General features: G+C 41.8%; 1 protein-coding gene across 3 annotated transcripts; it reads right to left on the minus strand.

Annotated features, from left to right (window-relative positions):
- Nucleotides 1-32896: 32896 nt before the first annotated feature.
- Nucleotides 32897-50762, minus strand: LOC125396958 (CD209 antigen-like protein E). Of its 3 annotated transcripts, XM_085685262.2 has the most exons (8): nucleotides 50658-50762; nucleotides 49333-49407; nucleotides 39644-39901; nucleotides 38912-39001; nucleotides 38508-38600; nucleotides 37962-38113; nucleotides 36432-36541; nucleotides 32897-34334 (listed from the first exon to the last, which is right to left on the minus strand). In XM_085685262.2, the coding sequence occupies exons 3-8, from the start codon at nucleotides 39693-39695 to the stop codon at nucleotides 34184-34186; spliced, it is 648 nt and encodes a 215-aa protein (XP_085541388.1). In that variant the 5' UTR covers nucleotides 39696-39901; nucleotides 49333-49407; nucleotides 50658-50762; the 3' UTR covers nucleotides 32897-34183. The 3 variants fall into 3 exon arrangements, with proteins under 3 accessions (XP_085541388.1, XP_048285025.1, XP_085541390.1); XM_048429068.3 differs by lacking the exons at nucleotides 49333-49407; nucleotides 50658-50762 and adding an exon at nucleotides 46484-46691; XM_085685264.2 differs by lacking the exons at nucleotides 39644-39901; nucleotides 49333-49407; nucleotides 50658-50762 and adding an exon at nucleotides 39462-39555.
- Between the last annotated feature and the right edge of the window lie 8228 nt (nucleotides 50763-58990).

Genomic DNA, 58990 nt, shown 5'->3' on the forward strand with positions numbered 1-58990 from the left:
CTCCTGCCTGAAAGAGCCAGAGTCTGCACTGGCAGGATGGCCCAGAAAGCTGGCATTTAAAAATGGCACAGTATTTTTTCTGCTATGGCTGAAAACCGAAAAGCATGTGGTCAGCTTTTCATCAATACTATTTAAGTGTTTTATGGCAGAACTTCTTAAAAGAACTGCAAGGTTTTGAGGCTAAAGCTGAGTTAGGTAGCCTATCTTAAATGAGAACGCTTGTCTCTAGCAAACAGAGCCCACCTGAGAAAATGCTGCTATCAATAAGCTGTGCTTAACTCTATTCTTTTTGTTGAGAATCACTTCCCAAGCTCTGTCAGGCTTTAATTGGATGCAGTTGTCTACATGTTGGGCACCGTTTGTTGACTGAGGTTTTCTGTCCTGCCTAGTTCCCACAGTTGTTAAGTCCCAAAGAAATCACACAGAGGTCTACATTAGTTATAAACTGATTGGCCCATTAGCTCAGGATTCTTATTAACTCTTATAACTTATATTAGCCCATTATTCTTGTCTATGCTAGCCACATAGCTCAGTACCTTTTTCAGCGGGGCAATCACATCTTGCTTCTTCTATGGCTGGACAGAACTGCTTCTGACAACACCAATCTATTCCCCAGAGATTGTTGAGCATCAAAGACACTCCACTTGGATCTTGTTTTCTTCTTGGCAAAACTGGCCTTTGGGTAAGAAATTGACAATGCCTCAAACCACTGACAAGTTACATTATATCTGGAAATGGATAAGTAGGACTGTCAAATCTTGCCAAGACAGGATAAGACAGTTTGAAAAATTTCCTGCCTGTGAAATGACAGACAGAAATGGTCTGTCAAGCTAGGCCATAGTCAAAGTTGGCTGCTTCAATGTTGAAAAATGAGACTTTGGGTGATTGATCAGATAGCTAATTGCCTCTGCCTCCTTCAGCAAAACTACATGCATGGGCCACCACAACTGGATGTTATCTCTCTGCCTTTTGGTTAGTTTTGATAAAGTTTTGTCTATTTTGTTGATTTTCTCGAGAACCCCCCTTTGTCTCATTGATTCTTTGTATTGTTTTCTTTGTTTCTATTTTGTTGATTTCAGCTCTCAATTTGGTTATTTCCTGCCATCTAATTCTCTTAGGTGAGTTTACTTCTTTTTGTTCTAAAGTTTTCAAATGTTCTGTTAACTCACTAGTGTGGGATTTTCCTAGCTTCTTTATTAGGCGTTTAGTGCTATGAACTTTCCTCTTACCACTGCTTTTATTGTGTCCCATAAATTTGGGTATGTTGTGTGGTCATTTTCATTGAATTTTAGGAAGTTTTTAATTTCTTCCTTTATTTCTTCATTGACCCATTGATGATTCAGGTGAGCACTGTTTAATTTCCATGTGTTTGTGGGCTTTCTAAAATTAGAGTTGCTGTTTAATTCTAATTTTAAGCCATGGTGATCTGATAAGATACATAGAATTATTTCAATTTTTTTGTATCTGTTGAGATTTTCTTAGTTACTGAGTTTGTAGTCAGTTTTTGAGAAGGTTTCATGAGGTGCTGAGAAGAAGGTCTATTCTTTTATATTTGGATAAAATGTTCTATGGATGTCTGTTAAGTCCATTTGAATTTTTATTTCCAATTCTAACAAGTATTAATTAATTAATTTACTTTAAAATTTTTATTATTACTTTATAAATAATGCCAATCAAAATTTCCACTTTCTCCTCTCCTCCCACTTTCCTCCAGCTTCCCCCACACCCCTCCCTTCCCCCTTCAGACCTGAGAGAGGGCAAGGTACCCTTCCCTGTGGGAAGTCCAAGGCCCTCCCCCCTCCATCCAGGCTTAGGAAAGTATGCATCCAAATAGAATAAGATCCCCAAAAACCAGTATATGAAGTAGAAACAAATCCCAGTGCCATTATCATTGACTTCTCAGTCTGCTCCAATTGTCATCTACATTAAGAGAGTTAAGTTTGATCTCATGCTCATTCAGTCCCAGTCCAGCTGTATTTCGTGAGCTCCCATTAGCTCAGGCACACTATCTCAGTAGGTGGACTAACCCGTCGCAGTCCTGATTTCCTTGCTCATATTCTACCTCCTTTTGCTCTTTAATTGGACCTTGGGAGTTTATCCAGTGCTCCTATGTGGGTCTCTGTCTCTATCTCTATCCAAAGGTTCTATGGTGATATTCAAGATAGTCATTAGTCTGACTATAAGACAAGGCCAGTTTAGGCACTCTCTCCTCCACAGCCCAGGGTCCTAGCTGGGGTCATCCCCATGGACATCTGGGAACCCCTCTAGAGCCAAGCCTCTTGACAATCCAAAAATGGCTCCCTCAGCTAAGATATCTTCTTTCCTACTCACATATTCGTCCTTCCTCCATCTCAACCATCCCACTCCCCCAAGATCCTCCCAACCCACCTTTCCCCTCTCTTCCCTCCTCTCCCCTTCCCCCTACCACACCCCAACCCCCATTTTCCCAACTTTTGCCTGGTGATCTTGTCTGCTTCCAATTTCCAGGAGAATCTATATATGTTTTTCTTTGGGTTCACCTTATTACTTAGCTTTTCTAGGATTACGAACTATAAGCTCAATGTCCTTTGTTTAATAGAATCCACTAATGAGTGAGTACATACCATATTCATATTTTAGGGTCTGGGTTATCTCACTCAGGATAGTGTTTTCTGTTTCTATCCATTTGCATGCAAAATTCAGGATGTCATTTTTTTTTTACCACTAATGTGTAGATGTGCCATACTTTCTTTATCCATTCTTCCATTGAGGGGCATCTAGGTTGTTTCCAGGTTCTGGCTATTACAAGTAATGCTGCTATGAACATAGTTGAACAAATGCTTTTGTAGTATGATTGGGCATCTCTTGGGTATATTCCCAAGAGTGGTATTGCTGGATCCTAAGGTAGATTGAGTCCCAATTTACTGAGAAACAGGCACACTGATTTCCAATGTGGTTGCACAGGTTTGCATTCCCACAAGCAATGGATGAGTATTCCTTTTACTCCACATCCTCTCCAACATAAACTATCATTGATGTTTTTGATTTTAGCCACTCTGAATGGTGTAAGATGGTATCTCAAAGTTGTTTCATTTTGCATTTCCCTGATATCTAAGGAAGTTAGCTATCTTTTGACCATTTGAAATTCTGTTGAGAATTCTCTGTTCAGTTTAGTACTCCATTTTTAAATTGGGTTATTTAGAATTTTGATGTCTAGTTTCATGAGTTCTTTATATATTTTGGAGATCAGACCTTTGTTTGATGTGGGGTTGGTGAAGATCTTCTCCCATTCAGTAGGTTGTCTTTTTGTCTTGTTGACTGTGTCCTTTGCTTTACAGAAGCTTCTCAGTTTCAGGAGGTCGCATTTATTCATTGTTTCTCTTATTGTCTGTGCTACTGAGGTTATACGTAGGAAGTGTTCTCCTGTGCCTATGCATTGAAGACTAGTTCTCACTTTCTCTTCTATCAGGTTCAGTGTGGTCAGATTTATATTGAGGTCTTTAATACATTTGGACTTGAGTTTTATGCATAGTGAAAGATATGGATCTACTTTCATTTTTCTACAGGTTGACATCCAGCTATGCCAGCACCATTTGTTCAAGATGCTTTCTTTCTTCCATTGTATTTTAGCTCCTTTGTCGAAAATCAGGTGATCATAGGTGTGTGGATTAATACCCGGGTCTTCGATTCGATTCCATTGGTCAGCATCTCTGTTTTTATGCAAATATCAAGCTATTTTCATTACTGTAGCTCTGTAATAGAGTTTGAAGTCAGGGATGGTAAAGCCTTCGGAAATACTTCGGAAATAGGATTGTTTTGGCTATCCTGGATTTTTTCTTTTTCCATATAAAGTTGATTCTTATTCTCTCAAGGTTTGTGAAGAATTTTGTTGGGCTTTTTATGGAAATTGCATTGAATCTATAGATTGATTTTGGTAGAATTGCCATTTTTACTATGTTGATCCTACCCATCCAAGAGCATGGGAGATCCTTCCATTTTCTGGTATTCTCTTCAATTTCTTTCTTCAAAGACATAGAGTTCTTGTCAAATAGATCTTTCACTTCCTTGGTTAGAGTTACCCCAATATACTTTATGCTATTTGTGGCTATCATGAAAGGTGATGTTTCTCTGATTTCCCTCTCAGCTTCTTTATCCTTTGTATATAGAAGGGCTACTGATATTTTTTTAGTTGATCTTGCATTCTGCCACATCACTGAAGGTACTTATTAGTTGTAGGAGTTTTCTGATAGAGTTTTTTGGGTTACTCATGTACACTATTATATCATTTGCAAATAACAAAAGTTTGACTCTTTTTTTTCAATTTGAATTCCCTTGATTTCTTTGTGTTGTCTTATTGCTATTGCTAGAACTTCAAGCACTATGTTGAAGAGATACAGAAAGAGTGGACAGCCTTTCTGGCTGGAGTGGACAGGAAAGAGTGGACAGGAAAAAGGTGTGTTTCCTGAATGCAGGAATGAAGGATGTATTCTCTTTTTGTATCCAATCTGTTTAGCTTGTGGCTTTTTATAGGTAAGTTGATTATATGAAGGTATATTAAAGTCCAGTGTTTGCTAGTTCCTGTTAATTTAATTTTCATTGTTGGTGATGTTGTTGTGTGTGTTTCCCCTTCTTTGGGATTTGCTGTTGTGAGATCATCTATAGTCTGTATTTTTTGTGGATATAGCTAACTTTCTTGGGTTGGAGTTTTGTACTTTGTATAGGGCTGGGTTTGTGTCTGGGTATTGGCTAAATCTGGTTTTGTCTTGGAATATTTTGTTTTGTCTGTCTATGGCGATTTAAAGTGTTCCTGGGTATAGTAGTCTGTGCTGTTATCTGAGGTCTCTTAATGTCTCCATAATCCTTGACCAGGATTTTCTGGCTTTCATTGCTCTCATTGAGATGTTAGTATAATTCTCATAGGTCTGCCTTTATACGTTACTTGGTACTTTTTTATTTTTTAACAGCTCTTAGTATTCTTTCTTTATTCTGTATGTTTAGTGTTTTGATTATCATTTGATTAATATGAGCGAAATTGTTTTTTGATTCAGCCTATATGGTGTCTTATAAGCTTTTTGTATCTTCATATGCATATCTTTCTTTAGGTTGGGAAAGTTTTCTTCTGATTTTTTGCATATATGTTTTGTGCTTTTGAATTGGACTTTTCTTTCTTCTATCCCTATTATTTTTAGGTTCGGCCTTTTCATGGTGTCCATATATCCTGGATATTTTGCATTAAGCTTTTATTAGATTTAATGTTTTCTTTGACCAATGAGTCTATTTCTTCTGTTGTATGTTCAGCACTTGAGATTGTCTCTTCCATCTCTTGTATTCTCCTGTTTATGTTTGCATTTGTGATTCCTGATTGTTTTCTTGTATTTTCCATTTCTATAACTTCCTTGGTTTTGTGTTTTCTTATCTAGGTTAGATTAATTGATATGTGAAGACCCCCTCCCCAACTGTGATTGACATCAATCATTACATGGGCTGGAGTCCTGAATTAAAAAAAGAAAGGTGGATGAACACAGTATCCATTGCTCTCTGCTCCTAACTGTAAATGCAATGTGACCAGCTGCTTGATGCTCCTACCACTGTGTTGGAGACCATGAGAGTTGCAGCAAATGAAAACCAGTGTTCAACAGGCCAACGTGTCAGATGAAAGATTCTCTGTTGGGGAGCCCCACTTGGCACAGCCATGGGGTCACTGGCTATGGATAACTGTTTGTCTCTGCCTGTAATTTCTCTCATGACTCACTTCATTTCTTCCCTAAGAATAGTTTCAGGTGTTTCCCATTGCTTGTGTGTTTATCGCATGAAAATATTCCATCTACTGGGCACATATATTTGTGAATGATCAGGAAGATGGTTTCTCTGTACACATGTTCTCCACATTATGGTGAAAAACTGTATATTAACTCTACAATTAACTCCCTGACAGTATGATTTGGCAAGAGAGAAGTCCTTGTGGGGTGGTCACAGGAGGAACTTTCACAGAGGGAAATTGCATATGTCTGGCCTTGTTATATTATAGTCCTTCAAGAGATCAATATCACCTAACTGACCAACCATCTCCAGATATTATTAATTGCACTCAAGAATTGCAAAATAATGCACATATTCTTTGCTTTTTCCTTGGATCTCTCAATGGTATAGTTTTCTCATTCTTTAACCTGTAGCAGCCCTGTTAAGAGATGGCTGGAGCTTCCCCACAGATGCAGCTGTGGTTAGGTATAAACTAGCTGATAAGTTTTGATATGTATTTTCAAAGAATGTCTGTGTCCCTGAGAATTTTCGTTGTAGTATTTTTTTTATTACCAACAAGTTGCTAATAAATGGAGGGATTTTGTATGCTCAGGATTTTGTAACAGTGAGAAAATAAGAATATAAAGAGAAGAAATAAGATTGGAAGAATGTAAAATATAGAGAAATAAGAATGTAGAATTTTGAAGAAATAAGAATGATAGAATTGGAATAGAAAATTGAAGCTAAGAAATTATAGACAATTAGGACAAGAGAATAAGAAAACAACCCCACAAACTGTGTGAAGTTATTATAGAAATCTTACTCCTCCCACTCCTGGGAAGCATGTCTCTTTTGGAGTTCTGTCTCGGGGCTGGGAGCTAGTCTCTTGGCCCTTACACCACCATATCTTCCCTCCACAATGGACTTTATTCTCAAACTGTGGCACAAAATAAGTCCTTGCTTAGGTAGCTTTTGTCAGGTATTTTTATCACAGCAGTGAGATAACTAATTAATACCAACACATACCCTGAGTCACTTCATTACCCCAAGTTTAAGTATGAGAAAAGCGGCTCATCACCCACTGTTACATGAACTTTTCCTGCGAAGACACGAGCACACCTCTGCTCACCCCAGATACGGTAACAACGACAGACCACAGAAATGATTCCACATGAGTCTGGCTTAGTGAGCCAAGGAGTTTACTGGGATACCTCCAAAACCATGAGTGAAGCATTACAAGAACATGGGTGACCCCCTGGTCATCACATCACTGAAAAATCTCACCTACTATGGATAATGGCTTTCCCACAGTTATATACGTAGAATTCCCTTCTATTTGGCCTTCAACACTACACAAACTCTAGCCCCTCCAAGACCATGTGCAGCTTGGGGCAGAATTACAAACAGCTGGAAAGAACACACATGGGAATGACTGTGATTGCCGGTGAAGGACTAATGGTTCTGCTCTCCCCGTTCTCTCTTGTTGACTTCTAGAACCATAGCCTGGGTCTCAACAAGCCAGACTCAGCTGCTTATCCTTAATAAACACAAACGTACCAGGAATACTATGTTTCTGTACATGGTCTGTATATGTGTGTGCATATACACACACCTTAGTTACTTTCTGTCACTGTGAAAACACCATGACAAAGGCAACTTATAGAAAAAAGCATTGAATTTGGCCCATGGTTCCAGAGGGTTAGAGGTCATGATGGCAAGGTAGATGAAAAGGAAGCATGGTGGCTGGAGCACAATGCAGATAATTCATACCTTGAACAGCAAGCATGAAGCAGAGGAAACAAATTGCAAGGAGAGTAAGCCTAGAGTGCTCAAAGCTCATACCCAGTGACATACTTTCTCTAGCAAGGCCTCGCAAACCTTCCAAACCTCTCCAAACAGTGCTACCAACTAGGGACCAAGTATTTAAAAATATAGGCCTACATGAGATAATCTCATTCAAACCTCCACAGCATGTATATGTGCATGTTGTGTATACAGTGTGTATAGTGCACCTTGAGACCAAGATGTTGACCCTGGATGTTCTCAACTGCTGTACCTTATTGGTTTTCAAACAGCTGGCTAGTTTTATTTAGTTGTTTTAATCTTGGTCTTAACAATTTCATACAAGTATTCTAAGAGAGTCTAATCTAAGAAGCCCTAAACAAAGACCATCCTCTCTTTGTATTGGACAGCACAGCAAATTTCATGAGCCTTGCTGACTCAGAGCTGTAGTGCAATACCTGCTCTACACGCTACAGTATGGTTTGCTGGTTTGCGAGTTGGGCAAGGGGCTGGAGATTGACACACACACACACACACACACACACACACACACACGTAATGTCAAAAATGCCCACTTTATTGTGTTCCAGGGCAGCTTATATAGGGTCTCCTTGACTAATGACCACACCCTAACTCTCAGCTGCAAGCCCACCAGAAATCTCTCCCCAGACATCAGGAACTCCTGAGGTTCTCCTGCAAACCAGTTGTTTGCTCAGAGCAGCTGCAAGCACAGGAAAACAAGTTGTTTACTCCGGGAGTCAGGGGGTCACAGGAAATTCATGGTCTGGGGGTTCACAGTCCCCAACAAGAACAGCTCACAGTCACCTCCGTGTTGCTTCCAATATCTTTGGTGAATGGTGGGGGCATTGCTTTCATTGCCCCACTGTTTCCAGTGAGTGATGTTAGACCTGATAACAATATTTCACATATACAGCCAGGGATAGAAACAAGTCACAGAGGAAAAATAGGGACAAGGTGCAATCAAAGCTATGAATGCAGCCGGGTGGTGGTGGTGCACGCCTTTAATCCCAGTACTCAGGAGGCAGAGTGGCGGGTGTGTGTGTGTGTGTGTGTGTGTGTGTGTGTGTGTGTGTGTCTGTGAGTTCAAGGTCAGCTTGGTCTACAAGAGCTAGTTCCAGGATGGGCTCCAAAGCTATAGTGAAACCCTGTCTTGAAAACAAAAACAAACAATAAAAGCTACGCACACTGTTGAGGTAATTACACTAGTAATTATAAAACATGGAGTATTTACTTAATTAATATCAATAAAAACCAGGAGTCAGATATCAGGGTAAAAACCTAGAAGATCAGAGAATCAGGAGCAGCCAGCAGTTGCTTTCTTCCTCTTTCGCTCCTCAGTCTGAGAGTGGACTGAGATCTTGTCTCCACCTCCTGAGTGCTGGGATTAAATGTGTGAACCGCTACCACCCAGCTTCTATGGTTAACTAGTGGGTAGTTCTGCCCTCTGATCACCAGACAAGCTTTATTTGTTAGAACACAAACAAAATATCACACAACAAGAGCACAGTAAGATTGTTTTTCCTTTTCCTTCATTTTTCTTTTCTTATTGAAATTATAACTACATCATTTCTGCCTTCCTTTTCTTCCTTCCAAACCCTCCCATATATCCCTACTTGCACCTTTTTTATTAACTTCTGTTACGTGCATATATATTGCAGATGCACATGGATTCCTAAATATTACCTGCTCAGTCTGGATCATGGGGCTCACATGTGTGTTGTCAGGGCTGACCACTTGGCTATTGGAGAGCTAACTGCTGTGCTCTTCCCTGGACAAGTCTATTTCTCCCTCTCTCAGCATTACTTAGTTGAAAGCATTTAGTTATTTTCTTTCTTTCTTTCTTGCTTTCTTGCTTTCTTGCTTTCTTGCTTTCTTGCTTTCTTGCTTTCTTGCTTTCTTGCTTTCTTTTTTTCTTCCTTCCTTCCTTCCTTCCTTCCTTCCTTTCTTCTTTCTTTCTTTCTCTTTTTTTTGAGACAGGGATTCTCTTTGTAACCCTTATTGTCTTGGAACTCACTCTGTAGATCTGGCTGCTTTCAGACTCACAGAGATTCTCCTGTCTCTGCCTCTCAAATGCTAAGCTTAACAGCCTGTATCATGATCCTGACTGCTTTGGGCTTTTTGCCTAGAGTTGAGGCCTTGACGTCTTACCCCAGTCCACTCCGGCTGTTTTCCTTGTTCAATTCTTGGTATCTTCCATGCTCATCACCCCAGAAAAATCTGGTGTCATCTTTGTGTCTCTCAAGTTTAGGCGGTCATGTTGGTGAGACTTTATGGGTGTAGTTTCTGGCATTCCTAGGAGACACAATTTTACCTTAAATTACCTGATCCTCTGGCTCTTAAAATCTTTCTGCCTCATCTTCTACAGTGTTCCCTGAGCATTAGGTGCAGGAGTCATATAGATGTATCTGTTGAGACTTGGCTCCACAACTCTGCATTTGGATTGATTGTGGCTTTCTGTAATGGTCTCCACCTGTTGCAAAGAGAAGTTTCCTTCACGGAGGGTGAGAACTACACTTCTCTGTGGGCATAAGGACAAATGTTTAGGATGTAGTTAGGGATCATGCTGATTTAGTGACGCAGTGGTTGTATGTTCTCCAAGATTCATGACTTCATTAGCCCTAAGTAACTGACTAGGTTTCCAGTACCAGGCATGGTTTCCTTCATGGTGAAGTGGCCTTAAATCTAATTAGCAAGCTGTAGTTTTTCTGGTAAAGTGTATATGTTGCTACTGCACCCCTAGGACTATTGTGACATCCTGGTTGTTGTTGTGGTTCACAGGCATCATAGCTGGGTAGGGCTGTTGGTTTCTTCTGTGCTTTGGAAGCTTATGTGGTTCTTTGTGGTACCATGAAAGTTAGTCCTCAGAGGCATTCAGACCAGTGCCAGCTCAGGAGCCTCTGGACCTTATTTTCTGAAGTGCATTGTGTCTTTAGAAATAGGGACTTCCATTTTACCTCTGGAGAGCAACCAAGGGCAACAGCAACAGGCTGTATGTTTGGAGAATCTTTCGGACAACCCTGACCAACAGCTTAAAATAGGACTTCTCCTTCATGTCTGGCATTGGGGTTTTTCTTAGATGGTCTTTGGTTCTTGGAGGTAGCATTGCCATTCAGATGAGAAAAGTTGATTTAAACTATATATGTATATTTATATACAAAATTAGGTGTATTGTAGATTTTTATATTTAAGTGTATGATTCCTTATGACTTTTCAGACATCCTTATTGTTATTTCACCCTCCTCCCTCCTCCTTTTATCTCCCTTCTCCCTCCCCTTCTCCATTTCTCGGATCAGATCACTTGCACCCTGCTATTCACCTCTTTATTGCTCCCTACCCCCTATCCTGGCAATGATCCCTTTCTACTTTGATGATTTTTGCAGATACACAAGGATATGTACTCACATCTGAAGATTTATAGCTGCAAGTCTCAGATGAGTGAGTACATGTGATGTTTGCCTTTCTGGGTCTAGGTTATTTTACTTACTGTGATCTTCTTTAGTTCCATCCATTTACCTGCAAAGTTAATAAGGTTTTCATTTTTCTTTAGAGCTGAAAACTATTCCATAATATATATGCACTACATTTTCAATATTAATTTGCTGGTGAAGGACACTTTTTTGTTTTCATTTCCTAGATCTTGTGAATAGAGCAGCGATGAAAATGGCTGAGCAAGTATCTCTGGAGTGGAATACTGAGTTCTTTGGGCATATGCCAACGGGTGGTACAACTGGGTCATATGGTAGATTTATTTTTAACTTTTTGAGAATTCTCTGCACTGATTTCCGGAGTTGCTACACCAGTATGCAATTCCATCAACAGTGAATGGGCCTTCCTTTTTCTACACATCCCTCCAGCATTTGTTGTCCATTGTTCTGTTGATCTTTGCTATTTTGACTGGGGTAGGATGAAATCTTAAAATTGTTTTGATATGTAATTTCCTAATGTTAGGTATAATGAACAGTTTTTTTTAGATCATTCTTAGCCATCTTTTCCTTATTTTGAGGACTCTCTGTTCTCAAAAACAGTAAATGGGTTCCAAGGCTAATTTTTTTGAACAAGTCATATTGTGTGTGTGTGTTTCACTTTGTTTTTTGAGTTGTTTATATATTCACATTATATATAGTTATATTATATTACTATATTATATAAATGTATTTTATTTATTTCACTTTGTTTCTTGAGTTGTTTATATATTCATGTTATATATAGTTGTATTACTATATTATATAAATGTTATATATACATTTCAGTTGTATAGCTGGTGAAGATTTTCTCCCTTTCTCTCCACTCAGTTGGTTACTCCTTTAGCTGTGCAGAAGTTTTTTAATTTTATGAACCCCACTTGGGTAACAGGACTCCTATCCAGAAGTCCTTTCCTACAACTGTATCTTGAACGGTATTGCCTATGTTTTCTTCTAGAAGTTTCAGGTTTCATTCATTTCACTGAATCTTTAAATAGCTTTTGAAAAAGGTCATTTCCATAACACTAGTTCTATCAATCCACGAGCAGGGGATGCTTTTCCATTGTTACTTTCTTCTCTCTCCTTCTTCAGAAGTGTAACATTTCCACTGTAGAGGTCCTTCACTTCCTTGTCTAGGTTTATTCCTGGATAGTTTAATTTTTCTGAGCCTTGTGTGATCAGGAGTGTGCCCATGACTTTCGCCGTATGTTGTTGATGCATAAAAAGCTATTGACTTGTCCAAACTATCTGTATCTTGCCATTGCTGAACTTGTTTATCATTTCTACAAGTTTCTGATAGAATTTTGGTAGAATTCTCTAATGTTTAGTACCATCTGAAAATAGGGATAGTTTAATTTCTTCTTTCCTTATTCATTTCTCTTTAATTCTCTTGCCTTATTGTTTCAATTAGTGCTTTGAGCACAGTATTGAAGAGGATTGGGGGAGAGTGGACAGCCTTGTCTTATTCTTGACTTCAGTAGAATTCATTCAAGCTTTTATCCATTTAGGGTGATGTTGGCTGTGGTTGGCTCATAAATAGCTTTTACTGTGTTTAAATATGTTCCTTCTAGCCCTTCCTTCCCTGGGACTCTTATCATCAAAGTATGTTGGGATTTGTCAAAGGATTTTTCTTCATCTATTGAGATGATTATATGATTTTTTTTGTTTTTAAGTTCACTTATGTGGTTTATTACATTTATTGACTTATGGATGTTGAATATCCATGTAGCTCAGGGATAAAGCCAATTTGGTCATAGTGGATAATACTTTTGTTATATGTCTTTGCTCTGTTTGCAAGTATTTCGTTGAGATTTTTGACTCTATATTCAACAGATACATTAGCTGGTAGTTTTCTTTTTAGTGTGTGTCTTTACCTGGTTTTTGTATTAGGGTGATACTGATTTTATAGATGGAGTTTGGGAGAGCTTCTTCTGTTTATATTTTTAAAAATAGCTTAAGAAAGACAGGCTGTAGATGGTGTTTGAAATTCTGGTAGAATTCTGCTGTGACTCCATCTGGGTCGAACTGTTTTTAGTTGGAGGCTTTTTATCACTACTCCATTTCCTCATTTGTTGGAGATCTGTTTGGGTTGTTGACTTTTTCTTGGTTTAATTTTGATGATTTGCCTGAACCTAAAAATTCATACATTTCTTTAAAGTTTTCTAGCTTAATGTAGTATATAAAAATAATATTTACTTATTATAATTCTAAATTGCTTTGGTATTTGTTATAAAGTTTCCTGTTCATTTCTGATTCTGTTAATTTGTGTCTTCTCTTTTGGCTAGTTGGGCCAAGGGTCTTTCTACCTTTTAATCAGACAATTGACAGCATAGATATTTAAAGTTCTTATCAAAATGCTTGTGTTAATTGTGGCCATAGTATTGTTTATCTTTTTTTTTTGCTTGTGTTGTCTGTGGCATTTTGTGTTTTAATAGTCATGGCTTCATGGTTCCTTCCCGTCTCTGTACTATGCACATGACTCTTTCTGCCTGAAGTAATGCTTCCTGTCTTTTCTTTTTTGTTTTTCTTTTTTCCCTTTTATTGAAAATAGATTATTTTCTCATATAATATATCCTGATTATAATTTACCCTCCCTCTCATCTTCCTGGTTCCTCCCACTTCCCTTCCCCACCCCTCCTGATCTTCCTTTCTGTCTCTCATTAGAAAAGAACAAGCTTCTAAAAGATAACAACCAATCTTGAAAAAGCAAAATATAATAAGATGAAGCAAAACCATCATATCAAAGTTGGAAATGACAACCCAACAGGAGGAAAGGGTCCTAAGAACAGGCACAAGTCAGGGACCCACTAGTTCTCACTGTCAGGAGTCCCATAAAAACACTAATAGCTATATTATATACATAGAGGGTCTGGTTCAGACCCATGTAGGTCCTGCTGCTCCAGTATCTGCAAGTTCATATGCACATTGCTTAGTTGGTTCAGAAATTCTTGTTTTTCTGGTGTCCTTCATCCCCTCTGGCTCTTACAATCTTTTCACCTCCTCTTCTGCAGGATTTCTTAAACCCTGTGAGAGAGGGATTTGATGGAGGCCTTCAATTTAGATTTCCTCTCTGCATTATGTCTGGTATCTGCATCTGTTCCTATTTGCTACAGGAAGAAGCCTTTCTGAAGATGACCGGGTAAGGCACTGACCTATGAGTATAGCAGAATATCATTAGGAGTCATTTTGTTGTTGTTTTTATTTATTTTATTTTATTTTACTTTATTTTATTTTATTTTATTTTATTTTTTAGATCAGTAGTGTTTGATTTTACTATACACCTCTGGGCTATCTAGTCTCTGGTTCATGGTTAACCAAGCAGTGTCAAATGTGGATTTCTTCTCATGGAGTGGGCCTCAGATCAAATCAGACTTCAGTTGGCTCCCCTCGTGTTCTGTGCCACCATTGTCATAGCATATTTTTCAGGCATAAGAGATTGTAGGTCAAAGGTTTTGTGGCTGAGTTGGTGTTCACATTTCTCTTTTGCTAGCCTGCAGGGTACTTTCCTGCACTGAGGAGACTAGAATGTAGGGGTGAAGGCTCCTTGTAGGCACCAGCTTGACTTCTACATGTTCATGAGTTGTGTGAGTGTTGTCTGTGGCAATAGGCCCCTCTGTCAGATTTCAGAGAGCAAGCTTCTGTCTTAGAATAATCTTCAGTAGTATGGGGATTTCCATGGAACTTTTTTGGCTACAAGAGATGGCCAGTTGAGTCTCTGTATCCCCCATTAGTAGGTGTTATCATTAGGACTACCTTCATAGAGTCCAGGAAGTTTCCACTGTACTAGAATTCTACACTACCCCCTTCAATTCCAGCAGTCTCTCCCCATACTCTCTTACTCCCCCATGTTCCTCCTACCTGGACCCTTTCCATCCCCACCTTCCCCAAGTCTGTACATAAAATTAATTCTATTTCCCTTTAACAAGGAGATCCCTGTGTCCCTCCTAAATCCCTCCTCTTTGCTTAACTTCTCTCAGTTTACAGATTGTAGCTTGGTTATCATTTACTTAATGGCTAATGTCCCCTTTTAGGTAAATACATACCCTATTTATCTTTCTGAATCTGGGCTACCTCAGTCAGGAAAAATTCTTTTAGTTCCATTCATTTACCTGCAAATTTCATGATGTAATTTTTTAAACAGCTGAGTAACACTCCATTACATTGTATAATGTATCACATTTTCTTTATTCATTCTTCAGTTGAGGGATTGCTAAGTTGTTTCTAGTTTCTGACTATTATGAATAAATCTTCAATGAGCACGATTGAGCAAGTATCTTTGTGGTATGGTGGAATATCCTTTGGGTATATACCCAAGAGTGGTATAGCTGTTTGTTGAGGGAGATTGGTTCTCAACTTTCTGAGAAACCAATTTCCATAGTGACTATATGATTTTGCACTGTATGATTTGCACTGTATGATTTTGCAATTTTGATTGCAGCAATGGAGGAGTGGTCCCCTTGCTCCACATCTTCACCAGCATGAGCTGTTTATTGATCTTAGCCATTCTGACAGGTGTAAGATAGAATCTCAAAGTTGTTGTAATTTGTGTTTCCCTGGTGGCTAAGGATGTTGATTATTTCTTTAAGAGTTTCTCAGTCATTTGAGATTCCCCTGTTGAGAATTCTGTTTAGATCTGTTCCCTGTTTCTAAATGAATTATTTGTTTTTTAAATATCTACCTTTTGAGTTCTTTATATATTTTGGGTATCAGTCCTCCATCAGAAGTGGTGTTGGTGAAAATATTTTCACATTCTGAAGGTTGCTGTTTAGTCAGATTGGTGGTGTCATTTGTCTAATAGAAGATTTTCAGTTTCATGAGATACCCTGCTTCTCTCTCCCTTTCTTCCACCTCTTCAGGTTTTTGAGACAGGGTTTCTCTTTGTAGTCCTAAGTCTCCTGGAATTCACTCTGTAGATCAAGCTGGTCTGGAACTTCGAGATCTGCCTGCTTCTGCCTCCTGAAGCTGGGATTAAAGGCATGCAGCACCATAACCAACTGAGGTCCCATTTATTAGCTGTTGATTGTAGTGCTTAAGCTATAGGTGTTCTGTTAAGAAAGTTGTCTTCTGTACCAGTGCATTCAAGGCTATTTCCACACTTTCTATTTTATCAGGTTCAGGGTATCTGCTTTTATGTTGAGGTTTTCGGTCCACTTGGACTTGAGTTTTGTGCAGGGTAATAAATCTGAATCTATTTGCATTCTTCTACAAGTAGAGACCCAATTTGATCAGTACCATTTGTTGAAGATATCTTTTTTTTCCAGTGAATATTTCTGGCTTCTTTATAAAAAATTAGTTGTCCACAGACATGTAGATTTATGTCTAAGTCTTCAATTCAATTTCATCGATTCACCTATCTGTTTTTCTGTCAATATTATGTAGTTTTTACTACTATAGCTCTGTAGTACAACTTGAAATTGTGAGTGGTGGGACCATTTCAGCAGTTCTTTTATTGTTAGAATTGTTTTAGCTATCCTGGATTTTTTTTTCCTGTATGAAGTTGAGATTAACCTTTCAAGGTCTGCAAAGAATTGTGTTGGAATTTTGATGGAGATTGCATTGAATCTGTAGATTTTTTTTTGATAGGATGGTCATTTTTACCGTGTTACTTCTACTAATACATGAAAAGGGGGGGATCTTTATATCTTCTTCAATTTCTTTCTTCAAAGATTTGAAGTTTATTGTGGCATTTCAAATGTATTTTAATAAATAAAATTGAATATCTGAAAGTAAAACAGTCCCACTGGTCAGCCTTACAGGCCAGATTATGGTAACATGCAACTCTAATTCCAGTAGCCACCCAAGTTGACATTGAAATTGGGTAGTGCTTGCCTTTAATCTCAGTGGTGCATGCCTTTGATCCCAGACCTAAAGAGGAGTATAAGATGGAGTGAGATAACTTTCAGATATTGTCTCCTTCTGAGATTCCAAAAGGCAGGATCACCATTTCGGACTGAGGTTGAAGTAAGAGCCAGTTGTTGGCTGTTTTGCTTTTAGGATCTTCAGCTCGAACCCCAATTTCTGACCCCGAGATTTTATTATTCATTCTTTATTTGTTTCCCAACATTTTGGGGTACAAATTCATGTGGATCCACACTCCATGCCTACTGGAACTGACTCAAAAAGTTTGTGGCCAAAGGTCTTCCACCCCTGCCCACCTAGCTTGATTTCACCTACTAAGTATTTGGTTTTTTTTCCAAAACCCCACCACAGTGAAGACAGTGAAACTACACCTTTGGTGAGCCCACCACATGGCAACTTGGCAATTTCTCCAGCTCATGATCACATTTTCTCTGCTGCAGGGAAACTTGCTCAGCTTCTGGTTTGTGTTCTCAGATAACAATTTACTGAAATCTCCTAACAGAGGTATTTTAATTAATAAATAAATCAATAAATCTGAAAGTTATATAATGGCAGACCACATCACCATTCAGGAATTTAATAACTTTTGCTTATATTGTGGATGATATTCTGCAAGGCTTATATGGTTTTTCCTGATGCATCCATTTATTTGATATTGGGACTTAGCTTTGTTTTTCACATTATATCTTTTAAAAAATGGTTTGATAACAGAGCTAAGAATGAGGCACTTTTAGAAATAATACAGTCTTTACAGACTAATAATGAAAGCTAGCAGACAGGATTTATAGCATCAAAAATCAAAAGTTAGCTGAAAAAATTAATATCATTGAGAAGGATAACATTAATATGACAGAAAAAAATCAATCCATGTCAAAGGATGCTGAAAAATTATCTGAAAAGATCTGTTAAAAAGCTATGATAAATTAGCAGATAGAATATCTCTCCAGGAAGGTACTTTGCATGTCATTCAAATAATATCCAAGGATGAGAAGTTATCATTAATGAAAAATTTTATACCTTGGAATCATATATGCAGAATGAGGAACAGAGATTATGTGATTCAATGAAATTATTAGAAATATTCACAAGTCAAGAGATTCAGGCTTTACAAAAGACAGTGGTAAAAATACTGAAATGATTGAGGAAACTATCAGAACTGATGAGCAGGGGGATGGAGGTAAAAAGACAGGATTTAGCCTTGCAAGTACATGTCAGAGTCAGAGATGATTTACCAAAGGTTCTAGCTACCTACCCTGTAATCTCCTGACAAAGCATCCAGAACTAAATACCCCAAATGATTCAAAGAATATAAATGGCAACCAATAGGTATGAACAATCTAAAGAAAATTAAGCGAGCAGTGGTATTTTATGGCTTGTCTTTCCCATTTGTTAGAGGGATGGTGGAAATGTGGACTTCAAGTAATAAGGCTACCCCACCCCACTGGCTTCAGTTGGTTTTAGCGGTCCTGGAATATGGGCTACAGCTTCTGTGGAAATGCCACTAGCAAGAAGAGGCAAAAATTTTAGAACAACACGGAAGAGTAAAAGGATTTGATGAAGCTTCCCAAGATTAAGTTCTTGGTGAGGGCTGTTATGCTGACCCACAGGATCAAGCTCTTTATGATGAACACATCCTGTCCCTATGCCACACAGCAACCTTAAATGCTTGGGACAGGATTCAAGAACTAGGAAAAATAATTGAATCATATACTACAGTTAAACAAGGCCAAAGAGAACGTTTTAGTGACTTTTTACAAAGATTAACTAAGGCTGTATAAATGGAGCAATAGACTCAGAAGGCAGACAAATACTTATTGAATTGTTGACTTTTGAAAATGTGACACCTGTTGGCCAATACAGATTATTACATCTACAATGATTTACTGAAATCTGCTAACAAAGGTAAGAAAATTTGAAAGGTATACGATTTGGGACATTATTACAGTTTATGAGTTTAATAACCTTTTTTGCTTATACTATGGATGGTATTCTGCAAGGCTTATGTGATTTTCCTTATGTATCAATTTATTTTCATTTTGGGAATTAGTTTTGTTTTTCATATTATATCATTAAGAAAATAGTTTGATTACAGAGCCAAGAATGAGGCACTTTTAGAAATGATATAGTCTTTAGAGACTAATAATGAATAGCTATTTGAAAAAATTAATATCATTGAAAGGGATAGCATAAATTTGACAAACAAAAGTCAGCGTTAAAGGGTGCTGAGACAGTATCTGAAAGAATTTGTGCTGTTGAATTAAGCAATCAGAATCTATTGAAAGTTGTGATAGGTTAACGGATAAGGTATCTCTCTAGGAAGGCAATATGCACACCATCAAAATTATGTTCAAGGATGAGACATTATCTTTACTGAACAAATTTCATACCTTGGAATCATCAATGAGGTCATTAGAAACAAAACACTGGACAGGAGTTTCAGACTTTACAAAAGGCAGTGGTAAAAGGATTTGAAAAGATTGAGGAAATTATTGAAACTGATGAGCAGGGAGAAGAGGTACAAGGACAGGATTTAGCCTCGTCAGTACATGCCAGAGTCTGGGATGACTTACCCAGAGTTTTATCTGCCTATCCAGTAATATTCTCTTAGAAGCCATCTGGCACAAAATAACCTAAGGTAGTCAAAGAATATACATGGTAACCTATAGGCATTCTAGCCATATTGCCTTCCAGAATTTCCCCTACAGTAATTTTAATGCAGAGGGAAGATATTATCTTAGAATGGATTTTTTACCATATAAACCAAGTAAAAAATTAAAAAATATGTGGAAAAGGTTTCTGAATTAATTATTAAAGGAAAATTGAGACTATGTCAACTAGCAGGTATAGAGCCAGCATGGATTATAGTGCTTTTTATTACTGATAAAATTGAAAAATAATGGGAAGGCAACAAACTATGGTAAAGAGCTTGTACTAATTTTTAGGAGAGATTAATAGCAATTATCCCAAAATTGATAGGATTAATCTTATAAAGAGAGCTACTTGGATTCTTCCCCATATTTTACACGATGCACCAATAACTGGAGCCTGTATATTTTATACTGATGCAAATAAATCAGAAAAGTTAGGTTACAAATCAGAAGATTTAAGTAAGGTGGAACAAAGCCCTTATAATTCTGTTCAAAAGGCAGAGTTATATGCTATTTTCATGGTACTAAGAATTTTAAAGAACCTCTCAATAGAGTTACTGTTTCACAATATGCAAAAAGAGTTGTCTTACATATTGAAACCACTGAATTTATACCAGATGATACAGAATTGACTTCATTATTCATTAAGGTTCAAGATATAATTAGGAATAGGCTTTGTTCCATATACAGAACACACATCTGATCCTATTCACATTTGCCAGGTCCTCTAGCACAAGGTAATGAAGAAATTGACCAATTATTGATTGGAAGTGTGCTGAAGTGGTGTGGGAGAATTGTCTATATTCTGTCAATTATGTTTTAAATAAATGATGATTGGCCAGGCAGGAGGTATAGGTGGGTCAACCAGACAGGAAGTAGAGGCAGAGCAATGAGAACAGGAGAATTCTGGGAAGGAGGAAGCCCATTCCTCGCATTCCTGCCCAGACCACGGAAGAAGCAAGGTGTAACTTGCTCAGCTGAGAAAGATACTGAGCCATGTGGCTAACATAGTTAAGGATAATGGGTAATATACATTAAAGGAGCTAATATGAAGCCTGAGCCAATGGGCCAATCAGTTTATAATCTTATGGAGACCTCTGTGTGATTTTCTCTGGGACTAAATGGCTGGGGAACCAGGTGGGACAGAAACCCCAACGAGCCTGGCTCCTCATGTTACACTGAAGGCCTCAGAATTTTATAAAAAGTATCATGTCAATAGCAAAGGTTTAAAGAGTTTTCTACTACATGGCAACAGGCTAAGAAGATTATAAAGAGATGTCCTACTTGGTCTTTCTCTAACCAAATACTGTTACCTGCAGGGAGTAACCCAAAGGGTACGCAAAGGAATAAAATCCGTCAGATGGATGTGTTCCACTTTACAGAATTTGGAAATTAAAAATATGTACACCACACCATTGACACTTGTTCAGGTTTTTCAATGGGCAACTGCTTGGAGCTCAGAAAAGGCTGATTCAGTAATCACACATTTATTAGATGTTATGACCATCATGGGTATACATGTACAAATAAAGACAGACAATAGTCCAGAATATATGTATAAGAAAATGAAACAGTTTTTTGCTTTTTATAATATAAAACATATTACAGGTATAGCAAACAATTATACAGGCAGTTATAGAAAGATCAAATCAAGCAATAAAGAATATGTTAAACAAAAAGAAAGGGATAGAAAATACCCCCAGAAATAGATTTCATAATGCTTTATTAATCTTGAATTTTCTTAACACTAATGACAAAGAAATAATGGCAGCAGAGAGACATTGGATAATAGAAAAGACTTCTGAATTAAATATGCTGTTGTATTTCAAGGATGTGTTGACCTCAGAATGGAAACCAGGAGATGTGTTATGTTGGGGCAGTGCTTTCATTCTATAGGAGAAGAAAAGCTATGGATATCATAAAAATTAATAAACATTCAGTTGGAAAAAGCGAAACCTTTTGAGACAGAGAAATGTCAGCTCATCCACAGAGGTGGCAATTATACAGGTGGTAAGGAAACCTTATAAGGGTTGGAGCAGGGTTCTGTTCTTGTCTTTGCAGGAAAATACTCATCTTCAAAAACTCAAGAGACCTTGCACATTTAGATGCCTAAAGGAGGAAAGATAGCTATTCAGAAAGAATCACCAAGCAAAGAGAAATCTGATTTATGTTACCATATCCTCTGTAGGATAAAGTTTCATTACACACACACACACACACACACACACACACACACACACAATATCCTGCTTCACAGAAAAGTCTATCGAATATGCTAGGTCTGTAGGCTGAAGATGAATGCCCCAACATTGCAAAGGATCATTGGGTGACTGTCCAGGCAGTCAGCTGTTTCTTTCATTACTCACATTTTTTTTGGAAGTTGCTTGCTTGCACTTCCTGTTTATTCAGTTGATATTATTTTCTTCTTGGGTCTCTGAGGGAGTTGAAGAATGGATAGCTATAGTTAAAGTTTACCAGATACAGAAAACAAGTTATGATAGAAAGTAAATTAGATATAAGACTTTGGACTCACCAAGAAAGGATAGATATGAACTATTTTCTCTAAATTTGTCAAATGCAAATGACTAGACATTGCTGATGTATTTATTGCCTATATATTGTTATATATATTGTTATAGTCATTATACTTATTGTATATTATATTATTTATAGCCTTCTTTTTAATTTTCTTTTTAGACAAAAAGGGGAAATGTAGTGACATTTCAAATGTATTTTAATAAACAAAGACTGCCTGAAGATCAGAGAGTAAAACAGTCCGACTGGTCAGCCTTACAGACCAGATTATGGTAACACACCCCTCTAATCCCAGTAGCCACAATGGCACACACCTTTAATCCCAGTTACTACAACGGCATACACTTTTAATTCCAGTAACCACCCTAGTTGCCACAGAAATTGGGTGGTGGATGCCTTTAATCGCAGTGGTGCACACCTTTGATCCCAGCCCCAGAGAGGAATATAAGATGGGGTGAGACAACTCTCAGATACAGTCTCCTTCTGAGATTCCAGGAGGCAGGATCGCTCTTTCAGACTGAGGTCAAGGTAAGATCCTTTGGTTGGCAGTTTTACTTTTTGGATCTTCATGTTGAACCCCAATTCCTATTAGAATTACACCTAACTTCTCAATGAAGACTCTAAAAACCAGAAGGACCTGGCATGTGCTGGGAGATCTAAGAGGCCATGGTTTCTAGCCAGGACTTCTATGCCCAGAAAATTTGCAATCACCATAGATGGAGAAAAGAAGTAATTCAATGATAAAGTCAAATTTAAATAATGTTTATCTACAAATTCAGCTCTACAGAAGGTGCTAGAACAGTGTAGGTCACAACCTTCCTAATGCTGTGACCCTTTAATACAGTTTCTCATATTGTGAACCCCAACCATAAAATTATTTTTGTTGCTACTTCGTAACTGTAATTTTGCTACTGTTATGAATTTCAATATAAATATCTGTGTTTTCTGATGGTCTTAGGTGATCCCTGTGAAAGGATCATTTGATCCCCAAGGGGATCATGAGCCACAGGTTGAGCACAATTGTGCTCAGGAAAACTCCAACTTAAGCAGGTTAACTACACACATGGAAACAGGGAATAAAAATTTCAACCACCAAAATCAAAAGAAGGAAAACACACACACACACAATAAACAACAATAAAATAGCAGGAATAATTTCTCATTGATATCTCTCAATAACAATGATTCCACTTCCCAAATAAAAAGACACAGACTAACAGAATAAAAGAGAAACCAGTATCCATCCTTCTGCTACACAAAGAAACACTGTGTGTTGACTGCTTTACGGGCCTGCTCAGTGTGTTTACTAAGAATACCTGCTCAGTGGGTACATTCACAAAGAACACTGGAATGTGTTGAGGGAAGGAAGGTTGGAGCAGAAGGTCTTTATGATCCATTGATGATGGAGTCAGAGATGAAAGGAAGGCCACAGCAGATTTCCAGCTACAGAGCTGGAGATGAGACTGAGGGAATTAGCTCTCAAGAGCAGTAGACATGTGGGTTTGGCTTCAGTCTACTTGTTGCCCTGGGAAGAACTGTCTCTGGGTTAGCAGGAGGTACCTACTGAAGTTTGAGTCCAGGACAAAGAAACAAGTGGGGGAAGAGAAGTTGGCGGGTGATGCTTTGTGTGGTTCATAGGAGATGTATATGGTGGTGAGGGAAGACTGCAGCTGGTGCTCTGTTGCAGTGATAGGGATGAGAGAGAGGGAAGGTCTGTGGGCAGCCTGTCTGGTTTTCTGGCATGTATCTTCCTTTTTTTCTTTAGTTTTGGTTTGTTGAGTATAAACTTTTTAGATTATTTATGTCATGGAAAGATTTTATTTCTCCTTCAATTTGACAGATAGTTTTGCAGTTTATATTAGTCTAAGATGGCCACCATAGTATATATCTTCTGGTTTTTGAAGTTTGCAATTGAGACTCTACTGTTATTCTAATGTGTTTTCATATGCACCTTATGTTTTTTTCTCTTGGAGCTTTCAATATGCTCTCTTTTATTCTATTTGTTGCTTTAACTATGATATGCTCTGTGGATTTTCTTTTCCAATCTTGTCTATTTGGTGTTCTGTTTATTCTTTTATCTATATGGGTATGTCTTTCTTAGTTTGACAGGGTTTTATTCTATGCCCTTGACTTGGGATTTTTTATCATTATCCATGTCTATAATTTGAAGGTTGGTTTTCTTAATGGTTTCCAATATATTACTTTTTTGTGTTTTTTCATACTACCTGTTTATTTGATCTAGATCCTTTATTTTATCTCTGAGACCTCATATGATTTATCTTCAGCCTGATTAATTTTACATGGAAGGCTTTCCTTTGAGTTTTATAGTTGAGCAATTGGGTTTCTCAATTCCATCTTCATTTCAACTTGAGTCCTCTTCAATGTTTCTCTCTCCTGATTGATTTCCATTCTGAAGTCTTGGTTGCCTTTGTAATTTCCATCAGCCTTATATTTGTGTTATTTTGAGAATGACCCATGTGTTTATTCTCCTTATGCTCTTTCTCCTTAATTTTACTGAGCTGTTTCTTTGGATCTTCTTTAACTTTCTTGAAGTCTTTGATAAAGTTTATGATTGTTATTTTAAATCTCATGTCCTGGAGACCATCTAGGTAATTTTCATTGTCAAACATTTCTACAGGACTGGTAGATTTGGATAGAGGAACTGGTTTGATCTTCCATATTGTTGTTATTTATGTGATGATATCTAGGCATGTGGATGTCTTTTTTTAGTTATAAGTCTAATAAGGACAGAGCAGGTTGGAGCAGAAGAGAGAACGTGTGAATGGGTTGGGCCTAGAGGTTTGAAATGGCTTAAGTAAACCAGTCAGGAGGATATAAAGGACTGCACTATTGTACAGGATGAAGTCCTTTGTCCAAGCCTGGACTGTAAGGGTAGATCTGGCTGGGTAGAAATGCAGGATATAGTGTGGGAGGAGTGTGGTGGTTTGAATAACAATGGCTCCTATAGGCTCATATATTTGAATGCTTGGCTATCAGCGAGTAGCACTTCTTAAAGGATTATGAGGTGTGACATTGTTGTAGATATGTGAAAAGTTTCTGCACCTGATAAGCCTCTCTGCCTACGCAATAATCCAAATCAGATGAAATCAAACTGAGTTAGAGAAAGCCCAGGTTTAATGGATACAAACACTTCCAAATGGCTTTCCAGCTCCTCAAGAGAGGAGACAGGAAAGGAAGACCGGAAATTTATCTGTTTGTTCTCTGGGGGGTGGGGAGTTTAAATATCCTGTGGTCTTGAGCATCTCTGGGGAGGGGCCATCATTTGCAGACTTTCTTGGAAGCAGAATATGATCTGTTTATTATTTTGATTTTATAGGGGATTATAGTTAAGAGATTGCATGAATCTCAAAAGAGACTTTGAACTTTAGATTTTTAAATGAGTTTGAGACTATTATAATCCATGAGGACTTTTGAAGTTGAACTGAGTGCAGTTTTGCATTATTTGCCTTTGGCAACCAGGAAGTGGAATTATGGGAAATGGGCCCCAAAGGGTGTGGCACTAATGGGAGGTATGGCCTTATTAACCTAAGTGTGGTCTTGTTTGAAGAAACGTGTTACTATGGAGGCAGTCTTTGAGATCTTATATATGCTCAAGATACCACTCAGTGTCTCAGACTACTTCCTGCTGCCTGCAAGATGTAGGACTCTAAACTTCTTCTTTAGCACCATGTCTGTCTGCATGCTGTCATATCCCACCATGATGATAATGGACTGAATCTCTGAACTGTAAGCAAGTCATTCCAATTAAATGTTTTTCTTTATAATAGTTGCTGTGGTCATGGTTGTTATTCCTTTGGCTCTGGTCCCTTTAAGGGGCAAGCCACGCCCACTCCTAGCCACTTCTTACCTCCTGGTCACCATCTTAATCTCTTCTGTCCCTGTCTCTCAGTGTGTGCACATGTGTCTCTCTCTATCTCTGTTTTTATGTCTCTATGTCTCTATCTCTGTCTCTCTGCCTCTTCTTTAAGTAATAAATGTTTAGTTTTATGTATAGTCTTATGTTTATTTACTCTCCCATCCGCCGCACCCGCCCGCCTGACTCGTCTGGCCACATGGCGGGACCAGCCTGCCACCCTGGGGACCTTGCAGGGACCCACAGCCGTCCTTGTTGGACTAGCGGCTGCTCTGCGAGCCTGCCAGGGAACATGCCAATATTAAACAACAACAATGGTGTCTCTTCACAGCAATAGAAACCCTTAACTAAGACACTGACTAAGTCAAGGGGAGGGTTAGAGCATATATATGGAAGGTTATGGCCAAAGCCTAGAGATCACTTGCAAAGCAGACATATGAGACCAGATTAGGCTGTGCACTGAATCTGATATGTGGGACCTGGGCTAGATCTGATACGCTACGAAGAAGGCTTAGGTTGGGGTGGCAGGGAGAGTCACTGACCTAGACCTTAGAAAAGAATGTGGGAAGTCTCTGCATTACTTTCCCCATAATCAGTTAATTCTGAACAGGTTGAACAGACTATGCAAGCAGAATGAGTACACACTTTTATGAATGAGCTCAAAGCTTATTATTAACTTGGTTACAGAATACTTGAAAGTTTGGTATGTAAGGCAAATTTAAAACAGCTTTTCTTAGAAAACATGTCCCACCCACATCAGGTGAGTTCCCACTTGATTTATTTATGCCATGCTATCAAAGTGTTAACTGAGGGAAATTAGAGCACCATTTGATTCTTCTTAATAAAAGCAATTTTTAAAATTTAAAATAGGTTCTTCATACAATACACTCCAACTACAGTTTTCCCTCTCTCTACTCTCCAACTCTCTCCCACCTCCCTTCTCCTCCAATTGACCCTCCATTTCCTCTTCAGAAAAGAGAAGGTCTCCAAGAGATGACAAGATATGGTAAGACAAGGCAGACTTCATATTGAGGCTCAGCAAGGTAACACAATAGAAGGCAAAGTCCCAAAAGCAGACAAAAGAGTCAAAGATATACCTACTCCTACTGTAAGGAGTTCCACAAACACCAAGCTAATAGCCATAACACACAGAGGGCTTGGTGCAGATCCATGCAGACCCCATGCTCCTGGCTTCAGTTTCTGTGAGGCAGTATGAACCCTGCCCAGTTGGTTTTGTTGGGCTGTGTTCTCCTGGTGTTCTTCATCCGCTATGACTCTCACGATATTTCTTCCCTCTATAGGGGATTCCCTGATCTCCAAGGAGAAAGCTTTGTTGGAGATGGAGACCTCCAATTTAGATTCTCTCTTCATATAACGTCTGTTTGTGGGTCTTTGAACCCGCATGCCCATCTGCTGCCATAGGAAGCCTCTCTGATGATGACTAGATATGGCACAAATCTGACTATAGCAAAATATCATTGGGAATCATTTCATTGATTTGTTTTTTATCAGTTGTGTTTGGCTCTACACTAGGTACTGGGCATACAGTCTTCAGTTCCTGGCCATCCAGGCAGAGTAGAGCACTGGTGTCCTCTCAGGATGACCTCGTCAGCCAACAACTCAACTGAATTCATTCCAATCCTGGCCCTGGAAGCCTTGCTTGGCTACAAAAGATGGCCAGTTCAGATTCTGTGTCCTCCTTTACTATGAGTCCTCAGTAATCTCACCCTCATAGATTACAGGAAGTTTTCATTGCACTAGGTTTTTACATACTCCAGTGCCCCTCAGATCCAGGTGTCTCTTCCTGAGCTCTCTTCCCACACTCCCACCTGATTCCTCACACTCCCAGTCAGCCTGCAGAATCTGTTCTATTTCCCCCTCTCAGAAAGGTCTATTGGTATTAAAGCCCCCTCTTTATCTAACCTCTTGGACCTATAGATTGTAATTTAACAATCATTGATTTATCAGACAATATCCACTTAAAGTTAATAGATGCCATATTTATCTTTCTGGGTCTGGGTTATTATACTCAGGATGATTTTTCTTGTTCCATCCATTTGCCTGCCAGGTTCATGACTTGGGGTTTCTCTCTAGCTACTTTCAAGACACTGCTTTGTTCTGTACATTTGTGTTTCAGTTATAATAATAGTTATAATAGGAGGAGGTTCTTCTGCTCCTGTTTGTGTGGTGTCTACATGCCCCTGGATCTGGGTTGGCATCCCTTTTCCCAACTTGGGGAAACTTTCTGTTATGATTATTTAAAAATCATTCCTATACCTTTAGAATAGTGTTTTCCTGTGCCCAGAGTTCATAGGTCATGTCTCTTAGTAATGACATTAGAATTCTGGAATTCTTATACCTTTTTAGTATTTTAACTTTGTTCTTGTTAGGTTGTTCCAATTACTTCATTTTTGTCTTCAGGCACAGATACTCTGTCTTCTCCTTGATCCCTTCAATTGGTGAGACTTTCTATAGAAGATTTAATTTGATTTTATTTTTTATTTTTAGCATTTCAAGTGAGCTCGTCTCTAGTATTTTCATCATTTATTAAATTCCTCTTTCACATCCTGCACAGCTTCCTTATTTCACTCAGTGGTTTGTATTTCTTGATGAACTTTTCTTCTTTGGTGATTTTGGATATTTGTTTTTTCTTTTGTACAGACAGGGTTGTGTTGTCTTACACATACAGATCACAGTCCATCCCTGAGACAGGCCAGGCAGTGACCTGAGCACACAAAGGAAGCAGAGGTCACAGAGGAATGCTGCATACAGATTTGTGCTCCCTGGCTCACCTCTTTAAACATTCTTAAAATTATTCTTTTGAGTTCTCTGTCTGGGATTTCATCTCATTTGCACTCCTTATATGAACACAGATGAAGAATTTTTTGATGAGTTATATTGCCTTGGTTTTCTGTGTCTCTTATTTTACAGCTTTGGGGTTTACACACTTGTGCTGTTTGGTTGCTTGTGGATTTTAAAAAGAATCTATATTCTTTTATTTGAAAGATTTATAATATTTATGTGGGGCATGGATAGTAGAGTTGAGGTGTGCAGTTCACAGGATAGGTCCTTAGTCTAGGAGATCAAGGTGCATAGTATAAACTCTACCTTATCCCCTGAGAAGAGTATTAGTTGTAGTTTCTGGATAGTCTTACTATGCAGGATTTTGTAGCAGTCAATTAATAGCAGTGGTCCCTTTGACTTCAATTACTGTTTGAGGAAACAACCAAGGACAGTATGAGATATACTCAGATTTTAGTTAATAAGATAAAAATTTAAAGTGAGTGAGAATAAGAATAAGTATTAGACTAATTTTAAAAAGTTAAAGAAATAAGATGGGTAGGATAGTTTGGGGGGGAATTGAAATTTTAGAAATGGTTAAAGCTATGGAAAGTTATAATTAAGAAGTGAAAAGAGGAAGGGACAGGACGACAAAAAGAAGGAAAATGTAGGAACACTAGGGGAGGTATGTGGGTGAAAGGCATGGTAAAAATGCATTAGACTAGAGTAGGAGGAAAAACACTCACCACAACACTCAAAGGTAATTGAGCAGTATACAATCATAGCTCAAGTGAAGATTAAATAATGGAAAACATCCCATGAAACTCAAACTTCTCAAACACCTCAAACTTCTCAGGCTATTTTCAAGGCTATTTGTTGCCCTCCATAAGAGATAGAAAGTCCTTATTGATGGATACAACACATACATAAGTCATTCAACATAGAGAAGTTGAGCTGATGCCTACCTAGAGCCTTCACCTCTACCGACCAGTGTTCATAGTACTGGAAGGCACTCTGTATTCTACTGGAGAAAAAAAGATAAATATGAACCCAGTTACAAACCCTGAGATCTACAACAGTGACCTGCCTGCATGATACACTGCTGTAATAGTGGCACAAACGCTATGGGAGTAACTAACCAGTCTTTAACTGGATTTAAGACCCACTCCATGAAATATAACCTAAATCTGACATTGGTTGGATGGCACAGTCAGGTTGGTAAGAGGGTTGACAGATGACCACTGCCACCACTGCAACTCTCAGGAACCAGAGAAACATGTCCTACCTTGGTTAGAGACATAGATGGGTCTATCATGCCATCAACAAGGGAGGGTCGGAGCAGGGAATTCACATACTAACTGTCGCCCATCATTGGATGACTGAGGAGGTTCCTTGGTGCTTTGACTTGTAGGATGTTGCTATAACAACCAGAGAAAGACCTCTAAGTAAAATATACAGGGGAGGTGGATGGAAGAAAACATGCAAGGACTGCATGCAATTTCTTGGGATGTATTAGTAATCACACATGTGTAACCCATGGTTTGAAGAATGATATACTATAGCCACACCCCTTTATGTGTATGGGTTGTTTTGCTTTCATGTATGTCCTTACAGCATTTGCATGCCTGGTACCCTCGAAGGTCAAAATAGGGCATCAAATCCCTAGGAACTGAAGTTACAGACCGTTGTGAGAGGTCATGTGGGTACTGGGAATTGAACCCAGATCCTCTGCAAAAGCAGTCAGTGCTCCTAATTTCTGAGCCATCCATCCAGCCCTCATGCTTTCAGTTTTGAAGGGGTTTATTAAGCATATAGCAAACCAAAGTAAAAGAATAAATAGCAAGAGATGTGTAGATAGATACCAGAACATCATCAAATTAACTGTTCAAAGAATCAAACAGAAACCAATGAAAGAAGCCCCTTTAAGGCAGTCAGCTGGAGTTCTCAACACAGGGAGCCCTGGGCAGAGTAATAGTGTTCCCGAGTGAGGCTTCCAAGTAGAAGAACAAATAACAGGGAAAAGAAAACACCATTGAGGCAGGAACTTACAAACGCCCAGCAGAAACTGAGTGAGGAAGCTCCATCAAGGCAGCCTGCTGGAGCTCCCCACTCAGCCACCAGAAGGGCAAAGTGTCCCTCAGGCAAGGCTTTCAAGAAAACAACAAAACAAAACAAACAAAAACCCCAAATAGCAACAGCTTAGAGATGATTTGTCAAATTTGGTTGCTTACAAAAGCCATTAGAAACTGACCGGGGAAGTTGAGGCAGACAGCGAGATTCTAATTGAGTTGTCTCTCCAATGCTGTGAAGGGTCCAGAAATAGGAACATAGAAATGACGGGTCCAGGAATATAGAAATAAAAAGTTGTAAACCTAAGCACATATTGGAAAAAAAAAAACAAAGCGGGCAGCCACTGTCAACCTTTAACAACCACTTTCTGCCTTAAGAGCAGACATCCTGGCAGCCACTGTGTACAGAGGCAAACTTTTAACAACTGTCTCCCGCCTCCCAGCTTCCCAGATAGGCAGGTACAGCAGACAAAGGTTAGCTTCTAACTATTGCCTCTAAGGGTCCCTCTGCGTTGTATTCCCTTACTTTCCAACTGTCCTCCTACACGACTCTATTCTTTGCCTTGCATTTTTTTCAGGGACAGTGAAAAGTGGCTGCATCAGTTTTAGGCGTCCGCCAACATCCTAAGTCAATATCCTATAACCAAAAGTTGTAAAACTTAAAATGTAATGTGACTTTAAGCCTGACCTCAAGGTTGTAAAAGTTCTTTGACCCACACTTGGTGTTTGATTTACTCTAAGAAGAGGCCTCAAACCAGTCCCCCATTGCCACAATTTCATGAACCCGATCTCTGGCTGTGGTCTCAGCTATAAATAATAAGTTTTTTTTTTGCGGGGGGGCCCATGGTGATTTTTTTCTTTTTCTTTTTCTGGAATAAAGCTTGCTTCTAGTTTAATATACCTTGGTGGTCTATTCCCCATCATTCTGTGATCCTGGGGACCCAACAACTGAACTTCCCATGGGTGAACTTCTGGCTTCTCCGTTCTACTTCCACACCACGGGATAAACAGAGTAACACCTATTGATAACAGTCACCCTCTAGCTGATCTCAAGGATGCAATGTGTTTACTCTTAAACTGTCTTGTTTATCTCTTTCCTTTGTGACTTGGGTGGAGGCTGCCCCAGCCTAGACAAGGGTCTTTGTAGGACACTTTGAGGCAAATAGGCTGTGGTCTGAAGTGGTATTACAGGGTGTGATAGTTTGAATAGGAATGGTCCCACAGACTCATGTGTTTGAATACTTGGTCCATAGTGAGTGGCATGGTTAGGAGGTGTGACTCTGTTGGAGGAAGTGTGGTACTAGGGGTGTGCTTCAAGTTCTCTTTCAGTTCTCTTCTGTCTACCTGAGGATCCAGATGTAGAGCTCTCAGATCCTTCTCCAGCACCATGTCTGCCTGCACACAGCCATGCTTCCCACCACGACAATAATGGACTAAACCTCTGAAACTCTAAGTCAGCTGGTGCGGGAAAATTGTCTGTAATCTGTCAATCATGCTTTAAATAAATGCTGATTGGCCAGGCATGAAGTATAGGCGGGAAAACCAGACAGGAAGTAGAGGCAGGGCGGTGAGAACAGGAGAAGGCTAGGAAGGAGGAAGCCCATTCCTCCATTCCTGCCCAGACCACTGAGAAGCAAGATGTAACCTGCCCAGCTGTAAAAGGTACTGAGCTGTGTGGCTAACACAGATAAAAATAATAGGCTAACGTAAGTTATAAGAGCTAATAAGTAGCCTGAGCTAATGGACCAATCAGTTTATAATCTTATGGAGTCCTCTGTGTGATTTTCTTCGGGGCTTGCCAGCTGTGGGGTACCGGGCAGGACAGATACCCCAACAAGCTGGCCCTCCATGTTACAGTCAGCCCCAATTAAATGTTTTCCTTTACAAGAGTTGCCATGGGCATGGTGTCTCTTCACAACAGTAGAAACCCTAACTAAGACAGCAGGAAACCTTAATTCCAGAACCAGCATCTCTGTGGACTCAGACAACACATGACAATTTATTAATATAATGTATATTATAATGATATGGTTATATAAATGCTACGGACCAGCTCAGGGGGGCCACTCAGACTGTAGGGAATCAGGGCGAAGGCACAGGAGAGATCAGGATACGGCGAAGAAAAATGACACACAGACACTCTCAATATTGAGGCATGCTGTGGCGATTTACTTACTTCAGTGCAGGATTATATATTTTTTACAATCAAAGAACCTGGCAAAGGCATACATCATCAAATCATAAGACAGAAAAGAACAGCATAAAATAATTTACAAAAAGAATCTTTGAAGATGCTTTGACTTGGGCACAAGGACTTCTGCTTTCTCACACTATACAAAACAAACTCTCTCCTCTTGCCTTCAAAGAGATCACTGCCCTTGAGCTAGACTATCTTTATCAGCTTGCAGGTGGCTGGTTGGTTTGAGCTAAGTGACCTTGTGTGCCTGAGTGAGAAAGAAAAAAGGCTACTATCTCCCTGGGAAAGCTTTCTGCTAGGAAAATTCTAATACATAGTCTTGAGTCTTTCTGAAGTTTACTTTATATCACTAACTTCAACTTTCCTCCCTTCTCAATTCTCAGGCTCAGCTATTGTCAGTTTAGGCTAGGTCTTTTTCTTCCCATAAGAAAGGTTTCATAGACCTGTTTACAATTGCACATATTTCTCAGGCAAATGCCTAAAGCTTCTAAGATGTATCCTAGTAAAATTAACTCCTTTTGTTCCATATCATCAAGGAATTGTCCTAATGATGATTCTGGCAATTTCAGAACTGGCTACTTTTTAAAGGCTTTGATTAATAGCGGAGCAGAATTCAAAAATGTCCTTAGCAGTCTTGTTTGTATCCGCAACTGCCTGGAATAGTCTGATCTGTTAGCAATATGCAAGAATCACAAAGAACACACAGACAAGGGAAAAGACACACATATGGCTCCAAGGACAGCCAGATCGAGTCAATACTAATGGCAACTCAGGTAGCTTTACACCACAACTGGTTGCCAGGGACCCGCCTGGAACACACAGCTCCTGGAAGCACAAATCCCAATCCTGCCGGCAATATTTGCCCATCCAGTCAGCATTTCTGCTACACTGGCGAGACAGCCGTGGATGTAGCATGTAAACTCTCTGAGCTCAACAAAGAAGATGAGGGAGATGAATGGAACGTACCTAGCCTGTCAGTGTATCCCATGCAACTTTAATGTGGTTAAAGACAATGACAGGACCACAACTATGCCAGTAGGAGTTTGGAGACATCAAAGGAAGGCCATCAGTTGTCCAACACTATAGTGACTAACAAAGGAGACTGATATGTTTTGGAAGCAACACTAAGATTTCCATACCCATAGATAGGGGAAAGGAACTGGGAAAAGCACAAGCAAAAACCCACTGTCCAACAGGGATATTTAGGCTGTGGAAGCTGCAGAGAGGGGCTTTGGCCATCACTTGCTGGAACAGGTAGTGGAGGATTTTTTGCAGATCCATAATTTCATGTCATCACATTTGGCATCATTCCAGCCATCATCTCTGAATTCCACACAGTCTTGTCCCTTAAAGTTGTTGGGCTGTCCACTCTTCCAGTACCTCTCAAATCTGCAAAGAACATTCACAGTTACACAAGACAGACACACAAAAGTCCAACAACATTTCTATACATGAGTGACAACATACAACCAGGTAGTGCTGGAGCACGCCTTTGTTCCCAGCGCTCAGGAGTTATAGACAGGTGGATCTCTGTGAGTTTGAGGCCAGCCTGGTCTACAGAGTAAGTTCCAGGACTGGCCCCATAGCTACTGAAAAACCCTGTCTCAAAAAACCAAAAAAAAAAGAAAAAAAGAAAAAGTATGACAACATATATAGGAATGTATATGTTTCCCTGAGAAAGAAATCAGGGAAACAATCCCATTCACAGTAGTCTAAAAATATCTTGAAATAAACCTAACCAAAGAAAGTAAAGACTTTCTACAAAGAAAACCTTAAAAATCCAGAAGAAATTGAAGAAGACCTCAAATGATGGAGAGACCACCCATGTTTAGGAGACCATTATGAAAATGACCACCATATGAAAAGCAACCTGCAGATTTAGTGCAAACCCCACCAAAATAATGCTAATGGAGTTCTTCATGGAAATAAAAACCTTAAATTTTATATGGAAGCACAAAAGACCCAGGTCAGGTAAAATAATCCTGAACATTGAAAATGCTCTGGAGGTATCAGCACTCTTCACTGCAAGCTGCACGACAGAGATGTAGCAATAAAAACAGCATGGCACTAGCATAAATCAAACATATTGATTGGTGGAACTGATCTGAAGATCCAGCTATAAGTCTTTGCTTCTAACCCACCTGATATTTTTTATAAGGAGGCAAAAGTGCATATAGGAGAAAGAACTGCTTCCACAATGTTACCTGCACTCTGGGAACACTGTTTTATAGCACCTGGAAAGTGGGTACTTTCATAGAGTCCCTACATGTGTGTGGCAGACATGCCCTGTACTGAATCTCATGGTAGTCTTAGGTCACCTTGACCTCTACCCTTGTTTCCCATGCTTGAGAAGAGTTGTCCTCCAGAGTGCGTGGCTATATGATAAAACTCTCCAGTGTAAATGCCACACACTCAGTCCTCTCCTACACTGGGCTCTTCTACTCTGAGTCAGTACACACTAGCCCAGGGCTAAACACCAAACAACAGTGTCTGCACTCTAGAACTCACCACCATCTTACCTACAGTTTAGTCTGCTTACCCAGCCTTGCCTACTCCTTCCCTTGACGGCTAATACAGGCTCTTGCCACAACTTTTCTTCCCTCTGCATCCCCACTAGCCCTGGTCCTGGCTGATGCTCCCCACATGTGATAAATGTTCCTTCTCTTAGGAGGATCTGTGAGTATGACATGTGTATCAGCATGTGCATGTATGATGGCTATGTGCATGTGAGCAATGTGTATACATGCATGAGTGCATGTATGTGTGATGTGTCTGTGTGTCCATGCACATACATACATGATTGTGTGTGTGATGTGTATGTATGTGTACATGCATGAGTGTGTGATGTATGTGCTGAGTATTATATATATGAGTATGTGTGTATGTGTCTGTGTAGGCCAGAGGTGAATCTCAGGTATCATCCTGCAGGAGTCCTCAGAAGCCATCCACTTTTTTTTTTCTGAGGTAGAGTTTCCTACTGGTTCAGAACCACCAGGCTAGGCTGGTTTTCCCATGAGTCCCAGCAATTCACCTTTCTCTGCCTCCCCTTAGTTGGGATTACAAGCACCATGTTCAGCTTTTTAAAAACCAACATAAATTCTAGAGATAAAACTCTGGTCCTTTCTCATGCTTTTGCTTGGAGCAGTTGACAACTGAACTATCTCCACGGTCCAACGTTATACCCTTTAAATGCTGGAATCCTGTGTCCTGGTGAACTTGCTTATCAAGTTGTCTATGACTGTACATATGGATTACCCACACAGGCTACAAACTCCTCCTTGAGCTCTCGTGGTGGGACCAAAGCAAGTTCTGTCTTGTCTGAGCATCTTACTCTTCTTTCTCCCTCAGCAAATATTATAGACTCTTATGCCTAGAGGGCCAGAGGATGTGGTGGCAGAGTGTGTGTGTGGGTCCTGGAAGGGCAGTACGAGTCAGTCACAGCCCCTCCCCTCCTAATGTTCAGGGTATTCCCTTCCCCAGTACTACCTGTCTGACAGAGGTGAACCATCCAGCCAATACCATGCACCTTCCTTGTTCAGGTCTGACAACCCCATCCAGGTGTAGCCATTTTTCTTGGAAGCTTGCTGCAGGAAGTACTGGAAGGGGAGAGAAAGAGTCAGGCAGCAGCATCCCCCTACTTCCCAGCTTATGTTTCTTCCCCCAAAGCCTCATGTTCATCAATGGATTACAAAACATTTGTATTTTTGGTAAATCAATTAGTTTAGTTAAGGTTTTTACAGACGTGTTGGCACCTTCCCAGAGGCTACACCACTGAAGAAAGTGTCTCTCCATCTCTGTCACTGTTACCTGCTTATAGATCCTTAGGGAGGGGTGGGGCCTTGGTATCCTCCCACCATGACCCCCTAGTAACTGCCTATCAACCCTCAGGGAGAGGTGGGCTAGATTCAGTATTTGACAACCTTATTTGTGGGCTATGGAAGCTGGAAAGTGTGGCTTAGATGGAGGAGTAAGGCCACAGTGGTAGCATTCTTGGAGGAGAGTCTTGTCCCTGGTCCCCCTTTTCTGTCTTTCTGCTCCTGTCTGCCACGAGGCAGGAGGCTTTCTTCTGCTGTGCCTTCATACTGCATTTCTGCCTTGCCACAGCGATGGATCCAGCTGACCATGGACTGAGGCCTCTGAACAGACACAATTCTCCCCCCTGAAGCCGTTCTCAGATATTTTGTCACAGCAATGGAAAAGCTAATGCGCTACCCCAATCTCTTGGCAGCAGGATCTGCTTGGAATCTTTTAACCTTTTCATATTTCTAGTACGCCAGGTCAGGAGCCCCCATATGTTCTCAGTAGTTCTAAAACTCAGGTAGCTGCGGATGGCATTAAACTCCTGACCCTCCTGCCTTCCCCTCCCAAGGGCTGTAATGATAAGTGTGCATTACCACCTGGCTTACATGACGTTAGATTGAGTCTGGGGCTTCCTGTATATTAGGCAAGTTCTCTACTACCAGTTGAACTTCTGAATCATTTGCATATCTGTGTCCTATGGGCAGATTTGCTTAGACTTATGCAGGTAGTGTGTATAGCTGGCTTGATAACACTACATGTTTTTCCACGTTATGTGTTCTAAGTATGTCCACATACGTTTACTCAAGGCCAGTTTTAACATCCTGGATCCAGATTGCATCAGTTTGTGAGCGTGAGTCAGGCAAATGGTGAGACCTTTTCAGGTCTTCGTTGAGTGGCACCTCATTGGTCACTTAAAACCAACATTCATAAGAATATGTACACCACGGAAACTGTAAACATAATAAGGATTTAAAGAAACCTGTCAAACAAGCTGTTATGCATTGGCCAGCACACTCACGGAAACCACTTTCATTTTAAATGCTCCCCACAGCGTTCGTCAGTGTTGAGAACTGGCGTATGCTTATTTGGAAGGTGCCTGGGAACACCTGTTCATACGCTTCCTTTCATCCTTTCCAAGTACAGCAAGTAGCTCAATTCCTAGAAGCCACCATGTAAACACGCGTCTCTGTCCTCAGAACAGTTAGGCAGTCACACCTGCTCCTCATGACTTTTGATGATGACCAGCTGGGCTCCCACTTCCTGGCAGGCAGTGATGGAGTCATGCCAGTCCCGTTGTGACTTGGAGAAAAAGTAACAGTTTCCCTTGAAGAATGTCCAATCCCAAGGACAGCGCCGACAGAGGCTATCTGTAGGCGAAGGTAGATCAGGTTGAATCCATATTTGAATCTTTTTGTTACTATGTTTGCCCAGCTTTAAGACCTCCAGAATGAGGATCCTCCCTTCCCGTAGTACGGGGTCAAGCCATTCCCCTCCCTCCGTTTCCTAAGCCTGTTCTCTACTCCAATAGAATCCAGGAGCTCTGGACCCATCTTCTTCACAGATGCCAGGAGATTGGTTTAATTGAGTGCCTACTGTGTACATGGCTCCCATTGACCTCTGCATGCCTTTCTCATTTTTTAAATCACTATTCCCAATTCACAGATAAGGTAGTGGAAGCTTAGAGATGGCCAGCGGCTAAAATAAAGTGACCCCTCAAGAAGGCCCTCTCAGTCCCAGTACACTTTGTTTTTGCTCTCTCACCAACTTCAGACTTCAGTTGGCTCAGGTCCTGGAACATTTTCTCCTGCTTTTTCTGTTCCCACTGTATTTCCTCTGAGCTGGGGATCTTGGAAACTTGACAGAAAAAAAAAAGATATTGTGATTAGTGAACACTCACTGTGTGTCATGGATCACACAGACACCATATTTGCTATCCAGGGCGCTATGTTATCTCATGTAAAAATAAGGAATTCTAATACCCACGAACCCTCTACTGCTTCTATTCCCTACCTAAACTGAAGTAGAAGTGGAGGGGCCCCAAGAAGCGCCTAGCACTTTCTGAAGGACCCATGGCTCTTTTTAGTACCTCCTGTTGTTAGTCCCGGAAGCCTGAGCTGAAAATCACCCAAGGGACCCCCCCCCCCAAACTCCAAGATGACCCTGACCTTGGATGACGATGGCAGCCAGGAGTCCAGCAAAGAACATGAGTGACAGCAGCTGCAGCACCAGGGAGATGTGGCCTCGGTCTGGAAATCCTGCAGGGGAAAGGATGGATGGATGGTCTACTACCTGGCCCGGGGAACCCAGACACAACCGCTTCAAGTCAGAGGCCAAGCCCTTAGCCCCCACTTCCCCAGCAAGCCCCAAAGTCAGTTTCCAACCCGAGGTCCACATCCAGGACCTGCATCTTCCCAGGACCTGAGTGTCCAGGTCTGCAGCTCCAGCTCCCTGGGGATTCAGGTGTTTAGTCCCAGCCCTCCAGCTTCTCGGGTCTCAGGAGTCCAGAGACTCAACCTCTCTCTGCCTTCCCAGGTCTTAGGGGCTCAGATTCACAACCTCCACTTCCCTGGGATTCCAGAAGTTAGATTTCAATCAGGGGTGCAGCTAGAAACTCCGCCTACCAGGGACCCAGAACCTCAGTCTTCATCTCCCAGGACCAAATTTCTGCTGGGAGAAGTCTACTCATCCCCATCCCATGACCCTACCCCGCTCTACCTAGGAAGCTTTTGAATCCTAGAGTTGGTATCCAAAGCTGTTTTTCAAGTATCTGTTAGCTCCAGTTCTCAGTGGTTACTGGCTGTTTCTCATCTGAGTGGGCAGAGCATTGGCCAGAGCCTAGGCATGCAGAGACCTGAGTTGACCCTCCCCGAGCTCCCAGGCTTCCAGTGTAGGCTTACCCAGACAGCCCATCTGCTGCACCCCTGCTTCTTTGGAGTCACTCACAGTCATCGCTGTTCCTTGGTGCCTGGTACTGCTTGGAACAGCAGCTTTTATCTGCCTCCCGCTTTGCCTTCAGCTACTCTTTCTTAGGAACAGAAACGAGGAACTGGGTTCCAGCGCCGGAAGAGGGTAGATGAGGAGGAAGACTTTGACACAATGCAGCAGGGACCTCCAATTCCCAGAATTTTGGAGTGGGGCTGGGTGTCTTCTGGCCTCTGTTGCAAAAAGGATCTGGTTCACTTATGGTATGACAACACTATAGGATGATTTCTATGGAAATAATAACTGTAACATAAAATTACTTCATTTTAAATTGGTGTGTGTATACATGCTCATATGTGGATGCGTGGATGTGTGTATCTCTGTATGTGAGTGCACACATGTGTGCATGAACGTGATGTGTGTGCACACCATGTGGAGCCCAGATGATAATTTTGAATATAATTCTTCAAGTATGTTTTAATGGGGCAGGGGTTAAAGAGATGACTCAGCAATTAAGAAGGAAGAGCTGATATCAGTTCCCAGCACCAACTCAGGCAGTCACAATCGCCTATAACTGCAGGTCCAGGCGAATTGATGTCTTCTTCTGCCCTCATTTTTTTAATTTATTTTTATTATTTATTTATTTATTTGTTTATAAAAATTTCCACTTCCCTCCTCCCCATACCCTCCCATTCCCCCCCACTCCCTCTCCTCCCCACCCCCCACTCCCTCTCCTCCTCCCTCTCCAGTCCTAAGAGCAGTCAGGGTTTCATGCCCTGTGGGAAGTTCAAGTTCCTCCCCTCTCCCTCCAGGTCTAGAAAGGTGAGCATCCAAACAGACTAGGATCCCAAAAAGCCAGTACATGCAGACAAAACAAGACCCAGTGCCATTGTAAATGGCTTCTCAGTTGGCCCCCATGTCAGCCACATTCAGAGAATTTCTTCTGCTCTCTTAAGATGTGTATGGATCCTTTGTTTCTGCTGGCTTCTGCTACCCATCATAGTTCCAAATTCTTCAGCTGTTTTCTTCCTTCACCTGCTCTAACCATCCATCTCTCCTCGCCTACTTGGTAAAGGTCCTCTCTGGCTCCTGGCGCCTGCTACACCCTCTGGGGCCTCACCACGCAGGCAACTCTCTATCAAGATACTTGCCCCTCTTCCTCTTTTGGAACCCTCCCTGCTTTGTGCCCTGCTCCCCCTGGGAGCTGCCTGATGAGCCCCGTGGTTTCCTTCAGCCCATCTGGGTCTCTTCGACCTTGACCCTCCTGTCTCTCAGGTACGACTTGGAGCTTATAGAAACTCCTTCCCGCAGAGTTCATTTTGTGACCCTTCCCCTCTTCCTCCACGAACTCTGATTTTATTGAAGCCTCATCCTGGCTGACCTCAGCACAGTTCAAATGGCCGCAACTCAGTTTTCAATGATGACAATTTCTGCCACTATGCAAACAAATGATCCAAAAAACTTTTATGTATAAACTTGTTTTCTCCTCTATTTTTTTCTTATCTACACCTGCCTAACTCTTACATATGGATGTTTTTTGTTCAAGAACCCCCCACCTCTAACCAACAGCTCATTCTACTAGGGTCAGGAAATTGCTCTATATCAGGCTGTCAAAGACTGAGTCAGTTCCCTATATCTCCTTGACTAGGGCTGTCCATCTTGGCCTGTTTTCTCTGTTTTTGTATGATAATTCCTGTCCTGAAAGCAGAAATCATAAAAATTTAAAAAGCAATGTTGTTTACTAAGGTATTAGAGCTGCACTTCCATGTACTCAGACAGGAACGTGCCGTGTGCTAGAAACTAAACTCTTACGAGTCACTTAGGTAGTATTAGTGTTAAAAACACACGAAGGGGTCATGGAAAGCAACTGAGTCTTGGCATCATATGTCAGAATTGGCATTCCTAAAGGGAGCCCAGAAGAGACTATTTGTGAAAACTCAGCCCAGTTGCAATAAGAGTCCAAGAAAGTGTTAGAAAGGCCTGAGAACGTGAAAGCTTAAGTAAGCACCGAGGATAACTTAAGTTCTGAGTGTCCAAGAAAGTGTCATGTAAATGAAAGCTACAAAGGTATAAGAAACTGATTTAGGGTGATGGAAAATGTTTTAGATCTCTATGTTGTTGTTAAACATATACTTAATGGTCCAACCAGACCACTGGCATGGTGGGGTCTGGAAGCTGTTCATCAGCAGGCTGCCAAGAGGAGGTACTTTTCTCTGTAACACCTAAATCAACTTCTAAAACACCCGTCCCCTAGTCTTTCTTTCTCCGTGATCAAACTACAGATTATTGTTGATGCTGGCCAGATATAGGCTGCCCTAAGTGGTCCTCTATGATGCAAATTCAGAAAGGCATGCTACCTTTTATGTAGAATGGGTGATCTTTCATTCCAATTAAGGACCCATGGAATCCCAAATAGGAGACAGGAGCCATTGGTAAGCTTTACTATAGCATTGATCACAGCTACCCATCAGGCACACTAAAGATACATGGGAGAAGTGGTTCAAAGCTCCTCGAAGATCCTTACCTCTCTAATATCACCCCCTTTTGAAGAGATTTATCCCATCTCCCTGTCATATCATCTCTTGTTTCAGACTTTAACCTCTGTGTATCAGCTACTGGATAATGCCTTGCCTGACTGCTTTGGAGAACATTGGTTGTGTGTCCCTCCTGGGCCAAACCCACAACCACCATTTGTATTCTTACCCACTGTCTTAGTAGATTCCTTCACCTTGCCGCTTGTTAACTGCTCTGAGCCAAATATCTCTACCACCCCTTATCTCTCCCATTTCTCACACAGACTGCTTTAACTCCTCAAGAACATATTTTGTGAACACCCTGACTTCTGCAGATTGAAATAGTACCATAACCCTTAGTACAACCGCCCCCAACTTCTATGCCCAAACATTCACACTGTGTCTAATCTATGTGGCACATAAGTGTGCTGCTAGGTTATCTGTACCCTGGTGTTCCTTTTTCCAATGCTAGGGGGTAATACCTGGTGAAGAATCCTTGCCAGTTCCCATTACTGGGTTTAGAGCAGCATGGCATGAGAAATGAGCAATTCTAGCAGTCCTAGGCATAACCACCAGCGACACCACCCGAGCAGCAGGACTGACTACCTCCCTAGCTCTTTGCCATCAGCTTTTCTTGCAGTGCATCCAGAATCTTTAACAGGTGGCTCAGACAATCCTAACCCTCCAGTGCTAAGTAGACTTGCTGACTGCATAGTACTACAAAATCGGCAAGGATTAGATTTCCTAACAACAGAAAGGTAGCCTTTGTCTCTTCCTCAGGGAGGACTGTTGCTTCTGTGTTAACCAGTCAGGTATAGTAAAAGATAAGATCTGACACTTTCAGAAACATAAGAAACAGCTTGATGTCTCTGGCCAGTGGATCACTGATAGTCCAATATGGATACTACCTTTCTTAACCCTTCTACTCCTTTTCTTAATCCTACTAATTGCACTCTGCCTCACAAACTTCTTGTCTAGATTTCTTTAACAACAGATTCAGAAGATTTCTAACAAGACTTTTAACTAGGTAGTGTTACAGAATTACTGGCCCCTAGCTACAGAGTCAAAGGCCTGAGGCACCCAGTTACAACCTGGCTATGGAGATCAGGATTGCCTCAAGGACCTCAGCACCCCCAATCAATACAAAGTAGTCAAACGATAATGTCACTCCCTTTCCAACCCCATTGTTTATTAATAAACAAAAAAGGGGTGAAAAGAGGGTGAAAAGGGCCAAAGAAAACACCCTGACCCTGATTTAGGAAGAGGGATTGAAATCCCACCAATCCCTGAGGTCCATGAGCACAGAATCCCACCAATCCTAGATCACAAAAACACACCAATCCCAAGCCACCCAGAAAAGCTCTGCCTGCCCCCAGGAACCCTATAGAAGCTCTGTACCCTGTTCAGTTTGCTGCCACCTCATCCTAGAGGCAGACAACCACCTGGATTCTTCCCTCCCAATAAAATTCTCGAATGAGGTTTGGGCGATGATCTTTTGCTGGAGCAGAGCAGAACTGTAACACTTTCACTGGGGAAACCTTCCCCCAGTGGGGCAGAGTTGTTACGCTGGAGAAACCGTTCCCTGGAGCAGGGCTGCAAGCTGCTCTGCTTACAGCGACTTTGTGGCATTCCTTGGCTTCCGACTGCCAGGATCTCTTTCCATCCCTGTTGCAATGCTTACATGGTCTGCAACGTATTTTGATTATATTCACCTGTTACTTTCTCTTTTCCTCTTCCTGCCCATCCCCTCCCTCTTTCCAATTACCCCCTTATACTCTCATGGTAATTTGTGTGTGTGTGCAGGCACATTCATGTGTGTGCGTCCCAAAGAGTTTCATTGAGGTTTGCTTACAGAAGAAGCAATGGTGAGGGTTCATTTACAAGAGCATGGGAAATCTTACCAGTGGCTACACCAGTGAAGAAGACGTCTCTCCCTCACTAATATTTAACTGTATGCTCATGGATGGGGAGGCACACACACACACACACACACAGAGACAGAGAGACAGAGACAGAGAGACAGAGACAGAGAGAGAGACAGAGAGAGAGAGAGAGAGAGAGAGAGAGAGAGAGAGATACAATAATGACTTAGTCCTAGCTCTCCAGTCAGAAGTGTTCTCTCACTGGCCTGGAACCCACTAAGTAGGCAACCAGGGATGTGGGATTCCCCTCTGTATGCTGTGAATATGTTTTATTACCATTGATTAAAAAAGAAGCTACTTTGGCCTATGGCAGGGCTGAATATAGCTAGGTGGGAAAACTAAACTGAATGCAGGAGAAAGAAGGCAAATCAGGCAGATGCCAGCAACCACCAAGAAAGCAAGATGTAAGGTAACAAACTATGAGTCTCATGGTAAAATATAAAATAATAAAAATGGGTTCCTTTAAGATGTAAGAGTTAGTTAATAAGAAGCTAATTAGGCCAAAGAGTACATAATTAATATTAAACCTTATTTTATAAGTGGCTTCGGAAACAGGCAAGCGAAGAAAACCCTGTCTAAGTTGACCAGCAGGACAGAGACTATGCATAGCTACAAGCTAGTGAATCCTAGGAATTTAGTGGTTTCTACCTTCTCAGCACTGGGATTACAAACCGATGCTATAACACCTGACTTTTTTTTTTGTTTTTTTTTTTAAATCTGGTTTTGGGAACTGAATTTACAATTTCACGATTCTGAGGCAAGCACTTTATTTTTTTTTCACTGAGCCTTCTCTCTAGCTCCAAAGTTCCATTTAATTTCTTCTTCATCAGTGACAAAGATGGGGGCTTGCAATGTCCCCAGTTTTCCCAGAAAACTGTGCCCTCTGACACCAAGCTATGCTGGTGCCATAAATCATGGTGATTTCTGTTGACTGGGGAGCTGAACGGAGTCATCACTGTATTCATTAACATATTATTAGTGGGTAGGCGAGATGGCTCAGTGGGTAAAGGTGCTAGCCACTAAGCCTGATGACCTGTGTTCAATTGCGGAGACCTCTATGTTGAAGGAGAGGACCAACTCCCATAAGTTGTCCTCTGACCTCCCAAAACTAAATAAATGTAGTAACAATTAAAACATTGCAATAGCATACAAATATATTTTGAAACCCAATTAGGTTTTATTGATTCTCCTATCTCCTTTCCCCCACTCCCTTCCCCTCCCACTCCTTCTTCCCTGCTCCCTCCTCTGAAGCTTTCTGCCCCTGGTGGCCTCTGATTTCAGGTCACATGCTCTAGTTCTCACACTCCATCCATACTTCTTTCTCTCCTTTCCTGGTCCTAGTGCTAGTTTCACAGTCTATACCACACTCATAGTCACATGAGCACATTAAATGTTGGGGTTCACATGTACAAGAGAACATGCAGTGTTTGTGTCCCTGTTTCTGAGTAACCTTAATCTTTTCCAGACCCATGCATTATCCTGCAAATTTCATTTCTTACAGTGGAATAAGATTCCACTGTGTATATAAAGTACATTCTCATTCATATTTACTGCTACACTTTTCACAGTAGCAAGGAGACGGACTCGGTCTAAATGCCATCAACAGCGGAAAGAGGACCAGTGAGTGGGTTGATTCGGAAAGGAGCTGGCACAAAGTTGCCCTCCAGGGATGAGCTTTATTAAGAGAAGGGTCCCATGGTGATGGGAGCCATGAATCACACTCTAGGGAGGGACCATTAAGAAAGTAACAGCTCATTATATCTGAGAAAACAGGAGTGGAGTCTTTAAAGGAGGAGTGACAGTCCGTCAAACCTGGAGAGGAACTGCATTAAGAAAGACAGCATAAAGTAAGAGATGGACAGCCATCGTGGACAGGATGGCGGGGAGGCCCAGTGCACCAGAGCCACCTTTGAGTCTGCCATTCCCATCATCTTAGTGGACATCTGGGAAGATGGAAGGAAGTTTGGGGGTGCTTGAATGAATGCCGCCAGCATGAGGAAAGTCTGAAGGTACAGTGGTCTTCTGGGGATCTAGTAGTACTGGGGACTCCCAAGGAACCATGTGGGTGTGATCATCTTGGCTTGATCAGTGGTCCAAGCAAGCCTGGGTCAGTTCTTTGTGTGGATGGAAGCTCCCAGAAGGAAAAGGATGGGTGTCTCAGTCTGCAGAATGGGCTACACCTACCAGGGAAAGTTCCCTGCTGTGTTGGTTACTCCTCAACATGCTAACATCTAAAAGTCCCTGAGGAGATGACCTTCTGGAAGGGAGCTTCCAGATTTTGTTATCTAGGGTGGGAAGACACATCTCAAATATAGACAGCACCATTTCGTGATTTGTAGTCCCAGACTGAGGAGAAAGCAGAGAGGGAGTGAGTACCTACATTCACCTCTGCTCTCTGAGTGTGGTTGCAATGTGAGCTGCCTTGCTCTCCTGCACCATCACCTTCACCTCTGCGACGGAGCTGCACGTTCAGACCGGGAGCCGAAGCATAACCCTCCCTCCTGAAGTTGTTTCTGACAGGTGTTTTGTCAGAGCAAGAGAAGTGAGATACCAGTCAAAGGGCTCAGCGGAGGTTGGGAGGAACTGAGCAGATGCACAGGAAGTGTGCAGGAATGGCACCGAGGCTTAGGGAGTACAGCAGCTGTGCCATCACAATGAAAAGGCAGCTGTGACATCACAATGAAAAATGCTATAATTTTTTTTTCTTTGCAAGGAGGGCACAGTTGATTAAGGGGAAGCTCCAAGGTCCTGAATGTGTCCTATATCTGGTAACAATATTAAGTTACCCAGATAGAGAGCAACCATGAAACCTGAGCAACAGGAAACCTGAACCGCTCCCCATCCTGGAAGCAGAATTGGCAGGAAGCAGTGGCCCATATCCATAGAGGGTGAGGAATCTAACCAGGAAGCATGGGTGCTTTCATTAACACCTCAAGGCCAACAAACGAGAAGAAGGGACACGGACACGAGTCAAGTTCATCCTCCTGATACTGGGATTTGGGATGCAGAGGCTGAGATGAACTGGCTTTCGTTTGGTGGTGCATGATGAAGTTAAAGCTTTCTTATAGATCCAGAAATTTAGGGCATCACATTTGAGATCGTTCCAGCCATCCCTAGAGATCTCTGTGCCATCTTCATCCTCGACATTGTTGGGCTCCCCTTTATTCCAACACTGTGCAGGGAGTAAGTGTCTGTGGAGTGTGAACCTTCAAATGGGACATCTGTATGGTACCTACCGTCAAGGCTCTGGGAGCATCATGGAAGAGGGGGCAGAAAGACTGTATGAGCCAGAGGCTGGAGGAGGACATCTGGACACAGCTGGACTGCTGCACTCATGAACTCAGAGCAGTTATGGTTGCTTGCACAAGATTGAGCTTGTTAACATTGCGGTATGGAGAGGGGGCTGTTTATGAGGTACTAGGATAGTCGATGGCTTTGGGGAGGAGGGAAAGTCAGTTTTCTTTAACACCGATAGGCTGGCCAAGCTCTAGCAGATGGCCCCACACCCATGAGTAGCAACATAATTGTACTCAGTGGGATCCAGAAAAAGGGAGGGGGCGTGACATTGGAAGGGGATGAGAGATGGATTCAGTAGGAGTTAAAGAGAGAAGTGGGCGTGTGTGAATAGCTTCAAAATGCATTGTGTGCATGCATAAAAATCAAATAATAAAACAGCATATAATTTTTAAATGTGGGCATGATACCTGCTGTGTGTGTGTGTGAGTGTGTGTGTGTGTGTGTGTGTCTGTGTGTGGTATATGTGCATATGTGTGTGCAGGTGTTTGCAACTGTGAGAGCGCATGCAGAGCCACAGGAAGATACTAGGCATCCTGCTGTATTCTTTTCCGCTTAGTCCTCTTGAATGAGGATTTCTTACTGGCCTTGGAGCTAGGCTAACAGTCAGCAAACCCCAGGGACCCTCCTGTCTGCAGGCCTCATGCCCAATATTGGGCTTCTAGGCACATGTGACCATGCTCGTTGGTTTTTTATACCCATGGATGCTGAGGCACCTAAGTCAGGTCTTCACGCCTAAGCAGCAAGTACTCTTCTTCCGTGAGACGTTGCCCCAAACCCCAAGACCAGCTTTCATAACGTGTTTTCAAACTCAAGTCCTCTGTTTTCAAGGCAATCACGTTCCTGACAGGCATTTCCCTAGTCTCTACTCTAGCAGGTCACCTATCTCTTGGTGAGGAAGGTATTTAATACTGCCCGCCACATAGGAAAGCAATTGCACTTCAGGCGATCTATGAAGCATTCAGAATTGTTCAAGTCTCAGAGAGTATGTGGGACCCCTCATTCCTACCCTTCTCTATTCAAGTAGGAAAAACAGCATCTTACTCATAGTTTGGTCTGGCAAATGACCTCAATCTCAGGTGACCACAGCCAGATGTGTGTTCCAGACAAGGGTGGTGCCCCACCAGTGGACCTGCTCCCCGTCATCTCTATGATGACCATTTGGACCCCTACTTCCTGGCAGGCAGTGATGGAGTTGTGCCAGCTTCACTGGGACTTGGGGAAGACATAACAGTTTCCATGGAAAAACACACAGTCCCTTTGGCAGGGTTGACACAAGCCATCTTCTGGGAGAAACGCACCAGAAGGACATACTTAGAAGCCTGTGTTCCCATTTCTCTTCAGCCTTTGAGGTCTCCAGAGCCAGGGCCCTTTCTCACCACAGCACTCCAGGGAACCTGTCCCCTCTGTGTTCCTTATTCTCTTCTCCACCCAGAAGAATCTAGAAGTCCTGAGCCCATCTTCTCCAGACATGGAGAAATAGAGGCCTGGGGTTCAGAACAGAGGCCAGGACCAGCTTGACTGAGTGCACTGTGTGCACAATTTCTGTGAACTTACAGAACCTAAGATGTATATGGCTGGCCCTTGTTAACACTGAACGGCCCTGTGCAAGACTCCTGTGCAGACAGTGCTTTCTGCATGGATAATCCCTGTGAACACTGTATGCCTGCTGTGTACACAACCCCTGAACATTGAATGCCTGATGCATGAATGGCTCCTGGGAACATGGTCCTACTCTGCACAGAATTCCTTTGAACATTGAGTGCCTACTATGTGCATGGCTCTGTAAATACCAAGCTCCATTCTCCATGTTTTATTATGATCTCAATTCACAGAGAAGGAAACTGAGGCTCAAAGAGGTCTGAGGATGAAAGGAGATTGGCTCCTCTCCTGTGGAGACCTGAAGCAGTGGATCCCTTGTTTCTGGTTACTCACCGTGTACTTCAGTCTTCAGCTGCGTGAGCTCCTGGTAGGTTTTGTCCTGACTCTGGGAGCTGGGGACCTTTGAGACTTAGCCAAGAAAGAAAGAAAGAAAAATCCATGCAGTTATTAAATCCTGCTTTTTGTCATGGCCTGCTCTGGGACCCTTGGGGTGTTGTGTCACTTTTAAAAGAAGAGTCCCATGTTGTCAGTGATTTCTCCTGGGTACACATCCTCATCCTATCCCCGTTTCACAAGTAGTTAAGATTTCAGGCACATGTTTCCACCCGTGTCTTGAACACTTTCTTCCCGATGTCTTTAAACAATTTTTTGATTTATTTTTTATTCTATGTGTATGAGTGTTTCACCTGCATGTGTGTATGTATATATATATCAGGTGCTTGTCTGGTGCCTAAGGTAGCCAGAACAGGGTGCTGGATACCCTGGAACTGGAGTTATAGATAATTGTGAGCCACTGTGTGGGTGCTGTGGATGTTGTGGATGCTGGGAATCAAACCCAGGTTCTCTGGAAGAAGAACAAGTGTTCTTAACTGCTGAGGCAACTCTCCAGTCTTTGGTTAATAACATTTAAAGGCCAGAGAAGGGCGAACCACTAGGAAAATGGAACTGCAGCTCTTCCCTCTGTCTCTCATCTCCCTTCTCTTATAACAGAGATGAGGGAGGTGTCTCTGAGAAGTTGCTAGAAGCCACTGAAGGTTATGTTACCAACACACGTTCCCCACATTTCTCATACAGATCCTAGGGCCAGATAAGAGAACTGAGGCACACATTGTGACTCATCAAGGGCAAGAATGATCAGCAGAAGCCCAGCCAAGAACAGGAAGTTTGAGAGCAACTGCAGGACCAAGGGCTTGCAGCTGTGCTTCCGATACTCTGCAGGAGAGAAGGTAGTGGTGTTAGAGTCAGAGTGGCCCCTGCCTCAGCCTGACCCCAGGACAGACTTACTGCCACCATCCTCCTACAGGGCACACGAGTCTGGACTCTCAGCCTCCACCTCCGTATGGCCCAGGATTCCACCTCCAGCATCTACCTCCCCAGGACTGAGAAGTTTAAGGTCCCAACTCCAATGTCCCAGGACCCACTTCTGGAAAGGGGTGTCTATTTTTCCTCAGCCCAACACCATTATTATAGCTGCCAAACTTTTGAATGCAAAATTTGGTTGTCATCCAGAGGTGAAAGCAGAATGCCTGGTGCCACTGATCAAGCACTCTTCATCCTCTGGAGGAACAGAGAGCCAGCCAGAGCCTAGGGCAGGCTCAACCATGAGCTGCCCCTCAGGACTCCCTTGCTGAGATCCCACAGTCCCAGCCCATACTCACCTGGGCTGCCCACTTGCTGTTCCCTTGGTTCTATAGTGTCATTTACGGTCACTGCTCTTGCTTCGTGTCCGGAACAGTCGAAGAGCACAGCTTGTATTTGTTGTCCCCTGATGCCTGCTTCCTAGACATTCTGATGGGAAGAGGAAAAGGAACCGGATGTGAGTGTGGAAGAGCTAGAGGGAGAGTCTGCACCCCTGACTCAGCACATCTGGTGCTGGATAACCCAGGACATTTTAGGGAGAGGTTTGGGGAGTTTGGGGTGTGTAGCAGAAAGATCTGCTCTATTCATGTTGTGACAAATTGTGAGGCGCCTTTATCGATGCTAATAGCCTGCAGAGACCATCTTTGCTATGCCCTTTCCTCTTGTGCTGAGAGCCTTAACCCACATTCCCGGGAGCTCTGCCCCCACTGACTTACACTTTCATGCTTTCCTGACATCTGATTCACTGTGGTTCCTGCTGACTTGGATGTTCTGGCGGAATCACCATACTCCTGTTCCTGTAATGCCTGCTGCAGATGGACCCATTTCACCCTCTGTGTGGGAGTACATGATCTGTTTTCCAGTTTTGCACAGCCAGATTATATGACAGGCCCACAGTCACACAGCTATTTGATGGCGATCTGGCATTTGAACATAGGTGATTGACTCTACAGTCCTCAGTGTAAGCCAAGGAAAATAAAATGGTCCCAAAGGGCGGAAATTTCCCAATGGCCAACACTTACTGAGTGAAAAACGTTACTTATTTTTATTGTTGTTCTCACAAACTGGAACAATCTTCATAGGTAGCAAAGAAATCCATGGAACCTGGGAGTTCATTTTCTCCTTTCACTATGTGGGATCTGGGGGTCAGATTCAGGTCAGTAGGATTAGAGGCAAGTGCCTTTATCCAATGACTATTTAGCTGACCCATTTCACTTTATTTTTGAGACAGGTTGTTACTGAGCCTTGAACTCACTGATTCAGTTAGATTGGCTGTCCAGTGAGCCCCAAGGATCCTCCTGTTTCTGTCTCCCCAGTATTGGAATTATAGATGTAATCTTGCCATGCCTGGGTTTTTACTTTTGGGTCCAAACTCCGTTCATCATGCTGTGTGGCAAGCACAGTGACTAAGCCATCTTCCCCGTCCCCGATCTTTGCTATTAATTTGAAATGGAGATGACTTTAATGGGTAGGACAGAGACTGACGCAGTGGTTGAGGTTTAAAAAGACTTCAATGTTATGGGAGTATTTGACATTTTGATTGGACTGGTGTAGTGTATGTGTCTAGGTGGGCATGAAAGCCTCTACACTGTACTATCTGTGTGAGATAATCTCAGCATCAGAAAACCTACACATTAACCATGATCAGTGAGTGTAGCTTCTGGTCTTGTATTTATTTTATAAACTTAGAATTTTATGCTAACTTTTATTGACTCAAAAACATAGCTCTCACTTTGAAGGGAATGAAATCTAGAATAAACTATCTGGAGTCAAATGTGAGTGGCCAGGTCCCAGGAGCACACATTCAGGTTGTCCTAAATACCACGTTCTACTGTAGAAATGCCACATGAGATTTTATTGGTTGTAGAACAAAGATGAGGTAGGGAACCACAGGTAGGTGGGCTCCAACTGAAACAGGGAAACCTCCACTACAAATTTAAGAAGTTATCCAGTGTTGCTCTTAGCTCTTGGACTGGAGGAAGCTAGAGGTCTTCTAAGAATGTGCTTTAAAAGCCTTGGTAGCTGTAAGGCTGGCAGATCGGATACAGAGGTGGGCAACAATGGTTTTCAGAGAGTCTAAACATGGTTCAGTGTTTTTTTTGGCTCTAGTCTGTAACATTTTAACGCTCCATAATTTTGAAGCTCAGTTATTTATTATTTGTTCTAGATTTGATTCTGTCGTTCTGATAAAAAAGACCTGGACAAAAAGCAGTTTAGGGGAGAAAGGGTTAGTCTCATCTTACACTTCCAGGTTATGGTTCATTATTGCAAGGAACTCACTGTGCAGGGGCTCGAGACAACTGTCACATCACATCCATGGTCAAGAGGGGAGGTGAATAAATTCTGCTGGATTGCCTGTCTGTACTCAGCTCAGTTTTCACAGTCTTATAGAGGGTAGGATTCCTGACTAGGGAGTGTGCCACCCACAGAAAACTGGGTTTTTCCATATCAATTACTTTAATAGACAATCTCCCACAGACAAACCCACAGACCAATGCCATGTAGACAATGTCTTGTTGAGATTCTCTTCCTATGTGCTTCTAGGTTTGTCAAGTTATGGTTAAATCTAAACATTCTAGCTTTGTATGCAGCCTTTTTTTCCTTCTGAGAACCGTAGTTCCCATTTTGTACCAGTTACAGGTTCATAGCACTATGCCAAGGTAAAATGCAGATTTCTCATGTACCTTTGACTCAGGATCCTCTGATGTTGATCTTCTACATGGTAAAATGTGATAATACTGTCAAATGTGTCAATGTTAGCTTTTCAAAGGTAGCTATGTCTTGGGACTAGAGAGATGCTCGGTGGTTAAGAACGTATACTGTTCTTTCAGAGGATTCATAAGAGAATTCATCTCCTATGCCAGGCAGCTCACAATTGCCTGGAACTCCAGCTCCAAGGGATCTGACACTTGTGACCACCACAGCACCTGAACTCACATGTACAAACCCCAACGTATACACAATTAAAAATAAAATAAGTATCTTCTTTTTAAAAGATATGCCCGCTGGTGTAAGAACTGCATGACTGTTATGGGAGTAACCAACTATTTCTTACTGTATTAAGGCCTCCTCTTCAGGAAGGTACTGTAAATCTTGCTAAAAATCCAGACCTAGGGAGGTCATAGACCCTAGGGAAAATCTCCTATTGTTGTTTTGCTAAATGGTCATATAGTCAAACTACCTCCTAAATATGATTTTCAACAGTTTTAAGGGACTGGTCACAGACACTGCAACTTATAAAGCCACAACCACCGTCATAGCTGGGAAAAATTACAGAGCTTGTCAATAGGGATCTTAGAGATGGGGTCTCAGTAACTGCTGCCCCAGTCATGGTAATAAAAACACTGAGGTACTGGCACACGCACACAAACAGATCAATGCAATAGAATAGAGGACCGAGCTATAATTCCACACTCCTACAGCCATTTGAGTTCTTGACAAAAGGCCAGCAACATGTATTGGACAAGCGACAGCTTCTTCATCAAATGGTACCAGTTAAACTCGGTATGCACATGTAGAAGAAGGAAACTAAGTCCCTATTTCTCATTTACACAAAACCAAATTTCAAATGAACCATGAGCCTCAGCAAAAGACCTGAAACTCTAAAACTTCCCAAGGGAAAAGTAGAGAGTGCTCTTAAGAACACGGGTATAGGGAGAGATATACCTATATCTATATACCAGGACTCAGGTAGGTCACAGGAATAGGGAGGGGTACATGTATACCTATATACCAGGACTCAGGTAGGTCACAGGAATAGGGAGGGGTACATGTATACCTATATACCAGGACTCACGTAGGTCAGGAAATTAGGCCAACAACTGCAAAATGAGACTTCATGAAATTCAAAAGTTTCAATATATCTTAGGAAGCTATTACAGAATGAACTAGCAGATTACAGGAAACAAAATCTTCACCAGCTATACACATTCTACAGATTAATATCCAGAATATACAAAGAATTAAAATAAACCTTAAGAAAACAAACTAATAAAAATGAGCTATAGAACTAAACTGTCTTAAGAAACAAACAGAACTCCCAAAACAAACAAACAAAAACAAAGACAAATTAACAATTTAGAAAATGTCTCATTTCTTTGCCCACGAGGGAAATGCAAATTAAAACCACTCTGAGATCCTGTCTTACCTCAGTCAGAGCTGCAAAAATCAAGAAAATAAATGACAAGAGAAGTACTGATGGGGATAGAGGGAAGGAAGACTTAGTCACTGCTGGTGGGAATGCAAACTGGTGCAACCACTATTGAAGGCAGTAGGGAGGGTCCTCAAACAGCTGACCGTAGAGCTACCATATAGCCCAGCCATACCATTGCTGGGCTTGTACCCAAAGGGCTCTGTGTCTCCTAACGCAGAGATACTATGCATCCCTGTTCATTGCTGCTCTGTTCACAAAAGCCACGAAGCAGAATCAGCTTAGATGTTCATCAACTGATGCATAGGTAAGTCAAATACAATGAAAATACACAGTGGCGTTTGTGTCATTTGTAGAGAACACTGTAATTAGGAAATTCACAGGTAAATGGATGGAATTGGAAGATAGTGTACTGAATAAGGTGATCCAGCTCCAGGAAGACAGACAGCACATTTTGCTTCTTATACGCAGATCTTAGCTTGAGTTTTTAGATGTCTGTGTTCAACTTGTGCCTGTAAAGACCAGGAGGATAGGAAGGAGCCATTGGGTGGGGAAAGGGCACTAAAGGATGGGGATTAGTAGAACTCCACATTAAAGTGTGCGGAGAGGGTATCGGTGGTAGGGAGGTTCACATAAGGGTGAAAGTGGAGGAGTAGGGAGGTTAGTAGGGGTGGTGAGGTTTAGCCTAAGCAAAGGGAGGATGGAAATGCTATATGTAATTGTAAAGGTTTGTAAGCTGATTAAAAACATTATACAGAATGAGTTTGAAGGGGAATATCCAGCATAGGGATGTAATGGTGTTCTCAGAAGTCATCAGTTGCTAAACAAAATTCAGTCCCAGGTATGGGACATGGAAATAGGAGTGGTGGGTCAGAAAGGTGGCTCAGGCACACACTACCAAGCCTGACAACCCGAGTTCAATCCTTGGGAAGAAGAGAACATATTGAAGTCTTTTAAAACTTCAACCACCAGGTCAGTCTCTGTCCTCCTCATTAAAGTCATCTCCATTTCAAATTAGCAAAGATCAGGGACGTGGAAGATGGCTTAGTCACTGTGCTTGCCACACAGCATGACGAATGGAGTTTGGACCCCCGGGTAAAAATCCAGGCATGGCAAGATTACATCTATAATTCCAATACTGGGGAGACAGAAACATGAGGATCCTTCGGGCTCACTGGACAGCCAATCTAACTGAATCAGTGAGTTCAAGGCTCAGTAACAACCTGTCTCAAAAATAAAGTGAAATAGGTCAGCTAAATGGTCATTGGATAAAGGCACTCGCTTCTAATCTTACTGGCCTGAATCTGACCCCCAGATCCCACATAGTGAAAGGAGAAAATGAACTCCCAGGTTCCATGGATTTCTTTGCTACCTATGAAGACTGTTCCAGTTTGTGAGAACAACAGCAAAAATATGTAACCTTTTTTCACTCAGTAAGTGTTGACCTTTGGGAAATTTCTGCCCTTTGGGACCATTTTATTTTCCTTGGCTTACACTGAGGACTGTAGAGTCAGATCACCTATGTTCAAATGCCAGATCGCCATCAAATAGCTGTGTGACTGTGGGCCTGTCATATAATCTGGCTGTGCAAAACTGGAAAGCAGATCATGTGCTCCCACACAGAGGGTAAAATGGGTCCATCTGCAGCAGGCATTACAGGAACAGGAGTATGGTGATTCCGCCAGAACATTCAAGTCAGCAGGAACCACAGTGAGTCAGATGTCAGGAAAGCATGAAAGTGTAAGTCAGTGGGGGCAGAGCTACCGAGGATATGTGTTAAGGCCCTCAGCAGGCAGAGAGTGAGAATGAGAGTGAGAGACTATAAAGTTGGGAGGGGGGTAGGAAAGTGGAGAGATTCTGGGAGGAGAAACACGATTAAAATACAGTATATGAAAAAGTTTGGATATTTTTCAGGGAATGGCGAATAGATGGTTTATTGGTATCAGAAGTCTGGTCATTACTCAAGTTCAGGGCTGCAGAGATAGGGAAGGACTTTGTTTATAGGCTCTGCCAGTTCCAAAGACTTTAGGGATACCCCAGGGCACCCACCCCTGCTTCAGTTAAGGCACGACTAGGTCTCCTTTGATTTGGGATCGCTTCTTCGCTTTGAGACTTGGAGTTTCCATCTTCCCAGCAGAGCTGGAGAGCTTTAGGAGGGTTAACGGCCTGCTTTCCTCAGGCTGTGAGACTTTAGCGCATCTTTTTTGTTTTGTTTTGTTTTGTTTATTCAAGTATCCGAAAACACTCTTTCCACTTCCTCCCCTCCTCCCAATACCCTCCCACTCCCCCCACTCCCTCTCCTCCTCCCTCACCATTCCCAAGAGCAGTCAGGGTTTCCTGTCCTGTGGGGAATCCAAGTTCCTACCCCCTCCCTCTGGGTCCAGGAAGGTGAGCATCCAAACAGGCCAGGATCCCAAAAAGCCAGTCCATGCAGACGCAACAAGAGCCAGTGCCATTGTCAATGGCTTCTCAGTCAGCCCCCATGTCAGCCACATTCAGAGAATCCGGTTTGATCAAATGCTTGTTCAGTCTCAGTCCAGCTGGCCTTGGTGAGCTCTCATTCGATCAGTCCCCTTGTAACTGTGGGTGAACGCACCCTTCGCGGTCCTGACTTGCAGTGCTCCAATGTGGGTCTTCGTCTCTATCTCCATCCATCGTCGGATGAAGGACTTTAGCGCATCTTAAAGATGGAGGTCCATGGTCTCACACAAGCCAGCCCCAGGCATGATACCAGAAGGGCTACTTGGAACTGACGAGAAAGAAAAGTACATCCAAGATAACACATGGAAAGAGTAATGCTAACACATGTGTTAAAAATAAAAAAGAGGAACTATGATGCTAAAAAGACTACAGCACTGTCTCACACACCCGAGCTGTCCCAGGTGGGGAATGTCATGCTGAAGAAGGCAGCTAGGCATTAACAGATGGACAGGTAACAGCTGCTTTCAACAGAATGTCTAGCAGCAGGAGAAACACATTCGTCTTTGAGGAAAATTCTAGGAGATCCTCCCAGTAATCACCATGGTATCTCTAAAGAGTGGAGAGAGCTGGTGTCTTTAATACTTCAGTTAATTGTTATTTGTGTGTGTGTGTGTGCGCGCGCGTGCACACAGGCACGCACGCTCTCATGCCTGTGCACATGCGTATGCAGTGGCATGGGCACCCCGTGTGAGTGCAAATGCCCAAAGAGGCCATATAAGGGTGATAGATTCCCCTGGAGCTGAAGTGCCATCATATTCGGGTGCTGGGAGCTGGACTCTGCTGGAGAGAACGAGTGCTCTTAACTGCTGAGCTGTTTCTCCAGCTTGTAGGCAGATGTATTTGTATACTAGTGCCTGGAAGTTAGGGATGAATCAGGAGCATTATCTGCTTCATGCTTCCCTGTGCATGATGAGCTTCAGAGACCAGGGAAGGCTCCCAGCCAAAGGGTTTCAGGCAGGTTGATGAAAATTGAGCAGATGGAAAGAAAGTATACAGGGATAGGATCAAGCCTCAGGGGACAAGGCAGAGATGACACATTGTAACCATTAGCTCTAATTGTCAACTTGACACAATGTAGAAGAAGAGCCTTAACAAGGGATTGTCTGTTTTGGGTGGGCTTGAAGGAACATCTGGGGGGTAATGCCTTAAGCCAATTGAGGAGAAACCCCTCCTAATATGGACAGCATCATTCTCTAGGTTTGGGCGACCATAGAAGAGTAGAAAAAGCTAGGCACCTGTGCATCTATTCTCTCTGCTTTAGGATGTGATGTAACTAGCTGCCTCAAGTTCCTGCCATGATTTTCCTGTAGTGATGAACTATAACCCAGAAATGTAAGACAACGAATCTGATTCCCCCCACCCACCCACCTTGCATTCTGTTAGGATGTTTCCTTACAGCAACAGGAAACAAGAGTACCTGATAAGGAATCAAGGCCTGGGGAGATGCTCAGTGGGCAAGAGTGCTGCCGTGCAAGCAAGAGGGCCTGAGCTTGCACCCCTAGAACTTGTAAAAAGTGAGGTATGGCCACCTATGTCTGTGGCCCCATTTTAGGAGGTGACCAGAGATAGGAGGATGCGGGACTTTCAGGTTGCCAGCCTTGCTGAAAAACCGTGAACTCTAAGTTCTGTTTCAAAGGAATAAAGTGGAGAGCTCTGGGGATACCAGTGTCTTCCTCTGACCTTCAAGCGTATGCATCGGCACATATGTGTGTATACATAACACACACACACACACACACACACACACACACACACACACACACACACACCTCCTCTGATCTTGTCAAGGAAGACAGAGCAAATTAGTGACAAACACCCAGGTTCTGAATGCATCCCGCATCTGGTAACTATACTGAAGTGTTAAGGTGGAGGACAACTATGAGCCCAAAGCCCAGTGACTCCTGAAAGCCAGAGAGCTAGTACCATTGTGACAGTTAGCTTTAGTTGTTAACCTGACATAACCTAGAATCACCTGGGAAGAGAGTCTGAACGAGGTATTCC

Source organism: Myodes glareolus, chromosome 2, assembly GCF_982192425.1.
Source record: "Myodes glareolus chromosome 2, mMyoGla1.1, whole genome shotgun sequence".
NCBI lineage: Eukaryota > Metazoa > Chordata > Mammalia > Rodentia > Cricetidae > Myodes > Myodes glareolus.

What these genes read in the sequence shown, in the direction of transcription:
- LOC125396958 (XM_085685262.2), bottom strand. Translation starts at nt 39,695, where the DNA reads ATGACTGTGAGTGACTCCAAAGAAGCAGGGGTGCAGCAGATGGGCTGT. An exon ending in GCAGCAGATGGGCTGTCTGG is followed by an intron (nt 39,002 to 39,643) that starts GTAAGCCTACAC and finishes TTTCCCCTGCAG; the next exon opens with GATTTCCAGACCGAGGCCAC. An exon ending in CCAACTGAAGTCTGAAGTTG is followed by an intron (nt 38,114 to 38,507) that starts GTGAGAGAGCAA and finishes CTTCGCCTACAG; the next exon opens with ATAGCCTCTGTCGGCGCTGT.